The sequence below is a fragment of the Equus quagga genome, chromosome 10 (genome assembly GCF_021613505.1).
Source record: "Equus quagga isolate Etosha38 chromosome 10, UCLA_HA_Equagga_1.0, whole genome shotgun sequence".
Taxonomy (NCBI): Eukaryota; Metazoa; Chordata; class Mammalia; order Perissodactyla; family Equidae; genus Equus; species Equus quagga.
In genome coordinates this window covers 93,145,117-93,210,793 of record NC_060276.1, presented here as the reverse complement: position 1 = coordinate 93,210,793, position 65,677 = coordinate 93,145,117, and the positions used below count along the sequence as shown (strand labels likewise).

General features: G+C 41.0%; 1 pseudogene; it reads right to left on the bottom strand.

Annotated features, from left to right (window-relative positions):
- Positions 1-24,088: 24,088 nt before the first annotated feature.
- On the bottom strand, positions 24,089-25,126 carry LOC124245506 (melanoma-associated antigen B16-like; annotated as a pseudogene).
- Between the last annotated feature and the right edge of the window lie 40,551 nt (positions 25,127-65,677).

The window sequence follows — 65,677 nt, the reverse complement described above, 5'->3', positions numbered from 1 at the left end:
GTTGTAGGTGCACCACTTCACCCTTTGTGCCCAACCCCCACCCCACCTTTCCCCTGGTATCCACTAAACTGTTCTTAGTCCACATTTTTAAATTCCTCATATGAGTGGAGTCATACACAGATTATCCTTCTCTAGCTGGCTTATTTCACTTAACACAATTCCCTCAAGGTCCATCCATGTTATTGCAAATGGAATGATTTTGTTCTGTTTTGCAGCTGAGTAGTATTCCATTGTATATATGTACCACATCTTCTTTATCCATTCGTCTGTTGATGGGCACTTAGGTTGCTTCCATGTCTTGGCTATTGTAAATAATGCTGCAATGAACATTGGGGTACATAGGACTTTTGGGATTCCTGACATCAAGCTCTTTGGATAAATACCCAGTAGTGGGATGGCTGGATCGTATGGTAGTTCTATTTTTAATTTTTTGAGGAATCTCCATACTGTTTTCCATAGTGGCTGCACCAGTTTGCGTTCCCACCAGCAGTGTATGAGGGTTCCTTTTTCTCCACAACCTCTCCAACATTTGTTACTATTAGTTTTAGATATTTTTGTCATTCTAATGGGTGTAAGGTGATATCTTAGTGTAGTTTTGATTTGCATTTCCCTGATGATCAGCAATGATGAGCATCTTTTCATGTGCCTATTGGCCATCCGTATATCTTCTTTGGAGAAATGTCTGTTCATGTCTCCAGCCCATTTTTTGATTGGGTTGTTTGATTTTTTGTTGTTGAGTTGTGAGAGTTCTTTATAAATTATGGATATTAAGCCTTTGTCAGATATATGACTTGCAAATATTTTTTCCCAGTTAGTGGGTTGATTTTTTGTTTCAATCCTGTTTTCATTTGCCTTGAAGAAGCTCTTTAGTCTGATGAAGTCCCATTTGTTTATTCTTTCTATTGTTTCCCTTCTCTGAGAAGGCATGGTGTCCAAAAAGATCCTTTTAATACTGATGTCAAAGAGTATACTGCCTACGTTTTCTTCTAGAAGCCTTATGGTTTCAGGTCTCACCTTTAGGTCTTTGATCCATTTTGAGTTTATTTTGGTGAATGGTGAAAAAGAATGGTCAATTTTCATTCTTTTACATGTGGCTTCCCAGTTTTCCCAGCACCATTTGTTGAAAAGACTTTCTTTTCTCCAATGTATGCCCTCAGCTCCTTTGTTGAAGATAAGCTGTCCATAGATGTGTGGTTTTATTTCTGGGCTTTCAATTCTGTTCCATTGATCTGTGCACCTGTTTTTGTACCAGTACCATGCTGTTTTTTTTTTTTTTTTAAAGATTTTATTTCTTTTCCTTTTTCTCCCCAAAGCCCCCTGGTGCATAGTTGTATATTCTTCGTTGTGGGTCCTTCTAGTTGTGGCATCTGGGATGCTGCCTCAGCGTGGTCTGATGAGCAGTGCCATGTCCGCGCCCAGGATTCGAACCAACGAAACACTGGGCCGCCTGCAGCGGAGCGCACGAACTTAACCACTCGGCCACGGGGCAAGCCCCAGTACCATGCTGTTTTGATTACTGTAGCTTTGTAGTATGTTTTGAAGTCAGGGATTGTGATGCCTCCTGTTTTGTTCTTTTTTCTCAGGATTGCTTTAGAAATTCGGGGTCTTTTGTTGCCCCACATGAATTTTAGGATTTTTTGTTCTAATTCTGTAAAGAATGTCATTGGGATTCTGACTGGGATGGCGTTGAATCTGTAGATTGCTTTAGGTAGAACGGACATTTTAACTATGTTTATTCTTCCAATCCATGTACATGGAATGTTTTTCCATCTCCTTATGTCGTCATCCAATTCTCTCAGAAAGGCCTTCTAATTTTCATTACATAGGTCCTTCACTTCCTTAGTTAAATTTGCACCAAGGCATTTTATTCTTTTTGTTGCGATTGTGAATGGTATTGTGTTCTTCAGTTCTTTTTCTGTTAGTTTGTTATTGGAGTATAGAAATGCTACTGATTTATGCAGATTGATTTTGTACCCTGAAATTTTGCTGTAGTTCTTGATTACTTCTAACAGTTTTCCGATGGATTCTTTCGGGTTTTGTATATATAAGATCATGTCGTCTGCAAACAGCGAGAGTTTCACTTCTTCCCTCCCTATTTGGATTCCTTTTATTCCTATTTCTTGCCTGATTGCTCTGGCCAGGACCTCCAGTACTATGTTGAATAAGAGTGATGATAGAGGGCATCCCTGTCTCATTCCTGTTTTCAGGGGGATGGGGTTCAGTTTTTGCCCATTGAGTATGATGTTGGCTATGGGTTTGTCATATACAGCCTTTACTATGTTGAGGTAGTTTCCTTCTATGCCCATTTTGTTCAGAGTTTTTATCATAAATGGCTGTTGGATCTTGTCAAATGCCTTCTCTGCATCTATTGAGATGATCATGTGGTTTTTATTCCTCAGTTTGTTGATGTGGTGTATCACGTTGATTGATTTGCGGATGTTGAACCATCCCTGTGTCCCTGGTATGAATCCCACCTGATCCTGATGTATGATCCTTTTGATGAATTGCTGAATTCTGGTTGCCAAAATTTTGTTTAGAATTTTTGCATCTATGTTCATCAGTGATATTGGCCTGTACTTCTCTTTTTTCGTGGTGTCCTTGTCAGGTTTTGGTATCAGCATGATGTTGGCCTCATAGAATGTGTTAGGAAGTGTTCCATCTTCCCTAACTTTTTGGAATAGCTTGAAAAGGATAGGTATTAAATCCTCTCTGAAAGTTTGGTAGAATTCCCCAGGAAAGCCATCTGGTCATGGGGTTTTATTCTTTGGGATGTTTTTGATTGCTGTTTCAATCTCTTTCCTTGTGATTGGTCTGTTCAAATTGTCTGCCTCTTCTTGAGTGAGCTTTGGGAGATTGTAGGAGTCCAAGAATTTATCCATTTCCTCTAGGTTATCCATTCTGTTGGCATATAGTTTTTTGTAGTATTCTCTTATAATCTGTTGTATTTCTGCAGAGACTGTTGTTATTTCTCCTCTTTCATTTCTGATTTTGTTTATTTGAGCTTTCTCCATTTTTTTCTTTGTAAGTCTGGCTAGTGGTTTGTCAATTTTATTTATCTTCTCAAAAAACCAGCTCTTTGTTTCATTGATCCTTTCTACTGCCTTTTTCATTTCAATAGTATTTATTTCTGCTCTCAGTTTTATTATTTCTCTCGTTCTGCTGACTTTGGGCTTTATTTGTTCTTTTTTCTCTAGTTCAGTTAGCTGTAGTTTAAGATTGCTTATTTGGGATTTTTCTTGTTTGTTAAGATGTGCCTGTATTGTGATGAATTTTCCTCTTAATACAGCTTTTGCTGTATCCCATATGAGTTGGTATGGCATGCTATCATTTTCATTTGTTTCCAGGTATTTTTTGATTTCTTCTTTATTTTCTTCAATGATCCATTGCTTGTTCAGTAGTGTGTTGTTTAGTCTCCACATCTTTGTGCCTTTCTCAGCTTTTTTCTTGAAATTAATTTCTAGCCTTATAGCATTATGATCGGAGAAGATGCTTGTTATTATTTCAATTTTTTTAAATTTGTAGAGGCTTGCCTTGATTCCAAACATATGGTCTATCCTTGATAATGTTCCATGTGCACTTGAGAAGAATGTGTATTCAGGTCTTTTAGGGTGAAGTGATCTATATATGTCTATTAAGTCCAATTGTTCTAGTTTTTCATTTAGCTCCACTATTTCCTTGTTGATTTTCTGTCTGGATGATCTGTCCATTGATGTGAGTGGGGTGTTGAGGTCCCCTACTATTATTGAGTTGTTTTTAACATCTTCCTTTAGGTCTGTTAATAGTTGCTTTATGAATCTTGGTGCTCCTGTGTTGGGTGCATAGAGATTTATAAGCGTTATTTCTTCTTGATGAAGTGTCCCTTTGATCATTATATATTGTCCCTCTGTATCTCTCTTTACCTGTCTTATTTTGAAATCCACTTTGTCTGATATAAGAATTGCAACACCTGCCTTTTTTTCCTTGCTATTTGCTTGAAGTATTGTCCTCCACCCCTTCACCCTGAGTCTGTGTTTGTCCTTGGGGCTGAGGTGTGTTTCCTGGAGGCAACAAATTGCTGGATCTTGTTCTTTAATCCATTTTGCCACTCTGTGTCTTTTTATTGGAGAGTTCAATCCGTTTACATTGAGAGTGATTATTGATGCATGTGGACTTAATGCTGTCAATCTGTCGCTCATTATCTTGTTTTCCTGTGTTTCTTTTCCTGTGTGCTTTAGCCTACCCATTTAATACTGCAATTTCTTATGCTGGGTTTCTTAGATTTTTCCTTATTTATGATTTGTGACTCTGTTCTGTATTTTATTTTAGTGTCGACCCTGAAGTTTGTATTTAGAATCTCGTGTATAATATAGTCTATTCTCTGGTGGTCTCTTACTTACTTGGCCAATACTGATTTAGACCCTTTGTTCTTCCCCTCCTAAATAATTATTTTCATTGCTTATTCCAACTCGTGCTATGAATTGGTAGTTAGAGTGCTAAGATCGTCCTTGCTTTGGTAGTTTCCTTACCTTTACCCTAATGCTATAGTTGAATATTTGCTATCCTGTTCTGGTTCTATCCATCAGTCTCCCTAGTCTGTGGATTGAGACCCCTTTCTCCCTTTTTTCTTTTTTCAGGTATGAGAGCCTTCTTGAGGATTTCTTGTAGTGGAGGGCTTTTAGTTACAAATTCCCTTAACTTTTGTTTGTCTGGAAAAGATTTAATTTCTCCCTCATATCTGAAGGAAATTCTTGCTGGATAGAGTATTCTTGGCTAAGATTTTTATCTTTTAAAGCTTTGACTATGTCACTCCATTCTCTCCTAGCTTGTAAGGTTTCTGTAGAGAAATCTGCTGAAAGTCTGATAGGGGCTCCTTTATAGGTTATTCTCTTCTTTTTTCTTACTTCCCTGAGTATTCTTTCTTTATCTTTCCTTCTTGCCAATTGTACTACTATGTGCCTTGCAGTAGGTCTTTTTACATTGACAAATCTAGGAGATCTGAAAGCTTCCTCTACACACATTTCTCCGTCAAACCCTAGATTTGGGAAGTTCTCTTCAATAATTTCGTTAAGCACACTTTCTGCTCCATTTTCCTTTTCCACGTTCTCGGGAATTCCTATGATCCTTAAGTTCTTACTCCTCATTGAATCCACGATCTCTCAGAGATTTTCCTCGTTCTTTTTAATTCTTAGTTCTCTTTCTTCCTCTGTCTGGAGCCATTCAGCCTGTCTATCTTCAATTATGTTAATTTGCTCTTCTATGGTGTCTACACGGGTATTCAGGGAATCCATATTCTGTTTTATCTGGTCCATTGTGTTTTTCATCTCTAGTAATTCTGTTTGATTCTTCTTTATGATTTCAATCTCTTTTGTGAAGTAACTCCAGAACTCGGCTTGTTTCTCTATCTTTCTCTCTACCTCATTGAGTTTTTAGATTATAGCTGCTCTGAACTCATTATCACTTAGTTTACCTAATTCCAAGGCCTCAGGACTTAATTCTATGTTTTTATTGTTTTCCTTCTGGTCTGGGGCTTTTATAAATTGCTGGATGGTAGAGGAGCGTCTTTTTCGCATGGTGGTAGAATTCGTTTGCAGTTACAGCCTGTCGCCACTAGATGGGGGTCGAGAGCCACGTGTTCTGAGCTCTCTGCCTTCGGGCAAGATGGCAGCGCCCAGTGGCTTTGCCAGGAGGGAGGGGCTGCTATTCTCGTGTGCCGATCTGGATTCAGATCAGTTCTTTTCTCTGGTCTCCCAAGGTCCTGGGTTTATGGGGTCCCCACGCACGGAAGCTTACCCCCATCAGCAGGTTTCCACTGAACCAGCGGCAGGAGTCCTGGATGATCCCCCGGTAGCACGGCCCCTCCCCAGCTCCTTCCAGGACCTGCACAGCAGCGATCGCAGACTCTAGGGGAGGGATGAGGCCTTCAGCAGTGTTTATGATCTCTGCCTTCTTGGTATTGTAGGTCTCTAAGGTGTTGGCATTAGATTTATTCTCTGAAATTCAGTTTTTCCAATCCTTTGTTGTATTTTGGAGGGGAGAGAATCCCGGGTCAGCTCACCCCGCCATTTTGCTCCTGTTCTGCTCTTAGCCTTGTTACCTAATCATTCAAGGCCTCCATTTCCCCTCTTATAAAATGTAGACAATGATACATGTACACATGGGGTTTGGTGAAGGGTAAATTAGTTAATACATTTAATACATAAAACTGTTCTGGCACAAAGAAATCACTTAGCCATTATTATTATTATTATCATCATCAGTAGTAGTATAATTAAAAGATTAAAATACATAAAATATTAATATTGATTAACTCTGAGTAATGAAGTGATTAGGTTATAGGTACCTCTTTTTCTTTTTCTTTCTTTTTTTTTTTGCTGAGGAAGATTTGCCATGAGCTAACATCTGTTGCCAATCCTCCTCTTTTTGCCTGAGGAAGATTCACCCTTAGCTAACATCTGTGCCAATCTTCCTCTATTTTGTATGTGGGTCACCGCCACAGCATGGCCACTGATGAGTGGTGTAGGTCCGCACCCAGGAACCAAACCCAGAAGGCTGAATTGGATCACGCCAAACCTGACCACTAGGCCACAGAGCCAGCCCCTTTTAATTCTGTTTTTATGCTTGTAGCTTATCTAAATTCTCTAAAAATATTGTTTATCTAATCATAAAAAAATCAATGGGTTTTTTTAAGGTACTAACAATTTTGAAGAGTAACTCATTAAATGGTGAGCCCCTCATGGACCCAAACAGAGTTGGATCTATGATAACATCTGAAAGTCTCTGAATGATCATTTTTAAAGTACTTAATATTTGAATAATTTCCTTATTGTGGAATGTGTGGAACTGCACAAAGAAAATGGTAAAAATCACAAAATCCAAAGACAGACATCATCACATTTTTGTTGTAATATAATTCTAGGAGGTTTTGTGCACCATATGCACCTAGGTTAAGTGTGGGGCTGACTAGATGGAGGCAGTGCTGCCACCTCAGGAATTTTCCAGCCCCATCTCCCCAGAAATCTCCCATGTAAGACTTTACTAGCAACACTGTTGATAGATATTTCAGGCCAAAGAGGGAAATTCTTTCATGCTGCCCCTTTCTCAGACTTCTTTTTTTCCAATCAACTTTTCCCGATTCCACTTTCTCTCCCACCCCCACCCTGACATTTAGCAGGCCCCGATGGAGAGCAGATCTCTCCATGTCTTGAGCTCTCTCTCTTTCCTGATTTCTTGCCTTTTTCTCCTTTCAAGGTAAAGGAATAAGAATCTATTATTAAGTAACTGAATATTCTCTTCCAGGCATTACTTAAATTAAATTTGAATAGTGTTAATACAACACAGTATCTACAAATGTGTGTGTGTGTTTGAATTCACTGCAGAGCATTTTAGGAAAACTACTGTTTATTGGTTGGAAAAATTGTGGAAAGAATTGAGGAGACTGCTGTTGCTCAAGTACAGATTCCACAGTTCAGATCCTTTGAAAAATCTAATCTCTATTACAGTGAAATAAAATCCTACCCTAGAAGTGTTGGACTATAAACCTCAAAATATTGGAAGACAAGACTAAATTGCTGCCGATCAGGTCAGAGAATGGGCAGAACGCTGCTACCCTTCAATTGAACCTCTGAAGAGTGTCCTGCTCACTCTGAAGCCAGAGTCATAGTTTCTATCAACAATAAAAAGTGTGCGATAAGAATTCATATTTATAAAGAAGAAGAAGGGAAAATGCATTAGTGTTGTGCTGTTTCAAAAGGCAGAAAAGGCATTTGATCAGATGATTGATTCTCATCTGTCATGAAAAGCTTTCTTATAAAGAAAAAAAGAATCTCACTATGTCTCTAACAGTAAAATGGCTGATTCTCATTTCCTGCCTAATGAATTATTTACATACTCCCCCAAAGGCCATTTATACTCCATCTATACTTAGGCAATGTTCCAGAAGATGGCACACTCATTTATAAGAGAATCTCTTTTGAATTCAATATATGCTGTTCATTTATTCTACGAAAATGTTGGTGTGCTCCACCTCAGAGAGGAATGAAGATCCACATTATGATACATCTGCTCTTCTATGATCACAGAGCAATGAGTGAAGTGAATTTTTGCAAGGATGCCATTATTTGATCAACGAAAATAGACAAAATAGATAATTTAGGGCCAAGCAAGAAAGAGTTTTTGTAACCCTAAGGCATGCCCCAGCCCCTTATCCAGTATATCTTCCAGTCCCATTGCCATTTCTTGACCCTTCCCCCACATTCCTCCTTCCTGATCATCTCCTCCAGGCACTAGCACTCCCTGACTTAGTGGATGTTCAGGGGAATTTAGAAGAGATGGTAGCCTTTAAACTGAGGATGGTGCTTTTAATATCTTAGGAAACTTTCTAAGTGACAAATTGGTTATTATTTTTGGGCTTCCTTCTTTCCAAAGGCATATATTGACAATACCTAGCCCATTCAAATATAGAGTAGCAGGTTTTCCTCTCACAGAGAAGCCCTGTTCTTGCTTTACATGATATGTGGGAAGAAAGATGTATCTTGAAAGCCCTGCAGGCTCCTCCAGTCCTTGGCCCTTCATTACAGAGACAGCCTGGGAGCCTTACAATAGCAGTAGTAGTGGCAGGCTGGTCCCCAGCCGGAGGTCCCAGTGCAGCAAGGGGAAATACAAGGGAAATGGAGATCAGCTGCCTCCCAAAATGCTCAGAATGCCTTGTGTTTCTTTCCTTCTCCTTCCCCTCCTCTTCCCCCTCCCCTCCCCTCCTCCTCTTCCTCCTCCTTCTTCTTCTTCTCCCCAAAGACCCCCAGTACATAGTTGTATGTTGTAGTTGTAGGTCCTTCTAGTTGAGCTATGTGGGACAGCACCTCAGCATGGCTTGGTGAGCAGTGCTAAGTCCGTGCCCAGAATCTCAACTGGCAAAACCCTGGGCTGCCAAAGCAAAGTGTGCAAACTTAATCACTTGGCTAAGGGGCCAGCCCCTGCATTGTGTTTCTTATTTCACATTGCTAGCAGTGTTAATTTACCCATTAACACATCAGCTGAAAAATGTATTTTTAGCTCCTTAAGCAACTTCTTGTGGACAACTTTCCCAATTTTATTTTTATTTAATTATTTTATTGAGGTCATATTGGCTTATAACATTGTGTAAGTTCAGGTGTACATTATTATATATCAGTTTCTGTACAGACTGCACTGTGTTCACCACTAATAGTCTAGCTTTTATCTGTCACCATACATACGTGCCCCTTTACCCTTTCGCCCTCCCAGCCACGCCCTTGCCCTCTGATAACCACTAATCTGTTCTCTTTATCCACGTGTTTATCTTCCACATTTTACAGTTACAGTCTACCTACGTTATGGCACAGCTTCTACAGTGGTCACTGCCGACTCATTTCATACTTCTGTCCATTAAAGAATCATTAATGAGAAGATACATTCAGTGTTAGTATTACCAGCCAGTATACAAAACATGTACTGGCATAAAGTAAACAAAACAACTCTGAGAATTTTTCTTCAATTTGAGTTTAGCATGACGTGATTTGCTTTTCCATTCTTCAAGACTGTATTGTGTTGATCAACAATTTTTTTCATCATTGTCCTCTGACAGAACAGAACAGAACAGAACATTGTGATCATTTTTTTATCCCCTTCTTCCTTAACACTACACAACATGATTTCACTTGTTCCCCTGCTAGAAGAGTATATAGTAATAACCACATGAAAGAATCAAATTCAAGCAATGAAATCCATTTCAAAAGGTAGTCATAACAAGTGCCATAATAAGCCACTTCAAGTTAGAATTTCTTTTCCATTCATAAGAAATGTTGTCCCTTTTAACGAAAGCCTTGCCAGTTAAAGGGATGAATATTTTTGTCAATTATTTCTTTAACATGTTCAGCAAGTTCCTTCAAGCAATGGAGTACTTCAATAACCCTGTTCTTCTTTCACTTTGCAAAATCCTATCGCAAAAGAGATGCTGAAAATTGTGAACAAGAAATAAGAAGGCTTCACTCAATGAATAATTTTAAAAGGAATTTTGGGAGTCGTTTCTTCATAAAGTATGAATTCACTGTTTCAAAAAAAAAAACAAAACTAAAGAGTTGTTCAACTGTATTTGTTAAAGAGAGCCAATGGGTTTTTGAGTGGGAGAGAACTGAAGAACATTAGATGCTAATAAAATCACAAAAATCATTTGTTAAGTTCAAACCATATAAATGCAGAAGTAAGAGAACAATTTTATGACAATGATTCAATGTCAACAGGAAGGACATCAGATACTATTTGAGTAGAATTCTGCAGAATATGAGAAGTACAGCCAATTTTTTCCATAGGATTATTCATGTTCTGCTTCAACGTTGAATAAACTTTGTTTGTACTTATATACAAATATCCACCAACATTTGTACTTGTATTACCTCTACAAAAAACAGTACATCTTTTTCATTCTCTCCTAACTCAAAAAGAGTCTCTTCGAAAATCTTCCATTTCTGAACTTTCATCTGGAAGGGATTTTATTCACAATAGCAAATCTTTTTCATAAGAAAATTATTGTACAAGCAAAGGAAAAATGTTTCCTGCATTGTCATCTCTTGCCTCTGTGGCCAGGTTTAGATATTTTAGCAAGGGTGATTTAGATTTATCACTTTGATCTTTGATAATCTCTGTAATAGTAAATGGAGTTATTACATTTTTTATGATTTTACCCTGGCACTTCAAAATTTACTTGCAATTTTGGAATCAGAAAGTACTTCTGTTAGTAGTACATTCAGTCATTCAAGCCAAAAGACTGATGGCTTTTATATATAGTGTAGAAGGACATTACAACTTCCACTGTGACTATTTTATCTTCTTTGTGAGAATTTCTCAGTCAAAACAACTGTCATTTTTTTTTACTGTCTTTTGTGCTAGTTGAGGAAATCATACATCTCTCATGCTCAGCTGTTAGTACATGCTGGTTTATATCTGACTTTCCACCATTTTCTGTATTTAATGAACAATTACATACTTCACAAAAAGCTTTGAAGGGAATTGTTCCTCATTTAATGAATGTCTACTGTTCACAAAATTCATTACAACATTTACACTTGTGGTTGGGCATTTTGAGGTTCAAATATACACAAATAAAATAGATGAAAGCAGTCATTGCAAGAATTGAAAAGAAGGAATTTTAAAATCTCACAGCCACATCAGTCAGTATGTCTGTCACTCACAAGTCTGCACAGGTCCGTAAATGGGTTGAATAGTTAAAAGGATTGTGATTTGCGAACTAAGAATAAATTGAACTCGATATTTGATGCAAAAAGGTGAACTTCCTGTTTGCCTGAAGGGAGAATTGTACTTATAAGGTCCAATCTTCCAGAACAAAGCCAGAGTTGATCCTATATTTGGTTTTGGTTAGCTTGGTGATTCAAGAGTTGGCAGACATTCAGAAGCAGGAGTGTTTAGGGACTGACAGATTTTCAGTTATGTTCCTGTGGTCATTATAGTAAGGCTGCTATGGACCCAATGACTTTCAGCAGCATGGCCCCTGGATAGAAGAACTTGCTGACTGGATGCTATCTAGAAGTGGGAAGCTGTCGCTGACTGGCTAACTTTCAGGGTAAGGGTGGAAGGGTCGGGGTATCACTGATTGACTGTTTTTCAGAAGCCTGGAGCTATCACTAACTTGCTACCTTTCAGAAGCTTAGTTACTGGAGGGAGGCAGTCATTGACAGTCTCATTATAGGTATGCCTCAGAGATATTGCAGGTTCAGTTCCTGACCAGTGCAATAAAATGAACATTGCAAATAAGGAGAATCACATAAATTTTTTTGTTTTCCCAGTGCATATAAAAGTGCAGTATGTTTACACTATACTGTAGTCTATTAAGTGTGCAATAGCATTATGTCTAAAGAAACAATGTACATACCTTAATTAAAAAAATACTTTATTGATAAAAAACGCTAACCGTCGTCTGAGCCTTCAGTGAGTCGTAACCTTTTTGCTGGTGGAGGGTCTTGCCTTGATGTTGATGGCTGCTGACTGATCAGGGTGGTGGTTGCTGAAGGTTGGAGTGGCTGTGGCAATTTCTTAAGATAAGGCAATAACGTAGTTTGTCACATCAATTGTCTCTTCCTTTCACGAATGATTTCTCGGTAGCATGCAATGCTGTTTGATAGCATTTTACCCACCATAGAACTTTCAAAATTGGAATCAATCCTCTCAAACCCTGCTGCTGCTTTATCAACTAAGTTTATGTCATATTCTAAATCTTTTGTTGTCATTTCAACAATGTTCACAGCATCTTCACCAGGAGTAGTTTTCATCTCAAAAAACCACTTTCTTTGCTCATCCATAAAAAGCAACAGATAATGTTAAAGTTTTTGTGTGTGTGTGTGTGTGATTGGCACCTGAGCTGAAACGTGTTGCCAATCTTCTTTTTTTTTCCTGCTTTTTCTCCCCAAATCCCCCCAGTACATAGTTGTATATTTTAGTTATGGGTCCTTCTAGTTGTGGCATGTGGGACGCTGCCTCAGTGTGGCCTAATGAGCAGTGCCATGTCTGCGCCCAGGCTCCGAACCAGCGAAACTCTGGGCTGCTGAAGCAGAGTGTGCAAACTTAACCACTCAACCACAGGGCCAGCCCTTGTTAAAGTTTTTTCATGAGATTGCAGCAATTTGGTCACATCTTCAGCCTTCACTTCTAATTCTAGTTCTCTTGCTATTTCCATCACATCTGCAGTTAATTCCTCCACCAAAGTCTTGAACCCCTCAGTCATCCACGAATGTTGGAATCAACTTCTTCCAAACTCTGTTTATGTTGATATTTTGACTTCTTCCTGTGAATCACGAATGTTCTTAATAGCATTTAGAAGGGTGAATCCTTTCCAGAAGGTTTTCAATTTACTTTGCCCAGATCCATCAGAGGAATCACTACCTATGGCTGCGATAGTCTGACGAAATGTATTTCTTAAATAATAAGACTTGAAAAGTTGAAATTACTCCTTGATCCATAGGCTGCAGAACGGACATTGTGTTAGCAGGCATGAAAACAGCATTAATCTCATTGTACATCTCCATCAGAGCTCTTGGGTGACCAGGTGCACTGCCAATGAGCAGTAATATTTTGAAAGGAATTTTTTTTCTGAGCAGTAGGTCTCAACCGTGGGCTTAAAATACTCAGTAAACCATGTTGTAAACTGATGTGCTGTCATTCAGACTTTGTTGTTGCATTTACAGAGCACAGGCAGAGCGGATTCAGCATAATTCTTAAGGGCCCTAGGATTTTCAAAATGGTAAATGAACTTCAACTTAAAGTCACGAGCTGCATTAGCCCCTAACAAGAGAGTCAGCCTGTCCTTTGAAGCTTTGAAGCCAGGCATTGACTTCTTGCTAACTATGAAAGTCCTAGATGGTATCTTCTTCCAATAGAAGGCTGTTTTGGCTACACTGAAAATTTGTTGTTTATTGTAGCCACCTTCATTAATTATCTTAGCTAGATCTCCTGGATAACTTGCTGCTTCACCTTGTATTTTATGTTATGGAGACGGCTTCTTTCCTTCAACTTCATGAACCAAGCTCTGCTAGCTTCAGACTTTTCCTCTGCAGCTTCCTCACCTCTCTCAGCCTTCACAGAAGTGAAGAGAGTTAGGGCTTTGCTGTGGATTAGGCTTTGGCTTAAGGGAATGTTGTGGCTGGTTTGATCTCCTATCCAGACCACTAAAACTTTCTCCATATCAGTAATAATGCTGTTTCGCTTTCTTATCATTCATGTATTCACTGGAATAGCACTTGCAATTTCCTTCAAGAACTTTTTCTTTGCATTCACAGCTTGGCTAATTGTTTGGTGCAAGAGGCCTAGCTTTCAGCCTATCTTGGCTTTTGACATGCCTTCTGCACTGAGCTTAATCATTTCTAGCTTTCAATTTAAAATGAGAGACGTGCGACTCTTCCTTTCACTTTAACACTTAGAGGCCACTGTAGGGTTATTAAGTAGCCTAATTTCAATATTGCCGTGTTTCAGGGAATAGGAAGGCTGGAGGAGAGGGAGAGAGACAGGGAAATGGCTGGTCGGTGGAGGAGTCAGAACACAACATTTATCAATTAAGTTCGCTGTCTTATATGGAAACAGTTCATGGTGCCCAAAAACCATTACAATAGTAACATCAAAGATCACTGATCACAGATCATAATAACAAATATAATAATAATGAAAATAGTTGAAATATTGTGAGAATTACCAAAATGTGACACAGAGACCCAAAGTGAGCAAATGCTGTTGGAAAATGGTGCCTATAGACTTCCTCGACACAGGGTTGCCACAAACCTTCAATTTGCAAAAAACACAGTATCTGTGATGTGCAATAAAGTGAAGCGCAATAAAATGAGGTATGATATGATCCAGCTATCCCACTGCTGGGTATTAATCCAAAGAACTTGAAAACGCAAAGGCATAAAGATACCTGCACCCCTATGTTCATTGCAGCATCATACACAATAGCCAAGACTTGGAAGCAACCTAGGTGCCCATCAAGGGATGAATGGATAAAGAAGATGTGGTATTTATACACGATGAAATACTACTCAGCCATAAGAAATGATGAAATCTGGCCATTTGTGACAACATGGATGATCTTGAGGGTATTATGCTGAGTGAAATAAGTCAGAGGGAGAAAGTCAAATACTGTAAGATCTCACTCATAAGTAGAAGATAAAAACGACAAACAAACACATAGCAACAGAGATTGGATTGGTGGTTACCACAGGGGAAGGGAGGAGGGCAAAAGGGGTGATTAGACTCACATGTGAGGATATGGAGTATAATTAGTTTTTGGGTGGTGAACATAATGTAATTTACACAGAATTTGAAATATATTATGATGTACATCTGAAAGCTAAAAAAAAAATAAATCTGTTTAATTCTCACACACACACAAAAAAACGAGGTATGTGTGTGTACTGATTAGCAGTTACATGTAATTAATGGTGGTTACTTGTTCAAGACTTGGGACTATGGCCCCAAATATTCTTTCTTGAATATTTTCTTTCTTTAATTCTAAATCCCCTCTTTTGATCTTTCCTCAGCCAAACCTGCAGGAGAGACCAGGTCTTTATTTGTGGAGGTATGATTTTCAACGAATGTTGCCTTAAGTGATTTAATTGCCAATTACTGTGATTGAAAAATAGCTCTAACTGCTGAATTTTTATAACTTATTGAAAAACGCTGAATACAGGATATTTAGGGTGTCCTGACAAAGTGAATATAGAATGCGGGACAAAATCACACAGAATACATATTCTGTATGTTCATGATGGCTGGCAACCCTAGATGGAGTTCATGTCTGAGGCCGGGTCTTCTAGCACAGAGTGTTGGAGGAGGTCATCAAGAAGATGTCACCACTGGTTGACCAGCTCGAGCTGGACTCGAGCAGTCAGAGGCTCCTTACCCTCTCCCCTGTCCTTGTAATGTACGTTCTGCTCACTGTTCCCATAGCTGGAGCAATTTCAAGGATGTTGCTTTGAGAAACTAAGGTATTGTTGAGAACATCTGGACTGAATATGCGACTGAACCCAGTTAAGGCCTTTTATACAAACTTTTAAGATTCTGGTGGGCAGGTGCACAAATCTACTTCTCTTGCAGCCCCCAAGACAAGCTTTGCATGTTAAGTTCCCTTGCTTATTAAACCTGCCACCTACCAATCTGGAATGGCCTGCCGCTTTCTTCACCCTCCGTGTACAAGGGCCAATTTATGAACCAACACCAAGATTTCCCAGCAGTGCTCAGGCGGCACCCTAGAGTTCTGTGAGTGTTAGGGCCCAATGCCTCAAGGGGGAAGAAGGGGCTGAGTGAACAGCACTCTGGATTTGCAGTCCCCACTTTTCCCAGACTGTTCGGCATTCCTCATGTTCATGGATTGGATTTCTGGGGAAGGTTTCAACTGGAATAAGAGGTCTCACCTCTAAAATTTTCACAGCCACTGTCTGGCAGTTAGATACAGGACACATGATGGAGTTCTGGCCTCCAGAGACCTGTGCTCAAGATTACTTTCAGTCCCTTGCTCTGTATGTCATGAGAAACTTGAGATACTGGAGAGCTACCAGCTGCTTAAAACAAACAGTAATTACAGCAGGTAAATGTCTGGGTATTGGTGGCTGGTGGTATCTCAGCCTTGGAGAAAGGCTATCAAGAGTAGAGTCCTAAAAAGGAGCCAAGATAGAAGATGTGACATTGAAAAATCAGGATATTTAACTTTATATATAAGCCCCAAATACACAGGCAAATACAAAGGCACAGATATATGCTTAGACAAGAGAGGTTAAGGAAACATAGAAAAACTTCCTCTAATTGGTGGTTTTCTGGGTGAGTGCTTTCCCCTTTAAGCTCTTCCCCGGATTTATTAAGCTTTGTGTAATTTTGCTTTCCAGCTGTGTTTTCAGGAGAGAGGATGACATTCTATACCATTTAGACCACTATATACACAACACTTGATTTTATGTAAACTTATAGCCTTAAGTGACCTCCATTAATGCAGCCAAACCTAACCTGCAGCCCAGGCCCATCTCCTGCTAGCCGGACCCATGTTTTCTCTTGCCCTTTGGACATCTCCACCTGGTCAGCTGGCAGAATCTTAACATCTACATGGCCCACACTGGCCTCATCCCCACACCCTTCCTCATCTCTACCTCTAAGTCAAATCACCACAAACTCTCCCTCCTTCTCCATTCTCAATCTCAGCTAAGGAGCGATAGCTTCACCCTAGTCAGCCAACATTCTCCTTATAGACTTCCCATCCACACACACTATTTCAACAGTCACTGACTAAAACTCTCAAATCTGTCTCCTCCTCACCATCCTCACACATACAGCTTGAATTAAGTGCCTTGTTACTTCCTTTTATTTTGTTTATTCAGTGTTTTTCCTTAGTCTATCAGTCAGAGCTTAACCATAGAAGCAGAAATAATACAAAGAGAGGCTATGTACCTTTACCCTGTTCCCCTGAATAGCAACACCTTGTAAACCCATAATACAGTAACACAACCATGATATTGACACTGATGCAGTCAAGGTACAGAACATTTTCATCACCACAAAAATCCCTCCTGTTGTCCTTTTATAACCACAAACACCCCCATCTCACCTAACCCCTCCCCCATAATGCCTGACCACCACTAGTCTGTTTTTCATCTCTGTAACTTTATGACTTTAAAAATTTATATAGATAGAATCACTCAGCATAATTCTCTGGATATTCATTTGGGTTGTTGCATGTATCAATAGTTAATTCAAATTTATTGCTTAGTAGTGGTCTACAGTATGGACATACCATAGTTGGTTTAACCTTTCGTCCAAGGAAGAACATCTGAGTTTTTTCCAGTTTTTGGTTATTACTAATAAAGCTCCTATTAATAATCATGCAGAGGTTTTTGTGTGAACATACATTTCCATTTCTTGGGAACAAATGCTCAAGAGCGTAATTGCTAGGTTGTATGGTAGTTATATATTTAGATTTATAACAAACTGCCAAAGTGTTTCCAAGAGCAGCTGTACCATTTACACCCTCACTAACAAAATCTAAATGATTGGTTTCTCTGCATCCTCACCATTTGGTCACTATTTTTCATTTTAGTTATTCTAATAGGTGTGTAGTGATATCTCATTGTGGTTTTAATTTGCATTTCTCTGGTGGCTAATGATTTTGAACAGCTTTTCATGTGCTTATTTGATGTCTGCATATTCTCTTCAGTGAAATGTCTCGTCATGTCTTTGGACTATTTTCTAATTGGATTGTTTTTCTATTGTTGAGTTTTGAGCATTCTTTATACCTTCTAGATATTAGTTCTTTTTCACATACATGGCTACAAATATTTTCTTATAGTATGTAGATTGTTTCTTCATCTTCTTAACAGGGCTTTTAAAACCGAACAAAAATTTAAATTTTGGTGTGATCCAATTTACAAATTTTTCCTTTTATGGACCATGCTTTATGAGTCAATTCTAACATCTCTTGACCTAACCCTAAATCCTGAGAGTTTTCTTCTTTTTTTCTAAATGTTTTGTAGTCTTATGTTTCACATTTAAGTCTGTGATCTATTTTGAGTTAATTTTTGTATATGATGTTAGGCTTAAGTCAAAGTTAATTTTTTTGCTTATGAACGTTCAAATGCTCCAGCACCATTTACTGAAAAGGCTGTATTTCCTACATTGAATTGCTTTTGCAATTGAGAACAATAAGTTTGGCACACTTAATGTGGGTCTATTTCTTGGTTCTCTATTCTCTTCCCTTGATCTATTTGTCTATCCCTCCACCAATACCACATAACCTTGATTACCGTGGCTATGTAATGCCTTAAAATCTGATAAACTGATTCCTTCCTGTTATTCTTCTTTTTCAAAATTGTTTTAGCTATCCTAGTTCCTTTACCCTTCCATATAACTTTTAGAATATGCATGGTTGGATTTTTATAGAAATTACAGTAAATCTATATATCAACTGGGGGAGAATTGACATCTTTACTATGGTGGGTCTTCCAATTCATGAACACTGTATGTCTCTCCATTTATTTTGATCTCCCTTGATTTATTTCATAATTTCAGCATCAGTACTGTTAAGCATTGAAGTCCTGAACACGTTTTGTTAAAGTTACATCTAAATATCTAATTATGTAAGTGATTGTAAATGACATTATATGTTTAACATTGGAGTCCATTTGTTCACTGCGGGTGTATAGAAATGCACTTGCTTCATGTATGTTTACGTTGTGTCCTATGACCTTGCTGAACTCACTTCTTAGCTCAAGGAGGTATTTTACTTTTCTTGTAAATTCCCAGAGGTTTTATATGTAGGCAATCATGTCATCTGCAAACAGATGATTTTATTTCTCTTTTCTGATCTGTATGCCTATTATTGCCTTTTCTTTCCTTATTTCACTGGCTAGGACTTTCAGCACTATGCTGAACAAAAGTGTTGAGAGCAGACATCCCTGCCTTGTTCTCAATGTTGAGGGGAAAGCAGTCATTCACCATTAAGTATAACATTAGCTGTAGATTTTTTTTGTAGATGCTCTCTATCAACTTGAAGAACTTATGCTCGTTCCTATTTTCCTGACAGTTTTTATCATGATGGGTGTTGAATTTTGTCAAATCCTTTTCCAGCATCAATTGATATGATCACGTGATTTTTCTTCTTTAGCCTGTTAATATGGTGCATTACACTGACTGATTTCAAATGTATAATCAGCCATGTATCCCTGCAACTCTGCCTTTATGGTCTTTCAACTGACTCAACCTGGCCCATTCAGATTATCCAGGATAATTTCTCTTACTTAAAGCCAAATGATTAGGGGTTTAATTACATCTATAAAGTTCGATATTAGTAAGAGTTCTCCAAAGAAGAAGAACAACTAGGATATGGAATGAGAGAGAGAGAAAGGAAGAGGAAGTCAAAATCTTCAGGGTGGGCCAGCAGGCTGGAAGAGGTGATGTTTCAGTTGCAGTCCAAAGGTTGTCTCCTGGCAGAATTCCTTCTTGCTCAGAGGAGGTCAGTTTTTTGTTCTATTCAGGCCTTCAACTGATTGGATGAGGCCCACACTCATTATGGAGGGCTCAAAGTTCATCTACTTAAATGTTAATCTCATCCAAACACACTCTCACAGAAACATCCAGAATAATGTCTGACCACATATCTGAGCACCATGGCCCAGCCAAGTTGACATATAAAATTAAAACCACAAAATTAACCATCATAAATACCTTCACAGCAACACCTACATTAGTGTTGGATTGAATAAAACAGGGACTGTAGCCTAGCCAAGTTAATTTTCTGTTCAATCTATTTAGGAAACAGGGATATATAAATTAAAATAACTCTGTAACAATATTTTCATCCTTAAACTTATCCAAAATTTTTTAAAATGACAAAATAAAATGTCTACGAGAATGTAGAGTATCAACATATAATAATTGGTGAGAATATGAATCGGTATGGCATTTTTGGAATGAAATTTTAGCAGTATTTATAAAAGTTTAAAATAATTACAACATTTTCTATTTTAATACAATTTCTACTCAGCTATGTCTTTAAGAAAACATGCATATTTTCCAAAGAATTCATGCTCAAGGATGCTTATTTCTATTGATCATAGCATAAAGTGGGAAACAACTATGTGTCTTTCAGTAGAAAAATAATTAAATTATGGCACACACACACTGAAATTCTAGGTAGTAGTTACAGAAGGAAGTAGATCTACATGTCCTGTTATAGAAAGATCCTTCATTCATTTTGTTAGTTGACCATTTAATTTATTAATTGACAAAAGCAAGTAGAAGACTATGTACATCACTACTCATGTATGTTAAAAAAATCACAATATGTGTTTATTAAACACATTTACATATGAAAAAGCCTAGAATCAGCTTTAACACACCAGATTGTTAATTGTGGTTAACTCTGAAAAAAGGCTGAATTTTGGAGGAGCATTGTAAAGGGTGGCATTGTGGTTTGTCTGTATTGTTAGAATTTTTTTGGCAACAAAACTCTTTGTATTATTACTTTGTAATTAAAATATTTAAATAAGTCTAACAACAGAAATAGTAGCTGTATATAAGTAAAATAAAGTTTCTCCTACCTGATGGGAAGACAAAATCTGAACAGCTTAATACAACAAATAGCTATTCATTCTGCATATAAAAGTAGACGGGGGTTGGGTTCTCTGCTATCCGCTGAACTAGAGATCCAGGCTGCTTCCACCTTGTAGTTCCACCATCTCGACAATGGGCTCTCCAGATTTGCTGTTGAATAGAAGAAAAAAGTACAGAAGTAGAAAAATGATTCTCAGATGTCTTAGCCTGGAACTGGAAAATATTACTTCATTTATATTTTAACTGCAAGGGCTAGTCACATCACCCTTTCTTGCTATGAGTGTACTTAGTAATGTAGTATTTCCATGAACCTAGGAAGTAGAGGAAGGCAAGATGTGGATGAGCATTTGCAATCTCTCTCACAAACTCTCAAATAGTATGTGTTCAGTAAAGCGCAATTGTTATATAATTTGTTATGACAACAACTCTCTTTATTTCTTGGAGAAGTTTCTGAGAAGTGCAAATTCATCTTGCCATTCACCAACTTTTTCCAGAGCCTAAGACATGATAAGTACTTTCAAATACAGGATTACACCTAATTTTCAAAAGGACCCTGAAAATATCTATAGGAAAGGTTCACCCTTCTTCACCCAATAGCACCTTTCTGCACTGCCTTTTGCAAAAACCTCTATAATCTCAGTAGGCCGAGAATTTTCTCTTTCTTTCTGGTGTATGGTCAACATCTTAACTTGGGAGTCCCTGCCACACACCACCTGACTGAACATGCCTGAACACCTGTACAGGTACCATTAGGCACGCTGAAAACCAGCATGTTCTACTGGGAAAAGTACACAGATGAGAGGCAACAGAAAGATGGTAAATCTTTTCTTTCCTTTTTGAATGAAAGCTAGCATATCTGCCAAGGAACCATTTTCTACCTTCTCGAAGGACTCCAGGGCTTTTAGGAATTCAGCTTCTAAAACGTTTGCTCATACAGTGATTCCCATGGTCTTTCCTTATCTACTATTTATGGAAGAGGCTTTGATTTTGACCACTTAGGTATTCTCACTTAATAGGTATGTATGTTCAATTTCAAATAAGACAATCTATTACAATCCTAATGCAAATATTAGGGTGGTTTCTGAAAACCCTTTTCTAACTTCAGAGTTATATACCAAAAACCAGTAGGTTCTGTGCCAAATCATATTCCACACCTTGAGTGTGGTGAAGATGCTAATGGAGGATGGCCATATGTCTAAAATTCACTGTCCAGAGTGAACTTTACATAGCAGGGGCTATTGCTATCAGAGAGATCCCATGGCGAGGATCAGCCAGGATATGACTGCAGGGAGCTGGAATATTCTGTCAGGGGGAGAGCAGGTGATTCTGGACTGTCTGTTCCACTGAAAGTAGGGCTCAGCCTCCAGAGGAGGACACAGAAGTGCTGGCCATTAGGCCAGATTGCAAAATTGGATGAGAGAGCACAGTGGGGAAGAGCCAGGGAAATGGCGCTATAATGTGGGGAAAAGCTGGAGCTGGACAAAGACGCTGGCCCCTGGGTGGAGGTAGCTCTCAAGGAACCCTGGCACTAAGGGCAGCAAAACCCTAGGTAAAGAAAGCCCATAGACAATCCCTAAATTGTGTTTTTCATTTCTATCTCACTTCTTTAGGCCTGCTTTTAGTTCTTTGGCCACAGAGTCATTCTTTTTATCACCTGAGAGACATTTTGGAGTAGTGAGAAGAGAAATGAATTAAGAGACCAATGGTCTGCCTCAGACTGGGAGGAGTGGGAACAATGTGGGCTCCAGACAATTTCTGATCCGGGGTCTAGCCCCAACTCTGCCACATACTAGCCATGTGAACTTGGGCATATTACCAAGCTCTCTGAGCCTTAGTTTCTTCATCTGTGAAGTGGGATTGATAAACCCTGTCTTATAGGATTGTTGGAATGTATGTGCTGAATGTAAAGTAACTAACACAATGCCTGGAATTCACTGGGCCTTTAATGGTTGGCAGTTACTACTATTATTATTTTGGCCCCCAGACCCTACCACCCTCTTTCCTGGGATTTATTTATCCAGGAGATGTCAGAGACTACGAAGTGCTCTAGGACACGATACACCAAATCAGTTAAAGATGCTGATTAGCAAGAAACCTAAGTAAATCTTCCCCTTTAGAGACTACAGTATTTAATTTGAGTTTGGGGGAGTTTTCTTCAGCTGGATGCAACTAAAAGCTTCTAGAATTTGTATAAAGGCCAACTCCTTCCATCCTTTCCAGCTGCCCTTCTACCCAAACTACTCCTATTTTCACTCATTTCATCCCCAGCAAAAGTCTAAATCTCCCATAGAATTTGACAAATTACACTCAAGATAACCTCATAAAAATGTCGTTTGAGTGGAGCGGGTTCTGGCTCTCTAAGAGCAAGGCAAATAGTGCCAGACCAGTAGCTGCTGGTACCTTAAAGGACTATTACCCTTATTTCTCAGAAACCCCTTGGAGACAACGTGCATAAAACAACTAGTTTGTGCACTATGTCCAATTGCACTGTGACAAGAGCACAGGACAACTTGCATTCCTGCCCCAGGTGCAGATTTCTCTGGTTTACCCATGATCTCAAAGTAATGCTAAGTGCAGATTTGCATTCCAGGTCACTGACTTTCAACTCTGAGATACACTGGAGGGTCTGGCCCCTGCCTACCACTCCCACAGCCTCATCTCCCCCACCACAAAGCTTAATTTAAAATGACCTCCCACTGAAGGACTTGTAGTTTCCCAAGACCCCAGTATGCCCTGTCTCAGGGCATTTACACTTGACTGCTGACATATGGATCGTCCATCTTCACTCACTCATTTTTACTTCTCCTTTAGGTCTTAGAGGACCCCTAACGACAACACCATCATCATTATATAATTGTTGCCCCTAGATGCTAAAATGCTGTGGACAGATGCTGGATCTTCTTTATCCTAACATCCCCAGTACTAGTGTGGGGCCTTCCAAAGAGCAGCTGCCAAATTAATGTTTGGAGAATGTTTGTCCAATTAATGTTCCTTCTACATTCTTGAATAAGCTAAGCAAATACAGATGTATATCTTTTAAATTTTATAGAACAGATTAACAGGGTCAAGAGAAGCCAAGAATTGACCATCTTTTACTTTTTTGTCTCTATTTAATGACCCCAACTATTTTACTGCTGAGTTCATATAAATTTCCAAGGAAATCCCTCTTCCAATTCCATGTTATCTTGTTCTGGATCACTAAAAACGATGCATGGTTTCCAATTTGTATTACAAAATAACAAAACTCTTACTCTTACAAACAGTAATAAATGTGCGAACAATGTCATTCATAAATTATATTCTTAAGCTAATTAAACCTCCTATTGAAAGAAATATTTGAAAAACACACACACAAAAAGATAAATCTCCAAGTTACCCATATAGAATAGGAATACACAGACATCATATACTGTTTTCCCCCCAATCTCACTCCGGCCTGCCACTATTTCAAATGTTGACTTTCCTCTTCAAACACAAAGTGAAGAATCTGCCTCAGTCTTCACTAAGGGTAGGAGAAGCTGGAACTTGCACTGGTCGTGGCAGTAGTGCCAGCCCTGACTACAACTCTGGCTTTGGCTCTCTCCCTCATCTCTCAAAGCCTCCTCATAATGGGATAGGAAGCACCTGGGGTTGGTCCCATGGTTCTTGGCCAAAAACTCCAGCAATTTCATCTTGCTGGTTTCAGCATGGGCTCTTGGACCCCATAGGAATTCACAGCATGGAGGATCACTGTTGGCCACCTGCCTGTACTCCAGGTACTTCTCCTGCACCAAATCTTTGGTAATGAACTCCCTGGGTTCCCCAAAGATGAAATGCTTCATCCCAGAATATATATCCATCATATTCAGCAATTCCCAGACTTCCTCCTCAATGGTGCAGTTGTCCTTCGTGAAGATCACTGCCAGGATAATTATCAGGAGGCCAGTCTTGGGCATGCCCCCTTCCCCACTCAGCCTTCCATCATAGGTGGGGTCTAGTTTGTTAATAAAGGCATAGCAGTCACTGGTGGGGTTCACGTCCTTCACATCAATGCCAAAGACCAGTTCTGGGCACTCAGAGGCTCTCCTGAGGACCTCAGGGAAGTGGTCTTTGTACTTTCTGATGACGTTGTTCAGCATGTCTGCCTTTCTGATGGGCTCATTCATTTGATACTTCAGCAGCAGGAAACTGATTAATAATTCAACTTTTTCATCTAGAGAGTCTATGGGCAAATTCTCAGTGTCTTGCAGAGATTGTGAAGTGCTTGAATTTTCCACCTTTCCATCTCTTCTTGGATGCTTCAGACCTCATTTTATTTGCTTGACAAGGTGGCTGTGATGATAGCGGAAGAGGAATAGGCACTCTGAGAACCCTGGGGAATACTTGGTGTCCCAGGAGTAGAACCCTCCTCCATGGTGCAGGGGATGAGAGAAGAGGAGGAGGAAGAGGGAGCCTCATTCTCAGCCTCCGGAACCTGTGTACCCTCCAGTCCCTGTGTCTCACTGTGGGCCTGAAAGCGTTGTTCATGTGGGAAGTATGAACTTTCCTTATCACCAGGCATGATGGCTCGTGTGGGTGGCAGCAGATAGGAGTGTCAGCAGGAGGGTGGTCAAAGAGAGCTCACAGCCTATTGGAGAGAGGGGAGATATGACTGGTCTCAGCCAATAAACTTAACCATAACAGCTCTGATGCAGGCTGCCTCTACAGGTCTTCTCCTGGGAGCAGTGCTCTAGGCCTTCATAGGTCTTCTGTCCTATACCGCCTGTTCCATAATAACCTGAATGAGGAAGTGAAAAGACTCCTCAGGGTGCAGCCAGCCATCTCAGACTGAAAATTCTCAGGGCTGATGGTAGGACAGGCGAGGGTGAAGTCTGTGGGGTCCCTTCTGTTGTAAGGTGTGTCATCCCCTCAGCCCTCACTAAGGGTCTTCACCTTGACTCCTGACATTGATTGGAACATTTCTTTCTCCTGAACTAGGGCTGTGCCCCCTCAGACTAAGGCAATCACTTCTCTTAGATCCCTGAATAGGAAGTCAGCGGGTGCCTGAGTCTAACAGATTTACCCAGAGCTGCCTGGGTCTAACAGCAGGAGTGGGACTTCCTCTGTTCTGGGGTACGTAGTCCCCTCAGCCTTCACTCAGGGCCTTCACTTTGATCCCTGGAAGGCCCTAGGTCACTTCTCCTCTGTTAACCTGAGGCCAGGCCCCCTCAGGCCAGGCCTCACCTCCTTGTATCACCCAAAGTGAAAGCCAGGTGGCATCTTAGTCTGAAAGCTATTTTGGGGCTTCCTAGGGATGAGAGCAAGGATGAGGGTCTGTGGAGCCCCTCCATTCTTGGATAAGTGGTCCCATAATTCCTTAGTTAAGATCCTTACCTGGACACCTACAGAGCTCGGGAATCTTTCTTCTGCAGATCTGAGGCCACTCCCTCAGACCAGGCCTCCACAAGCCCGAGGCCCGAGACTCCAGAAGAGGAACTCATGGACAACACCTCTGTCCACCTCTGCAAGGCCTTCCAAGGCTGACAGTAGGGATATGGCTCTTTCTCTTTTCTGGGGTGAGTGATCCCCTCAATCCTTACTCAGAGTCCTCACCTGGACCCCTTATAGGCCTAGGACTCCTCCCTCTGCTTAACTGGGACTCCTCCCTAGTGCAAGGTCCTCATTTCCTTGAGACTCGCACCCCCTAGAAGAAAATGAGGGGGCGCCTCAGTCTGACAGTGATTCTAGACCTCCCAGGGCTGACAGCAGGGCAAGGCTTTGTGGGAGTCCCTCCTTTCTGTGGTGGGCAGTCCCCTTAGTACTCATTCAGAATCCTTACCTGGACTCCTGGCAGGGCCAGAGACTCCTCCCTCTCCTGACTTATGACTGCAACCCTCAGACCAAAGCTCTCATCACTCTCACTTTCCTGAGGAGGAAGTTAGGAGCATCACTTCCTGCCACTCCTACCTGGGGCCTCCCAGAGTGGACAGAAGGAGTGGGGCTCTGTGTGAGACCCCACCCCCACCTGTCTGTTCTCACTCAAGATCCTCACCTGGACACCTACAGGGACTGGGAATCTTCTCTCTGCTTACCTGAGGCCACACCCTTCAGACCAGGCTCTGACCTGGATGAAACCCCCTAGGAGCAAGTCAGAGGCTGCTACATCTGGCCACCCCTGCCTGGAGCTTCCAAGGGCTGACAGCTGGGGCATGGCTCCTTCTTTTCTGGGGTGAGTGGCCCACCTTCAGCTCTCATTCAGGGTCCTCCTCTTGGCTACAGTCTTTTTGATTAGTTGCTTCCTTGATTAAGGTTCCTTGGCTGATTAAGGAAGTAATCAATCTGTGTGCATTTATCAAACTGAAACTCTCATAGTGATTGAGTCTGAGTCCCAGGCTAGATTTTAGTTAAGGAAGCTGCAACACAATGCATGTGTCCAGAACAACTGCTGGACTGCCAGAGAAAACACACACACACACACAAACACACACACACACCCCTTCCCATTGGAGGTCTCTTCTTCAGCCAGACTTAAACTCTTGGGAATCTTCTGTTCCAAAAGATTTACTTTCTACAGGGTAGAGATTCATGTAGACACATTTTTTTAGGCAGTTTAGTCGATACCCCTTGGAAATCTTGTATCACTTCCTATAATCATGAAGTGAAGATTTGTAAGAGTCAGCATAGGCCCACTGGGTGGATAAATGTTTTTACCTGACTTTTGACTTCTAATCATTTGACAAAGAATTGAAATAGTAAAGTACGACAGCACCTTAGAAAATGTCATTTTATGGATGGGGAGCCTGGAGCACAGGGAGGTGGTGATTTGTCCAAAATCACAGTTTGTGCCAGAAGGAGGATTCACATTGACACCAGATGTTTCCATCTTTGTACTCACAAGGACTGGGCCATCAGAGTGAGGGGTGGAGTGTTTTGCAAGTGATTTGTTATTCATCAGTTAAAATACTGAAGTGGTGCTCCATGACTATTTTCTCACTGTAAGAATTCCAAACATACAGACATAACAAAATTGTCTCTTGGCTTATTTTTAATCCCCTCCCTCATCCCCACCACCATAAAACCATATTATGAGTTTATTCTGAATGGATATAAATGTGCTTATTACTGTTACATAAATGTAATAATAAAGTACATATTTTTTTTTCAATTCCCTCCCCTCCAATTAGTAATACATCTTGAAGCATGTACTGTATCAATCTTCAGAGTGGCCCTAAAGTCTGTAAACTGAGATAACATTATTTTATTAATATTTTACATATTGAACATGTCCTCACTGACATTTTATATATTTGTTTATATGTCTAGACTTTGCAGTCAGTCTATATAGATTTAGCATTTTTCCTTATTTAAAAAATAAAATAAATGACTAAGCCTGTAGTTAAAACTCTAATGCATATTTGTCTGAAAATATTTTCTTGAGGTCACATGAATGTTGGGATATATAACTTGTGTTCCAAGTACTGCTCATAAGAATTAGTAGGCCATTCTTTCCCTGGGTCATGAGAAATATGAGAAGCAATTGAAAAGATTGAATATTTCTATACTATACCTCTCTGCCTTTTATAGACTTACTTCTGCATTTCCAGTTCTTGATCCATAAGGTCAGCCCACAAAGCCCTGTTGATCACAGTGATTAAACGTCAAGTAGCATATTGTGAAGCACAGGCAAAAGCTTAAAGTCCTAAGCACGAAATCCAGTGAGAAATTTTCCATTTGAGAGATCGCTGAGAGATTATGCTGTGAAGCAGTTTCATCACCTAGTCCATTTTGCATTGGAATCATTTTATAGCTCTTTAGATTTATTTTGTTTACTTGCATTCCTTTTTTGAGAATGAGGTATGAGAATAAGGCAGAATCAAGTTTTATGTCTTCATTTGATTCTTTTTGCAACTCTCATGTACTATATTGTTAACATAAAATGTTTTTTGTTCTTCTGTTTCCTACATCTTTGGGGGTTTCTAGAGAGAGATTATTTGTTGAGTATGTAAAATTAATGTCATCTAGAATTTTAAAGCTTCCTTCTTCATTTCATTCAGTATTTGCGCCTACACCATGCCTCATTTTAGAGCAAAAGTTCTTTAAACTGAGTACAATTCTGAATTACACTAACGTATGGTATTTTAATACCATAGTAAGCACAATTGTCAATGGCCATAATATACGTTAAGTCAAAAAGTTGAAATAGAAACATTTTTCTGTAAATGTAACAAATGGACTTCTAATAATAGCTACATTTTTAGTCTTTTATTTCTTTAATAAGTTTTTACTTTATAAAAGTCTTAGGTCTACAGAAAAGTTGTGATGATAGTACTATAGACATATACTACACCCAGTTTCCTCTAACATTAATATCTTCCATTAGAATGGTACATTTGTCACAATTAATGAACCAATATTGATCCATTATTATCTGAAGTCCATACTTTTTGCAGATTCCCTTAGTTTTTACCTAATGATCTTTCTAGATTCCAGGATCTCATCCAGGATATCATGATAGATGTGGTCACCATGTCTCCTTAAGTTCTTCAGTGGCTGTGATAGTTTCTCACACTTTCCTTGTTTTTGACAATCCTGACAGTTTTCAAGAGTATATGTCAATTATTTTCTGTAATGTCCCTCAATTGAGATTTTTCTGATGTTTTGTTATCAATTTTATTGACCTTTCTAAAGAATCAGCTTTTGGTTTCATTGATTTTCTCTACTGTTTTCCTATTTCAATTTTGTTGATTTCTGTTCTCATTTTTACTACTTCAGTTCCTCTCCTTGCTTTAACTTTAATTTGCTCTTCTTTCTCTTGTTTCCTAAGGTGGAAGCTCAGGTTATTGATTTTAGATCTTTCTTCTTTTCTTATACATGCATTTTATGTTATAAATTTCCCTATGCATCGCTTTAGCTGCAGCCAACAAATTTTGATAAATTGTATTTTCAGTTTTATTTATTCATTATACTTAAAATTTCTCTTGAGATTTCTTCATTTATTTATGGTTTATTTTGAAGTGTATTATTTAATTTCCAAATATTATGAGATTTTCCAGCTATCTTTCTGTTGTTTCTATCATAAGTTTATTGTGATCTGAAAACAGATTTTGTATGACTTCTATTATTTTAAATTTAAGGTATGTTTTATGACCCAGAATATGTGACTATCCCGTGTGAACTTGAGAAGAATGTATATTCTGCTGTTGTTGGGTGGAGTGTTTCCTAACTGACAATTAGGTCAAATTGATTAATAGTGTTGTTCAGGTTATCTATATCCTTAATGATATTCTGCCTGAATGATCTGTAAATTACTGACAGAGGCATGTTGAAGTCTCCAACTATAATGCTGGATTTGTCTATTTCTCCTTTCATTTCTATCAGTTTTTGTCTCATGAATTTTGATGCTCTGTTGTTAGGTGCATACACAGTAAGGATTGCTACGTTGTCTTCTTCTTCTTTTTTTCTTTTGAGGAAGACTGGCCCTGAGCTAACATCTGCTGCCAATCCTCCTCTTTTTGCTGAGGAATACTGGCCCTGAGCTAACATCTGTGCCCATCCTCCTCTACTTTATATGTGGGATGCCTACCACAGCATGGCATGCCAAGTGGTGCCACGTCCACACCTGGGATCCGAATGGGCAAACCACGGGCCACCGAAGCAGAATGTGCAAATTTAACTGCTGCACCACTGGGCCAGCCCCATGCTATGTCTTCCTGATGAATTGACTCTTTTTTCCCCCACTTTATCCCTGATAATTTTTCTTGTTCTGAAGTTTGCTTTATCTGACATTCATATACTACTCCAGCTTTAAGTAATGTTAGCATATCTTTCTCTATCTCTTTATATTTAACCTCCTTGAGTCTTTGTATTTACATTGAATTTCTTGTAAGCAACATATAGTTGGTCTAATTTTTCTATTCACTCTGACAATCTCTTTTAGTTGGCATGTATAGACCATTCACATGTAAAGTGATTATTTATATAGTTGGATTAATATGTACCACCTATGTAACTGATTTCTATTTGTTAAATCTCCTCTTTGTTTCTTTTTTCCTCTTCATTTTCTACCTTCTCTGACTTTATTTATTTTTTTTGTGAGGAAGATTGTCCCTGAGCTAACATCTGTGGCAATCTTCCTTTACTTTGCATGTGGGACACCACCACAGCATGGCTTGATGAGCAGTGTGTAGGTCCGTACCTGGGATCCAAACCTGGACTTTCTTCTTGCTCACATGTTTTCTGACAAGAAGTCCACTGTAATTCTTATCCTTATTCCTCTATAAATAACTTTCTTTTCCTGACTTCCTTCAAGATTTTTTCATTGTCTTTGTTTATGTGCAGATTGAATATGATCTGAGTAGGTATAGCTTTTTTTTTTGGATTTATCTTGCTCAGTGTTCTGAGATTCCTGGATCTGTAACTTGCTATCTGTCACTAATTTTGGAAAGTTCTTAGAAATTATTACTTCAAATATTTCTTCTGCTTCATTCTCTTTCTTCTCCTTCCTGTATTCTAATTACATGTATGTTACACCTTTTGATATTGTCCCACAGTTCTTGGATATTCTGTTCTGCTTTGTTTTCCTTTGTTTTCTTTGCATTTCACTTTGGGAAGTTTCTATGGACATATCTTCAGCTGATACCCATTGTTACTATATTGGGGCCTTGTTGGTTTGGTGGTAAGGTATGGGGGACAGGAAGCATTACATAACCTTCTGATAAGTTTCAATCTTTTAGAGGGCCTGTGTCTCAGTGCTGTGGCCTTCACAATTGTTTCTGTCTCTCCTCCCGTGACATATCATTTTTGCCCCTTTCCTAGACCACAACATTCTCAGTCTTTTTCCTTAAAGCCTTGTTCCCTGTTGACTATTAACTCCCCTCTCTTTAGGTGAGACCAGGAAGGCTGTCTTGGATGGACTGGAAGGCCAGGATGGATTGGGGAGGAATTCCCTTTCCCAGCCAGGATGAGATTTCAGAATTATGCTCTGGCAAAGTATTTTACGCTAGAGAGTAGACCTTTTTTATGGAGAAGGTTATGGGAGTGTTTAGTAATGGTTACTTTCCCCTCCCTCTGCCAGAGCCAAGAGGGATCTTTCTCGGCTCTTTACCCTGAGAACTTAGTAGCGTTCCTGGAGAGAAAGTCCATGATTGTGTAAGCATATCTTCGCAGCTGTATCTCTCTGTATGTGCCTGTCTTACCAGAATCCAGGGTGGCATTTTTAAAAGGTAAAACTAGGACTCACATAAGGCAACCTGAAGTCAGTGACTCTACTTCGCCAGCCAAAAGGAAAAAAAGAAGAGAGAAAAAAGACTTGAAATTCTACATCAGAGCTTGAGGTTGTGTTTGTGGAGCCCAATCTACTTTAAAGACAGGAAAGATGAAATACAGAGAGAAAGCCCTGTTTCCCAAATTAATACCAGCGGTATCCTTCAGGCAAGTCAAATACTTTATTCTCTCTAATTTTCTCAAGATTCCCTACTGACCTATTCTTTACTTCTAACCACTGCAGATCCAACTGTTGACAGGAGAAATACTATGTGGTGAAAACACAGGTATGCCTTACTCGGACTCCTTAGGCATAAAAGAAGAGTTAATCTGAATGAATTGTTGGGTGATCGAGGTTCTTATAGTAAAGAAAAAGGTTTTAATAAAAGCATTTATTTACTTTCAAAAAGACACAGGGGTTACCAGATATAGGCAATTTGTAGAGCTGTGCCTAGGTATTCTCGTTGCGTTTACTTTTCCCACCTTTAATGTTTTATACAATCAGTCCCAGGTCTGCTAATGAATTTTAACAAGAGAAAATTCCCAACTTGTTCCAGTGTGCTTTAAACACTTTCCAATACAAGTTATATGTGGCGTTTTCCCCCTAATGGGAAAAATGAAGTTTTGAGATCCCAGACTTCACTTCTTCCTGGTCCAACTTTGATGTTTGACTGTGAATAGCCTCAAGGGATTTCACAAAAGCCCTGTACACCCAAACTTCTGTTTAATATTGCTCTTGCTCTCTAGCAGAGTTTACTTTTCATGTATGTTTGATTTCATTTGTGTAGAGTTCTGCTTTAACAATGGCTGTTTGACTAACCTGTAGTTAAAAGTGAATTGAGACCCACTACACACCTATTAGCATGATGAAGATCCAAAACAGCGAAACCACCAAATCCTGGAGAGGATGTGGAGCAAGAGGAACTCTTATTCATTGCTGGTGGGAAAGCATAATGGTACAGCCACTTTGGAAGACAGTTTGGTAGTTCCTTACAAAACTAAACATACTCTTACCATATGATCTAGCAATCACATTCCTTGCTATGTACCCAAGTGAGCTGAAAACTTACGTCCACGCTAAAACTTGCGCTGAGGTTTTTATAGCAGGTTTATATATAATTGCTAAAACTTGGAAGCAACCAAGATGTCCTTCAGTGGTGAATGGATAAATAACCTGTGGTACATCCAGACACTGGAATATTATTCAGTGCTAAAAAGAAAGGAAGTATTGGGGCCAGCCCTGGTGGCCTAGTGCTTAAGTTTGGTGTGCTCCACTTCAGTGGTCTGAGTTTTGTTCCTGGGTGCGGACCTACATTGCTCCGTCAGCAGCCATGCTGTGCTGACAGCCCACATACTACAAAAAAAATTAGAAGAAGACTGGCATGGATGTTAGCTCAGGGCAAATCTTCTTCAGCAAAAAAAACCACAAAAACTATCAAGGCATGGAAAGACATGGAGGAAACTTAAATGCATATTATTAACTGAAAGAAGTCAATCTGAAAAGGTTATATACTATATGATCCCAACTATACAAAATTGTGAAAAAGGTGAAACTATGGAGGCAGTAAAAAGGTCAGTGGTTGCCAGGGGTTAGTAGGAAAGAAAGATGAATAGGTGGTGCACAGAGGATTTTTAGGGCAGTGAAACTATTCCGTATAGTACTATAGTGGTAGATTCATGTCATACTGTCCAAACCCATAGAATGTACACCACCAAGAGGGAACCCTAATGTAAACTATGGCCTTCGAGTGATAATGATGTGTCCACGTAGGTTTATTCACTGTAACAAATGTACCACTCTGATGGGGGATGTTGATAGTGGGGGAAGCTGCGTAAGTGAGGGCAGGGGGTATATGAGAAATCTCTACTTTACCCTCAATTTTTCTGTGAGCCTTAAACTGCTCTAAAAAATAAAGTCTATTATTTTTAAAAAAGTGAATTAAGACTTCCAATCTGGACCAGAATGTATAGACCTGTTTCTCCTTGCTAAAACCATCTATAAATCCGGGAAATGGTACAAGAGACCACCAAAGGAGAATTCTGAAAGGGAGTGGGAAGAAGACAAACTGGTTTGGGACCCTAGGACCAGAGGAACAACACAGCAGCAGAGTGTCTTATGTATCCCCACCCAAAAGAGGAATGCCTCCATACTCTATGTTTTCCAACCCCTGACCTAGCAACACAAGATCAGGTAGGTTCGGTCCTTCCCAGATCAAATGGGAGTTCCTCAGACAACGTCAAGTGAGCCTGACAGCATTTGGCAAGGGGGACCAACTGGGAGCCTCACCAGAAATAAGCAGCCAGGAGAAGCACTCTCTCTTCCCTCTGGGACTGGGACTCCTCTTTTCCAAGGAGAAAACTGAAGTGGGCAGGCAGAACCCAGTTGCAACAGGGGGCCTGGACCTGGAAGCTTCTTTGTCCTAGAGGGTCTGAGACTCTCTTCCCCACTTAGAAACACCAAGATTGGCTGATTGATTGAAGAGGAAAAAGGGACCTTCTCACAGCAAGCAGCAGCATGTGGGAAGCCTCTTTGTCCCTGGGTACCTGAAATTCTCTTCCTCACCCAGAAATGCTGGGGCAGTTGGGCAGAACCAGGGAAAGGGACCAAGTCACAAATGCAGGCTGAGCCAGAAAGTCTTTGTTCTTGTTGGTCAGACTCACCTCCCTGCCCAGAGACACAGGGGTCTGTGGGGGTGGGAGGATGGCAAGAGGGAACAGGATAAAGGGGACCCAGTCATAGCAAGCAACTTGGTCCCGGAAACCTCTTTATCTGCATGAGACTCTTCTTACACAGAGACACCAGGGTGGCAGGCATATCAGTAAAACAGACCTAGTCACAACAAGCAGCCCAATCTGGGAAGTCTCAGTCTCCTTGGGAGTGAGACTCTCCTACATCACGGATGGGCAAGGGACCTATCTACAGCATGCTGTATGCCCCTTCCACCATCTCTTGCCTCAGGTGCTTGTGGGTAGTATTTGCCTTTAAATGTTTTCAACAAATGCTACCCGGGAGGTTGTTCCAGCCCACAGAGTTCTGAGGTGGGTGAAGGAAAGGCAAGCCTCTGAACTAATCCCTCAGGGAACCACAAAATAGGTCAAAATGCACAACCAGAATTCTTTGAGAACAAGATCCATATTTCTCCCTCTGGCACCAGCAAGTTGAACCAGCAATACAGGCTGCCATCCCCACAGCCACTGCCTAGCTGAGGAATGGGAGCTGGTAGGCAGGTAAGCAAAAACACCATTGAAATCTCTTGCCAAAATTATAAGTCTCTGGTTGCTGTAAGTTTTTTAGTTAAATTTCAGAGTTCAAGAAAAGTTGATTCTGATAGTTTTGGCCAGCTTAATCATTACATGTGGAGGGATGGATTTTTGGAGTTCTACTCTGCCATCTTCTGTGACTTCACTCTGATGACATAGCAAATGTTTAACAATAGTTATCAATACTGGCAGGAGTGCTTGTGATTTAAATTTTGTTATAAACTTTTCTGAATTGTCTAAATTCTCTACAGCAGGGTTTGTCAACCTTGACACTACTGACATTATGGATAAGACAGATAATTCCATGTTGTAGGATGTTGTTCTGTGCATTCAGGGGGTTTGGCAGCATCTCTGGCCTCTACACACTAGATGCCAGTAGCACCTCCACCTTACTAATTGGGACAACCAAAAATATCTTCAGGCATTGCCAAATATCCCCTCTGGGGCAAGATGCTTGCGATTGAGAACCACTGCTCCTTAGTGAATGAGAGCATAATATATGTAGAAAGCTAGATAGGTATAAAGAGAGATAGGTAGATAGATTGATAGTGTGGTTAGTTGAATAACGGTCCACCAAAAGATATTCAAATCCTAATCAATGGAACCTATTAATGTTATCTGATATGTCGGAAAAAAAAAAAGACTTTGCAGATGTGATTAAGTTACAGATCTTGAGGTGGGAAGATTATCCTATATTATACAGGTGAGCCCTAAATGCAGTCACATGTGTTCTTATAAAAGAGAAGCAGAGGCAGATCGGATACAAATACAAAGAGGAGAAGGCTATGTGAAGATGGAGGTAGAGATTGGGGTGATAGTGGCAATGAGCTAAGGTAGGCCAGCGGCCAATAGCAGTTGGAAGAGGTAAGGAACAGATTCTCCCCTAGAGCCTTCAGAGGGATTACAGGCCTGTCCATACCTTGATTTTGTACTGAATTTATTTTTGTACTGAATTTGTACTGGCCTCCACCGTGGTGAGAGAATAAATTCCTGTTATTTTAAGGCACCAAATTTGTGGTAATTTTTTACAGCAGCCAAAGGAAATTAAGATAGCTAGATAGGTAGGTAGGCAGGTAGATAGACACATAGATAAAGAGATGTAAATACTGATCAGTATATACAGTAATCACTTTCTTTACTTGTATCATATCATAGCTATTTTCCCACGGCATTAAAATTTCTTCAGAAACATCATGTGAAAGCTGTATAAGTTTATTCTATGGACATCCAGTGTGTCCTCTTGAAAAATGAGGTTGTTTCAGACTTTTACAATAATTGACACTATAATAGTCACCTTTGAACATACAACTTTGTGGGTATATATGAGTATTCCTTTAGAATTAATGCCTAGAAGAGGTTGATTTCACGTTTATGACTTTAACTATATATTGTCAAATCTCCATCTGGCAATATGTTATGAATTTAAAACTCCATCTAGTAGTATATGAGAGATCTTGGTTTCTTACAACAACTTAAAACCTAATTAAAAATTTAAAAGTTATATTTTTTTCAAAATGCAAATAGCTGTATTTTTTATGAATACAAAGGTAGTGTATATTCATTGAAAACATTTGGAAAATACAAAGAGAAAAAATCATCCTTCCAGAATTTTCTTTTTTTTGAGCATATACATACATATATACTGCCTAAACAAGAGCAGTGGGAAAGAGAAAGAAGAGAGCATTGAAGACACACCAATGGAGTTAAAGACCGAGTTTTCCTTAGAAGAAAGTTTGAGATCTTACAGGTTAGCCAAATCAATAAGTGAAAGAAAAAAAATAGATATGTATTTTTCTTTCACTTGCCCTCATTTAAAGAAAAAAAATACATATAATATAGACACATGGAGAAATTATATTTATATATGTAATATATATAAACATTATATATAATATATATTTAAAGAAATTATATATTTATAAAGAAGAAGTACATATATAATTTTTATATTTATATATAGATAAACATATAAAATACATTTTTTTAATTTCAAAAATACACAAAAATAGAGTAATGTCAGCATCATGGCAGAATGAGTTGCTCCTTTTGTCTCTCCCCTCTAAGTTACAACTAAACAGAGATTCATTAAGCAAGAGAGGGTTCTCTACACAGCACAACAGGACACCTGAGAGATCCACGCAGCTATACATCTGAAGGTGGGTGGACTGGATGCCCGGGAAGCAGCCTTCTCCACCTCCCTCTCTCCGGTGGTAGCAATGCAGATCCTGTATCCTCAAACAGTGGATGGTATGACTGAGTGGAGGCAGAGGCAGCCTGGCCCACATGTGAACGCTCTTGGAGTGGTAGCCTGGGCCGTGGGAGTGCCCAACGTGCTGCAGCAGCCCTGCTTGTGTGAATGCTTCCGACTGAGCGGCAGGGTCTCAGGCCCCTGAAAGATGCCCTGCTCACTAAGCGCAGCATCAGCCCATGCGAAGGTGCCCCGACCGATGAGCATAGCAGCCCTCTGGACCCACCCACTGAGCCCAAAAACCCACAGGACCCACCTGCGAGCAAGGCACCAGCCCCACATGAAAGCACTCCTCCCGCCTAGTGCAGCAGCTCACCTGGACTGCCTGCTTAGCACAGTGGCCCCACCCACACAAGTGAGACCTGCTGAGCAGCTGTGGCCAACCTGTGCGAACACAGAGCAGCTCAACCCACACAACTATCAGCAGATGGGGTGGGATCACAAAACACAGCTCCTGCCACCCAACAGTGGCAGGTGGAATCTGAGACCTGATACTACCACAAATGCACCAGCAGAGGATCAATTCATCAAACACCAAGAAGAACTACAGTAACACTTCAGAACAGAAGGAAAATGACAAGTCTCCAAAAATAATAGCTGAGAACTTCCCAAAACTGGGGAAGGAACAGGACTTACAAGTACCTGAAGCCAATAGAACTCCTAATTGCATCAATGCAAAAAGACCTTCTCCAAGGCATGTAATATTAAAACTGTCAAAAGTGAATGACAAAAAAAATCTTAAGGGCAGCAAGATGGAAGAAAATAACCTATAAAAGACCCCTATCAGGCTTTCAGCAGATTTCTCAGCGGAAACCTTACAGGCTAAGAGAGAATGGAATGATATACTCAAAATACTGAAAGACAAAAACTTTCAGCCAAGAATACACTATCCTGTAAAATTATCCTACAGATTTGATGAAGAAATAAGGCTTTCCCAGATAAACAAAAGCTGAGGGAGTTCATCGCCACCAGACTGCCTTACAAGAAATAATGAAAGGAGCTCTCCTACCAGAAACAAAAAGGCAAAGGTTTACAAAGCTTTGAGCAAGGAGATAAATAGACAGAAAAAATCAGAAAATTGCAGCTCTCTATCAGAATAGGTTAGCAAACAATTATAACATAAAAGAGACACGGAAGGAAAGCATAAAAATAACTATAAAGACTTCAATTAAGTCACAAACTCACAACACAAAAAAGAATAATTTGTGACAACAATAACTCAGAAGGGGAAGAGGTAAGGGATGGAACTTGCTTAATCTAATGGAAATAAGAGGCTATCAGAAAATGGACTATCTCATCTATGAGATCTTTTATACAAACCTCATGGTAAACACTAAACAAAAGGTCAGAGCAGAGCCACAAATCATAAATAAAGAGAAAATTGAGAACACCATCACAGAAAACCACCAAACTGAAATGGCAGATAAAAATACATGGGAAAAGAAACAATGGAAATATAGAACAACTAGAAAATAAGAGATAAAATGGCATTATTAGGCCCTCATATATCAATAATCACTCTAAATGTAAATAGATTGAATTCTCCAATCAAAAGACACAGAGTGGCGGGATGGATTAAAAAACAAGATCAAACAATATGCTGCCTCCAGGAAACACATCCCAGCTCTAAAAACAAACATAGGCTCAGAGTGAAGAGATGGAAGATGATACTCCAAGCAAACGGCAAGCAAAAGAAAGCGGGTGTTGCCATACTTATATCAGACAAAGCAGACTTCAAGATAAAAAAGACAATGAGAGACAAAGAGGGGCAATAGGTAATGATAAAAGGGACATTCCAACAAGAGGACATAATACTTATGAACATATATGCACCTAACACAGGAGCATGAAAGTACATAAAGAACTGTTAACAGACCTAAAGGAAGAAATTGACAGCAACACAATAATAGTAGCGGACCTTGACAGCCCACTTACATCAATGGATAGATCACCCAGACAGAAAGTCAACAAGGAAACAGTGGCCTTAAATGAAACACTAGCCCAGATGGACTTAACAGACATATATAGAACATTCTATCCAAAAACAGCAGAATACACATTCTTCTCAAGTGCACATGGAACATTCTCAAAGTTAGACTATATGTTGGGAAACAAGGCAAGCATCAATAAACTTAGGATTGAAATCACATCAAGCATCTTTTCCAACCAAAATGCTATGAAATTAGAAATCAATTCCAAGAAAAAGGCTGGGAAAATCACAAATATGTGGAGACTAAACAACATCCTACCGAACCACCAATGGATGAATGAAGAAATCAAAGGAGAAATAAAAAAAAAATACCCTGAGACAAATGAAAATGAAAACACAACATACCAACTCTTATGGGATGCAGCAAAAGTGGTACTAAGAGGGAAATTTATAGCAATACAGGCTCACCTTAACAAACAAGAAAAATCTCAAATAAGTAATCTTAAGCTACACCTAACAGAACTAGAAAGAGAAGGACAAACAAGACCTAAAGTCTGCAGAAGGAGAGAAATAATAAAAATAAGAGCAGAAATAAATGACATAGAGACTAAAAAAAAAAAAAAACAGTACAAAGGATCAATGAAACTAAGAGCTGGGTCTTTGAGAAGATAAACAAAACTGACAAACCCTTAGCCAGATTCATTAAGGAAAAAAAAAGAGAAGGCTCAAATAAATAAAAATTAAAGAGGAGTAATTACAATGGACACCACAGAAATAGAAAGAATTATAAGAGAATACTCTGAAAAACTACATGCCAACAAAATGGATAACCTAGAAGAAATGGATAAATTCTTAGAATCATATAACCTCCCAAAACTGAATCAAGAAGAAATAGAGAATCTGAATAGACCAATCACAAGTAAAGAGATTGACACAGTAATCAAAAACCTCCCAGAAAACAAAAGTCCAGGACCAGATGGCTTCTCTGGAGAATTCTACCAAACATTCAAAGAAGATTTAATACCTATCCTTTCCAACTATGCCAAAAAATTGAAGATGGGATGCTTCTTAACTCGTTCTGTGAGTCCAAAATTGTCCTAATACCAAAACCAGAGAAGGACACCACAGAAAAGGAATGACTGTAATTACCAAGACAAAAAATAACAAATGTTGGAGAGGACGTGGAGGAAAGGGAACCCTCTTACGCTACTGGTGAGAATGAAAAGTAGCCACTAGGGAAAACAGTATGGAGATTTCTCAAATAATTAAAAATAGAAATACCATATGAGGGGCCAGCCCAGTGGCACAGCAGTTAAGTGCGCACATTCTGCTTCGGCAGCCCAGGGTTTGCCGGTTTGGATTCTGCGTGCGGACATGGCACCGCTTGGCATGCCATGCTGTGGTAGGCGTCCCACATATAACGTAGAGGAAGATGGGCATGGATGTTAGCACAGGGCCAGTCTTCCTCAGCGAAAAGACGAGGATTGGTAGCAGTTAGCTTAGGGCTGATCTTCCTCAAAAAAAAAAAAAAAGAAATACCATATGATCCAGCTATCCCACTCCTGAGTATTTATCCAAAGAACATGAAATCAACAATACAAAGAGATTTATGCACCCCTATGTTCATTGCAGCATTATTCACAATAGCCAAGATGTGGAAACAATCCAAGTGCTCATCAACTGATGAATGGATAAAGAAGATGTCATATATGTATTCAAAGGACTACTACTCAGCCATAAAACAAAGATAAAACTGTCCCGTTTGCAACAACATGGATGGACCTTGAGGGTATGATGTTAAGTGAAATAAGCCAGACAGAGAAAGACAACACCGTATGATTTCACTCATATGCGCAAAACAAACACACACATGGATAAGGAGAGCAGATTAGTGGTTACCAGAGGGGAAGGGATTGGGGGGAGGGTGAAAGAGGTAAAGGCGCACATATGTATGGTGACAGACAAAAATTAGACTATTGGGGGTGATCACGATGCAGTCTATACAGAAACTGATATATAATAATGTACACCTGAAATTACACAATGTTATATATAAACCAATATGACCTCAATAAAATAATTTTAAAATTTAAAAAAATACAAAAATATCTATTTATTTTATTTTAAAATTTAATAATTTTATATAAATATATATTTATATAGATATATATAAATAAAATTTATATAAATAAAAATACATATGGATAAATATATATAAGGAGAAGTATATATATGATATATACAGAAATATATATATATTTCTTTAAATGAGGGAAAGGATAAATGGAGGCATTTTAGTTATTAGTACATCAAGGATCAGAACTAAGGCCCAGAAAGCTTCCAGAAAGAAGGAAAGGATAGATATCAGAGAGTAAACTGAAATGATACCCCAGAGGAATACTGGATCCACGAAACTGGTGAAAGTTGCCCGCTAGAGTTAATGGAACATTTGTGAGATAAGTTGGGGTTTATTCCCCTAAATGACTAACATAATCACACAGGTTCTAGTGGTCAACATGGTCAGAATGGAATCACCAGTTTCCACTGTCTCCCCAACCTGCTCCTCTACTAAGCAAGTCTTCCCTATTTCAGTTAAGTAGCACCACCATCCATCCAGATTCTCTGGCCAAATTCTAGGAGTCATCACTGATAGCTGTTCCCTCATGACCTCACATCAACTCACATTGCACCAGCTGAGGGCACAGATCCGATGGAAAAGAGACAAGCCCTGTCTGAATTCCAGGCAAACAAATCTCTGAGTAGAGTAACGTAGTTGTTGTTTCACAACACCAAGTTATGGAGCAGTAACTGACTGAAACACATTCTATAAATTTATCCTTCATTTTACTCTGTCCTCTGATTCACCAGTATTTTGTTTTCCATATTCCATTTCATTTTTATTCAATTTCTATTCCATCCTTCAAAACCTTATATTCTATATTTCATTCCAAATTCCATTCCATTTTTTTTCTATTCCATCCACTGTTTTTAAATCTATACTGCATATTTAATAGTCTATTTATTTCATGCTATTGCATTTTCAGTTCCATTCTATATTCCTTTCTATTTAATTTCAATTTCCTCCTTTTTTTCTTAAAATTTTATTTCACTTTATATTCCATTCCTTTTCTCACATGACATTATATCTTTTATGCCATTAGGTATTTATTTCCATTCTCCTTTCCATTCCATTTTCCCATTATATTCCATTCTATTTCCATCGTATCCAATTTTCCATTATATCCTATTCAGGTCCACATTCTATTCCTCATTTCATTCCAGTTTCCTCTGCAACCAGTCTCCATTTCATCCCATTCTGCATTACATTTCAAATCCATTTTCCACTCCATATTAACACTCCAAATACCATTCCATTCAATTTTGTGTTGTGTTTCCAGTTGCTCATCCATTCCACTAAACATCTCATTCCATTTTGCCAAAATTCTTGTACCAATGACTTTCAGATCAGCCTGCCAATATTTTTATCAAAGAACTATAAATGTGCCTAGCCTTATACCAAGAATTTCCACTTCTGGGAATTTATCCATAACAAGGACAAACTTAGGATATGAACAAATCTTAGCGAGAAGGATGTGTCTCACAGTGATGTGTTAGAGAGTGAACAGTTAGAAACAATATAAATCTTGGCGATGCAAGAATGTTTGAAAAGGTAGGCTTCCTCTGTAAATGGAATATTTTCTAGTTACAAAATGGTCTGTGTAAATTTATTTATTGATATGGAAAGTGTGTTTTCTGGATCCAAAACACAGGTTACAAAACAATATGTATGGATAAATAATTCCATTTTTATAAAACAAAACAAAAAAACTATGAAACGTGTATGAATGGCCTTTCTGCCAACATATAATTAAACATTTCCAGTAGTTATCTATGGCTGTATGGAAATTTAGGTGCAAGTTTTCTTAAATTTGCTTTTCTGTTTTGAGTATTGAACATGCAACCCTTTTGTAACAATGACTAAAAATAAATGTCCAAATATTAAACTTCAAGTCTGTGTATCAAAACTATTTATATTAACAGAAACTAGACATCTGTGGCCAAAAATGAATACTAGGTCAAATAAATTAGCATACATTCATCACTAGATTACTATGTAGCCTATTTAAATGGTGATGTATATTTAAGGGCAGTACCACTTTTAATCCCAAGCATTCCTTGCCTGCGCCTCAGGGGGCCAGGCACGCAAAAGCAGTCATCCTGGAAAATGTCTTACAGCCCCTTCTGGTGCCTGGGAACTACTGGAGGCAGCAGTGCTCAACATTTTGAGGACAGTGGGCCCCATCCTGTTTCTCCCCTTTCAGCAGCCCTCCAACCCTTAAGCCCACCCAAGTCAGGCATAGGGGGATCCAGATGTCAGGAGGAGTCCCAGGACTGTCTCCTCTGGTCATCCATGAACCCAGTGTCCTGACTAGATTACATGAGGGCGACGTAGCTAGGGTATTATCTCTTTTTGGCCAGCGTGGTATTGTGATTTGGGTATGAGCCACCAGAATGGTGATGACACGCTGATTTTGCTTCATTCAAATTGTTCATACAGAGAGCCCTACCCTCCTACACACACTCACACACTTTTAGTGGCTATGTTTAAAGATGAGGAAATTCACATTATCGCACAGGCCAGAGCAGATCCCAAAGGGGTGGCCGCACACCCTCCTGTTTGCTGCCAAAAGGATCTGGGTTGGACCGCTCTGGGAAGACGAGAAGTCATGTGATATCCAGCTCACCAATCAGAAGCGAAGATTCCACCAGGGTCCGTGCACCTTCTTTGATTCTCTAGCCCTGGCTCTATTCGAGGCAGCGTTTACAGCGGTTTTCCTGTTTCTGAGAACCTGACGTTATGGCCGCGCAGTCATATTGGGGAGAAGGGCAGAAGCAGCCGCAGTTTGAATCCGTGCAGAGTGAGGTGGCCCCTGCCACTGTCCATCCCGGCAGGACTGGCACCCCAGGTCTTCTCGCCCAGATTACCCCAGTCTCAAGCGACAGGGCACCACTGAGCTCCTCAGCGGCATGATAGCTTCCACCACCGCAGCCTCCATTGCCATGATGGTTGAGGGCCCTGCATACACTGCAGGCAAAGAGGCGGGCTAACCTCCGTGCCAGTCAGAGCGCCCATTCAGCCCTTAGATGTACGGTAGCCGAAAAGGGCCAAAATACTGCCACGCACCCGGGCCGCAAAGCTGCCACAGGACAACCCACAGGGGGCATTGGCTTAGTTAGGCGATGAGCTCAGACCATGGCTCAAGGAAAAAACGTGGCAAATAGCAGCCCCACTAGGAAGAGCCAGCTCAGACACACAATCTTCTAAGGCGCCATCTGTTTCCTGGAGCTTCCGGGACCCAGAGCTCTGAGCTTTAGCTGCCATCTTCTGCAAAGCCTCAACCCAGCTGCAGACGCCATCTCAGGCTTCTGTCTGGCGTCCAGCATCCCGGCCAGGCGTTACTCTCCGAAGCCATGGCAAACAACCAGGCCCTGCTCTCCACAGCCATGCCACCAGGCCAGGCTCTGCTAGCCACAGCCATGGATTGCAGCCAGCCCCGCCCGCGGAAGCTGCAGCACCCAGCCAGGCCCTGCTTGTAGAAGCCGCTCGTGCCCGCCAGGCCCTGCTCTTCACAGCCACGACCCCACGCCAGGCCTGATCCTTGGAGGTAAGAACAGCGCTCCGCAGCCGCCCTTTTCCGCACGGGCCGGCTGGCCTGAGTCCTGCTTTTGCCCCTCGGTTCCCCTTAGGAAGGTTTGTCTTCCGGAGTCCCTTAAACTCTCCTGATCTGAGATCCCATGCCTTGCCTCCCAGCCTGGTGGTAACGCCGTCTGCATTAGTGTCTCCTCATGCTGGTCTCCTGGCGCATCTCCTTTCACTCTGCTGGGCAGTGTAGTGAGAGCTTCTCCTCCTCCTTCCGTAGCTCTCTTGGCCCGAGCACCTTTCCTCCCTGATTGGGTTTTCTGTCCTCAGCTTCTCTTCCTCTTATCATGATTATTATTATTATTATTATTTTTTGAGCCCCAACTCCAAGCCTACCCTTGCTAAAGTTAGACCAGCCCTGCTCCTGAGCTTGATTCTCCGAGCCCTGCCTCTCCAGGAGTGCAGGCCAAGAGACAAAGCACATCCCCACCCCATACCTCCTGTGTTGTGACCCTCTAAGCAACCTCAAGACGCAAAGTTGGAACGAACATCAGTGATCGGCGATAAATGGGCTGCTTGCTCTGTGGTTACCTGTGGTTTCCGAGAGTTCTGTTAGCTACTAACCAATATTATGAGCGCTTTTAAAGCCTCTCCTCCCCCTGACTCCACCGCTCAGCACGTAATCTGCTATTGACTCTTGACTCCAGGCCCCCTGCTTCCTCAAAAGGACCTGCTTTTGCTCCTGAGCTGGAATTTCCCTTTTCCAAGTTGCCTTTTATAGAATGAATTTATTTTTAAATGGTATGTCATTCTGGCTTTTCTATGATTACACGTAAGAGTAAGCCCTTTTTTTTGTTGTTGTTTTGGGCATTTATGTTTCTGTAAAATGCTTGTTTATACCTTTTGTCCATTTTTCTCATTGCCTTAAAAATATTCATTGTGAATAATAACCCTTTTTCTGGTTAATGTGGGGCAAATAATTCTCCCTGTTTTTTGTATTGTTCTTGAACCTTTTCAATACTTTCTTTTAATAACTGAAAGTTTTGAAATTATTATGGAGCTGAATTTGACTATCCTTTAGAATGTGTGCTTTTTATATTTTGACTAGGAAATCCTTTACTAACCCCAATTTATATAAGATAGTCTTATATTTTTTCTATAAGCTTTAAGTCCTGCTTTTCACAGTGTGTAATCCACCTGAAATTTGTTTCCATGTACAATTTAGTGCAGAGCTTCCCATTTTATTCCCTTTTTCCATATGGGTAATCTATTGCCCAGAAGCACTTAAAAATTTCCTCCTTTTCCCGTGATCTACCATGATAACACTGAAATGGAATAAGTTTTCATTTATGCGTGGATCTAACTTTAGACTCTTCTACACAGTTGAGTCATTTATATCTGTGCTCATACCATACTGTGTTATAAAAAGTCTCAGTCTGTTGCAGGGCAAGTATCTCACTTCATTCTTTTTTAGGAATGTTTTCATATTTCCTAACGCTATACTCTTTCATATACATCTTAGAAATAGCTTGTCAAATTATGTGAAATATCCTGTTGAGGTTTTGTTTGAAATTGCTTTGAATTTATAGGTTATTTTGCGAAGTCTGTATTATTATAATAGTGAATCTTTTTGTCTGTGAAAATAGTGTGTCTTATCATTTGTCTAGGGATTTTTTGTGTGTGTTTCATTGATATTTTTATAATTTTCTCAGTAGTTTTACTCTGATATTCTTGGTGTGATTTTCTTTGTATTTTTCTTGCTTGATGTCTGTAGGGGTTCCTTAATCCTATGGCTTGATATCTTAAGTCAGTTTTGAAAAATTCTAGGTAATTATCTCTTCATAGAATGAATTTTTTAAATAAAATATAAAATTTTGGTTTCATTTTTTAAAATGTAAAACTTTTTTTATTGTGGTCTCCAAAATTGTTAATTTTATGTCATATTTGGAGGGTTAAAAGAAAGTAGCATGCTAGTTGACTCTTTAGAAGGGACAGAGAGTAATCACTTACTGCCTTTATTTGAAATGGACTTGTGACCGTAAAATTCCCATTTAGACACTTCATACCCTCTTAGCAGGGGTCATTTACAACTTGGACCAGAGGAGTAGAATTTAACCCATGGTGCCTGGAGAAAGGGAGGGGTGATGGAGGCATCCAGGGTCAGGAAGAGGCATTGCATGATCGAGCGTGTCGTGGAGAAGGATAACTCATGGAAATACGGAGGGCTGGGAGGAAGGCTCAGAATCAAGGAAGAGGAAACAGCAGAGGTCAGAAACCTGATGGTGGAAGGTCTTGGTTTTTAGAGGAGGAAAATGTTTACGTGTTAGGAACAGGGCTTCTGAAGTCTGCAAGAAAGGGAGGCATGGGGCTGGGGAACTATTCAAGGTTCATAATGACTGATTTAGGAAAATGGTCAAATATTAAGTGAAAAAATATGTTAATGGATAATCCCATTTTAAAAAATAGTTGTGACTGAGTCTGTGAGCAGATATGTGAGGGTGAGTGTGTATGTGTGTGTAGACATATTTGTATAGAATTGAATGGGCATATTGCCATGCTGTGAACAGGGATATATATCCAGTTGTTTTTCCACCTTGACCATATCATCACTTCTGTGATGAGACTCAGCTGTTTTTCAAAAATTTAGGTTGTGGAAACATGGGAAGAAACCACATTAAAATGAAGGGAGTTAAAAGAAATAAACAAAACCACTAAAATGGTTTTGTTTCCTATATTTCCCTTCTCCTTCCTTTCCCATGCTTTTCCTCTCTTCTCTTTTGCTTTTCTGTATGTGGCTGGTACTGGCATTAGACGTGGTCAAGAAGGGCCCTAGTGCTGAGCCTCATATTTTAGAGGGCCCTGCCTAGGCCCTCCTCATTTACATTTCATGCCAGAGCTAAGAGTCCACAGGGGCAAGGGCATGAGGCCCCCACATCCAGACACCCTACTGCTTTTGTAGAAAATGTGTCAGGTACCCTAACTCCCTGAGGATACTTCTAGGGCCAGCAAGGCCCTATTCTCAAAGTTCTTCCTAAGGAAGGAAGAACTGGGCCTATGGTGGTTTGTCCTCATCCACTTGAATTTTGGGGTTTTAGGGGAATGTTAGTACATTCACAATGTTGTGAAATCATCAGCTCTATCTAATTTCAGACCATTTTCATCACTGCAAAATGAAACCCATACCCATTAAAGCGGTCACTCCTTCTCCCTCCTCCAGGTCCTGACAATCACTAATCTGCTTTATGTCTCTATGGATTTGCTTGTTCTGGATATTTCATATAAAGGAATAGTACAGTATGTGGCCTTTTGTGTTTAGCTCCTTTCACTTAGTATGGTGTTTTCAGGTTCATCCAAGTTGTTGCTTGAATCAGTACTTCGTTCCCTTTTTATGGCTGAATAATATTCCATCGAGTGTCTTCACTGCATTTTGTTTATCCATTTATCCGTGCACAGATATTTGGGTTGTTTGGACGTTTGGACCTTTTAGACATTTGGACTTTTTAGCTATTGTGAATAGTGGGGCTATGAACGGACATGTACAAGTGTTTGTTTAAACACCTGTTTCCAGTTCTTTTGGGTATATTTCCAGGAGTAGAAATGCTGGGTCATATGGTAATTTTATGTTCAGCTACTTGAGAGACCACCAAACTGTTTATACAGTGGCTGCACCATTTTACAGTCCCCTAAGAAATGTTACTAGATTTCTTTATTCCTGACATCCACACCAAACTTAATTATTTTTCTTTTTTTATTTTATAGTCCTCCCAGTGGGTGTGAAGTGGTATGTTATTTGGTTTTGATTTGCACTTCCCTAATGACTACGAACTTGGAGTATTTTTTGTGTGCTCATTGGCCATTTATATATCTTGTTTGGAGAAATGCCTATTCAAGTCCTTTGCCAATTTCTTGATTGAGTTTCTGTCATTTTGTCGTTGAGTTATAAGCATTCGTTAGATAGTCTGGATACAAGAAACTTGTTAGATATATGATTTGCAAATAATTTCTCCCATTCTGCAGGATGTCTTTTCAATCTGTTAATAGTGCCCTTGATGTACAACCGTTCTTAGTTTTGTTGAAGTCTAATTTAATTACTTTTTCTTTTGTTGCTTGATCCAAAGACACAAAAAAACCGTTAACCAAGAACACTATATCTTGCAAAACTATCCTTCAAAACTGAAGGGGATTGGGGGCCGGCCTGGTGTTATAGTGCTTAAGTTCACATGCCCCGCTTTGGTGGCCTGGGGTTCACGGGTTTGGATCCCAGGCATGGACCTACGCACCGCTCATCAAGCCATGCTGTAGTGGTGTCCCACATACAAAATAGAGGAAGATTGCCAACAGATGTTAGCTCAGGGCCAATCTTCCTCACCAAAAATGATAGAGGGAGATTGACATAACTAGAAAGAGAAATAGACAACAACAAAAGAACTTATTTTCTGTTTGTGTGATGGTGGCCACCTAATGGCTGTGAGGTGGATATCTTATTATGGTTTGGATTTGCATTTCCCTAGTGATTAGTGATGTTGAGCATCTTTTCATATGCTTTTTGGCCATTTGTATATCTTGTTTGGAGAATCGTCTGTTCAAGTCATTTGCCAATATGTTCTATATGCTTTCTTATACACAGCATATAATTTGATCATGCTTTTTTATTATACATTTTACCAATATCTGCCTTTTAATTGGAAAGTTTTGAATATTATAATGTAGTAACTACAGAAATCAGATTCTTCACCCCTCCCTAGGCTTTTTGTTGTTGCTTTCTGTAGGTTATAGTTGTTTCTTTGTTTAGTGGCTAACTATTTTTTTTAGGGCCTGTACTCTTTTTTTATGTAGTCTTTGGAGTCCCTGTTAGGTTGTGGCCACTTAGTGTTTTGACAGAGATTTGCTTAGACACCTGGAGAAAAAAAATACAAAGAAACAAACAAAGGGAGGAAAGAGAAAAGAGAAGACAAAAAATACTCTCCCACTCTTTGCAAATTGGCTTTTTGATGGGGCGCCCCCCCAGGGCTTAGTCAGGCCATTTAGAACTTGGCTTTAGCCTTGGCTGTCTGCTTGCTCTGAGCCTAAAGGTCAGCCAGAGGTAAAAGCCAAGTGTCTTCTCAGATGTTTTCTGAGTATGCCTCCTTCCCTGGCCATGGCATGACTTTCTAGATTTTCCCTTGTATGTTGGAGTCTTTCAAAGATTTTGTTTCCCACAGTAACTCTCTCCCCAGGTTTTCCTCCCAGGCTTTCGGCGTATCTGTTTTCCCCCAATCTGTTATGTTTTGCCATAGACTGTTTTTACGCCTTAATTTATCTTTCAGTGTGTTCACAGAATGCTCTCCATTTAGCTGCTTTTCCACCCTGGGAGAGTTCTGAGTTAGGTGAAACAAAGGTTAGCCCCTTCTGTCATTCCCTTGGGGAACTCCCAGTCAGGTCAAAACAAGCAACTCCTTGTGAACAAGGTCGCTCTGTTCCCTCTGTAACCAGATACTCATACCTGGAACACGGGCTCCTGTCTTTGAGACTGCTGCTGTGCTGCGGGGGCATCAAGGCTGAGTTGCAATGCCACAAAACTCCCACTAAATTTCTGTCATCCTTTTCTTGATTCAGTGTTTGCTCAGTTGCTGTAAACCTCTGACTATTTTCTAGAGTTATGACAAAGTTGATTTTTATAATTTTTGCTCAGTTTCTTTGGAGGGGATGTGTTTCTGTGGAGGGATGGGCCCTTGAAATTTCCTCTTCCGCCATGTTCACTGACATCACCCCTGCATATATCTTTGAGGGTGGAGATCAAAATTCTGCCCACTACAGGGGCTATTCATGGAAATACTGCCTACCTCAGAGAAAGAAGCAAAAACCAAAAACAATAAGACAGAAAACCAAACTAAAAAAATTCCCTCGGACTGGCCCAGTGGCATAGCAGTTAAGTTTGTGGGCTCCGCTTGGTGGCCTGGGGTTGCTGGTTCAGATCCTGGGCATGGACCTACCCACCACTTCGTAAAGCCATGCTATGGTGGCATCCCACATATAAAGTAGGGGAAGATGGGCACGGATGTTAGCTCAGGGCCAACCTTCCTCAAAAAAAAAAAAAAAATTTCCCACTCAAAAATTCAGTTACATGATAAAATTCTTGCTAAGTATGGACTAGAAAATCAGAAAATGATGTAACTTTCAATAACAATCATAATGGAAGAGTCTTGCAAGGAATTTGAGATACATAAGTTTGGGATGATCAAAGGGAAAGATAAAGGAATAATTGTCATAAGTAAGCACAAAAAAATTCATCAGAAATGAAACAAATATAGTAAAATAGGAGCATAATTAAATACTGTGAAAATGAAAATTATTTTCATTTAAATTAACCTGTGATCTATATCAAGAAGGATAAATGTGTCCTGCTGCCCTGATATGAGATTCTATAGCATTTCTACCCTTCCATTGAGAAACACTCCTGGACAAATGATGGACTGTATCACTAATTTGTGTTTATACCAGGGAAGAAGTATTTGATATTTCTTTCTCTTTATATTATAATTACATAAATACTATAGTGTGTCTGTGACTGTGTGTGTGAGAGAGAGATTGAGATTGAGAGAGTGAAGATATAAAATTATAATGAGTTATATATTGCATGTATTATGACAATAGCAATAGAACAGGGCAAGGAAGAAGAGCCGCACCCCAAAAGGTGCAGTGACATAACTTGACAGGGGATGTGAATAGGGAAAAGGGGAGGAGTCCTGCCTGACCCGTGCAGTGGTATAACTGGCCAGGGCATGTGACTGGGGAAAAGAAATACCCCACATGTTCATGTAGTGATGTAACTGGCCAGAGGATGTGATCATGGATTATAGAATGAATCATACTCCATCAGTGAAGAGATTAGGGGACAGGAAACATGAACAGAACAAAGTAGAGGAGCACAGAAATGCCTGTGCAGTGGAGTGACTAGACAGAAGAGAACAAAACGGCAGCCCTACAGCATCAGTGCAGTGAGGTATCTGGGTGTGGAATGTAAGTAAGGCTAAGACAGGAGCCCCAGGCCACAGTGCAGTTATGTAACTGGGCAGAGAAAGTGAACAGTGTAAAGAGGAGGAACTCTACGATATCAGTGAACCAGTGTTACTGAGCTAGGTGTGTGATCAGGGAAAGAGGAGGACCCCACACCATAAGTCCAGTTGTGAAAATGGACAGGGTGTGTGATGGGACAAAGAGAAGGAACACAGCATCATCAGGGCAGTGAATGACAGGGCAGATGAAGTGAAACATGGGAAAAAGGAGCATCTCCCAAACAAAAGTGTGCTGGTGTGTCTGGGCAAGGGATGCGAGCAGGGCACCATCTGGACAGCGGTGTAAGTGGACAGGGCATGTGAACAGGGTGCAGAAGAAGAGCCCCACCTCCTCAGTGCACAGATGGAACATCAGTGTGGCTGTGACTGGACAGAGGAAGTCTAAGTGTCACCACGGTGCAACCCTCCACCATCAGTGCAGTGAGTGCTCTGGGCTGGTTTTGAGAATGGAGCAAAGAGTAGGATGCTTGAGCAATCAGTCCAGGGGGATAACCAGTCAAGGAATGCTAACGTGGCCACAAGGAGGTGACCTGCCCCATCAATGTGGTAGAGTCACTGGACAGAGGAAGGAAAAGTGGTCAGGAGGCCCAACCCTGCATCCTCAGTGCACCGAGTGTCCTGGATTGGTTTGTGGATGGCACGAAGACGAGGGGTCCTGAATAGTGAGTCTCGGGGGGAAATAGGGAGTGGATATGAAATATAGCAAAGAGAGGGAGCTCCCCACCATCAGTGCAGTGGTATAACTGGACAGGAGTTGGGAACAGGGCAAAGAGGAAGAGCCCCACTGCGTCATAGCAGTAGAGTAAGTGGACAGAGAAAACTAGATGGGCAAAGAGTAGGATACTAGGACCGTCAGTAAAGTGATATAACTAGGTTGGGTATGTGTGTGGAGTAATGAAGTGATACTCCACAGTATTCACACAGTGATGGACCTAGACAGGACATGTCATTATGGATTATAGGAGGAGCACTGCACCATCACATCAGTGGTGTGAGTGGGCATAGAAGGTGAACAGGAACAAAAGGAGACCAGCTATATCAGTGAGATGGAATAATAGGGCAGGGGATGTGAATATTGCAGACAGGAGCAAGCTGGCACCATATGTGCAGTGGTATAAATAGGCAGATGGTGTGAATGAGACATAGAAGACGACCTTCACCATCAGTGAGATAGTGTAACTGGTCAGGGCATGGTAATGGAGCAAAGAGGAGAAGATTCATATTATCACTGCTGGGAGTAAATGAGCAAGGAAAGTTAAAAAGGGAAAGATGAAGAGCCCTCCTCCATAAGTGCAGAGGAGTTACAGGGGAGGGAAGACAAACAAGAAGGGCTCTGTATCCTCAGTGATCTTGTGTAACTTGATTTGGAGTAGAAACAGGGCGAAGAGAGGTAGCTCTTCCCCATCAGTTTAGTAATTTAACAGGGCAGGGGATGTGACCAGGGCAAAGAGGGGGAGCCTTGCCCCATCAGTACATTGAAGTAACTGAGTACACAAATGAATGAAAGAAATAGGAGGAACCATGTACCATTAATGAGGTGATATACCAGGTCAGGGAAGGTGAATAATGGAAGGAGGAAAATCACAGCAGGATCAGTACAGTGGTGTAAATTAACAAGGGATGTGCACAGGGCAAATAGGAGGTGATCTGCATCATCAGTGCAGGAGTGTAAGTTGGCAGGGATCAGAATGAGGCAAAGAGGGCAAACCCCACATCATTGGTGCTGGGTGTAATTGGACAGAGTGTGTGCAAGGCTTACGTGCTGGAGCCACACTCTTTTAGCGCTGTTGAATAACTGGACAGTGAATGCCAACTGGATAAAGAGAGTGAGCTCTGCACCATCAGGGTAGTGGTGTAACTAGAGAGGTGACGTGACAGGACAAAAAGGAGGAACCCTGCACCATCAATTCTGTGGGATTACTGTGTGTGTGTTACTGGTACACAGAGAAAGAGCTCACACCATCAGGAAAGGGTCATTTGAAAGGAGCATAGAGGTGAAATTGGCACGTTATGTTCAGTGGAATTGTGTAACATACAGGCAGGTGATAGCTGTGCAGTGAGGCAGATTGGAGGAACACAGTACCATCAACAAAGTGGTGTTACTTTAGAGTTTAACATAAGAAAGAAAAAGAAAAACTCCATACCATTGTCCAGTGGTGTAACTGGGCAGGTAATGTGCATAAGTAAAAGCAGGGTAGCCATGCACCATGAGTGCGATGGGTGAAGTGCTCAGGGCATGTGAATGGAGCAAAGTCCAGGACTTGGCTTCATCACTGCAGTGGTATATTTGGGCACTGGATAAGAAAATGACAAGGACAATGAGATCTGCTTCATTAGTACCATGGGCTAACTGGACAGAGAATGTGAACGAAGTAAATAGGAGTCCTACCTCATCAGTGCAGTGATGTAACTAAGCATTGGATATGAATGAGGCAAAAAGGTGAATCCCTAATTGTCAGCACAGTTGTGTACGTGGACAGAGGATTTGATCACATCAAAGAACAGTATCACTACACTCTCAGGAGAAGGATCCCTGTATCATCATAGCAGTGGTTAACTGGATAGGAAATGTGAAAAGGGTCAAGAGGGGTGACCTATCCATTGTGCAATGGTGTAAAAAGACAGGAGATGTGAACTGGACAAAGAAAGAAATTATCCACACAGGGATGTAAGTTACCAGGGATGTGAATGAGGCCAAGAGGAGGAACCCAGCATCATCAGAGCACCTACTTCTGAGTACTCCCCTGGGTGTAATTAGGCAGAGAATGTGAGCCCAAAAAAGAGAAGGAACATCACACTCTCATTGTGGGTCATAACCGTGCAGGGCATATGAATGTGGTAAAAAAAAAAGAACTCAGCACTATCCAGGTAGGTGTTTTTAGGCAAGGGATGTGAATATAGCAAATAGGAGGAGCCTTGCATGATCAAGGCTTTGGGGTGTAACTGGGCAGAAGATGTGAAATGGGAAAAGAAGAGCCTCAAAAAAGCAATCTAGGTAGCATGGATATGAATGGAAGTTGAAGCCAGGCAAGGAGGTGACTTGGCAGGAAATGCATGGGTGAGCCAGCCTACTGGAGGACTCAACAGGGGAAGCATGAGTGGATGGAGAGTCCAGGTTAGAGAGGATCTACATGAGGTGCATGGGTGGAAGGTGAAGCAAGCCGAGAGGTGCTACTGGCTGGCGGTGCATGAGCGGAGGTGGTACATCCATACTAGGGGAGGACTAGTCAGGATGTGGATGGAGGGAGAATCAAATCTAGGGGCAGATGTTACAGGAAGTATATGGGTGGAAGTAGCACCCAGTCTAAGGGAGGATTGACATGAGGTGCATGGGTGGAGAGAGAATCTGCCTGTCTTAGTCAGTTCAGGCTGCTATAACAAGTTGCCACAGACTGGGTAGCTTAAACAGTAAACATTTATTTCTCTCAGTTCTGGAGGCTACAAGTCCTAGGTCAGGATGCCAGCATGGTCGGGTTCTTGGTGAGTGCCTTCGGCCTGGTTTACAGAGGGTCATCTCCCTCTGTGTGTCCTTACATGGTAGAGAGAGAGCAAGTTAGCTTTCTGGTCTCTTCTTATAAGGGCACTAATCCCATTCATGACGTTTCCACTCTCCTGACCTAATTACCTCCCAAAGGCCCTACCTCCAATACCATCCCAGTGGGGATTGGAGTTTAATATATGTATTTGGGGGAAGATACAAACATTCAGTCCATAATACCAGCCTAGGAGTGGATCCAACAGGAAGTGGATGGGTGGGCATACAGCCAGCCAAGGAGAAGAATTGCAGGAGTTGCACCCAGGAGGAGTTTCATGGGAGCATCCAGCCTAGGAGAGGACATCGCAAGAAGTTCATGGGTGGAGGTTCCAGCCTAAAGGAGTACCTGACAAAAGGGGAATAGTTGGATTGCAGCCAGCCTAGAATAGGCTGCAGCTAGAATAGGAAATGGATAGATGGGGTGTGAAACACACATAGGGAAAGATCAGACAGGAAGTGCAGAAGTGGAGGTTGCAGTCAGACTAGGGGATAACTAAATGTGTGGTACATGGGTGGATGAAGCACCAAGACTAGGGGAGACTTGGCAGGAGGTTCATGAGTAGATGATGCAGCCAGCCTAGGGGAGGAACTGGTAGAATATGCATGGAGGTAGGGAGCATTCAGCCTAGAAAATATGTGGCTAGAGGTGCATGGGTAGAGGGAGCTGCCAGAGTACGGAGGCGGGGGTACTTGGCAGGTGGTGAATAAGTGGAGGTGGTAGTCATATTAGGGGAGAACTCAATAGGAAGCTCATGATTGGAGAGTGCAGACAGCTTAGGGAAGAATCTGGAAGGAAGTGCATGGGTGGAGAGTCCAGCCAGCCAAGGGGAGGATGTGACAGGAAGTGCACGGGTGCAGTGTAGAGCCAGCCTTGATGAAGGCCCAGAGGGAATCATGAGTGGAATGTGTTAGCAGCTTAAGGGAGGACTTGGCAGGAGGTTCATTGGAGGAGGGAGCAACCAGGCTATGGAAGGAGCCAGGAAGGGGATGCATGGGTTTAGGTTGCGTTTAGCATAGAGGAAGAGAAGACATGAAATGGAAGGAGTATCCAGACTAGTGGAGGATCCAGCAGTATGCGTATGGGAGGAGGTAGCATGCAGCAGAGGAGAGCACCTGGCTTGAGGTACGTGGGTATTGGTTGCAGTCAGCCTTAGGGGAGGAGATGCATTGGTGAAGGATGCAGCAAGCCATGGGGAGGATATAGCTGGAGGTGCATGGATGGAGTGAGCACCCAGCCAGAGGAGGACTCAACAGAAGGTCTATGTTTGGAGGGTGCAGCTAGTCTAGTGGAGGTCCTGGTGGGAGGTGCATGGGTAGAGAGAGTATCCAGCCTAGGAGAAGAGTTGGCAGGTGGTGAAGGGATGGAGGAAGCATCCAGTCTAGGTGAGGGACTAGCAAGAGTTTCGTAGGTGGAGAGGGGAGATAGACTAAAGAGGGCTTGGTAAGAGATGAATGGATGGAAGGAACATCAAGACTTGTGGAGCACATAGAAGGAAGTGCATTGGAAGAGGGAGCATCCAGTCTAGGGGAAGATCTAGAAAGAGATGCATTGGTACAGAGTGCAGCTAGTCTGAAGGAAGATATGGCAGCAGGTGAATGTGTGAAACGTGCAGCCAGCCCAGGTGAGATACATGTAGGAGGGTGCAGCCACCCTCAGTAGGACTCAGCAGGAAGTGCATGGGTGGAGGGAGCATTCAGCTAATGGGTGGTTCTGGAAAGAGATGCATGGGTGAATCGTACAGTCAGCTTAGGAGAGGATCTGGCAGAAAGTGTACGGATGAAGGTGGCAGACAGTCTAGGGTTCTCTGCAGGAAGTGCATGAGTAGAAGGTGCAGCCAGACTAGGGAAATACTGACCAGAGGTGCATGGTTGGGGTGATTATCCTGCCAAGGGAAAGACATTGCAAGAGGTGCATGCTGGAGGGAGCATACTCCCTAGGGGGAAACTTGGCAGGAGATGATGGGTGGAGGGAGAATATAGGCTAGGGAAGTACATTGCATGAAGTCCACATGGGTGGAGGGAGCATCCAGCCTAGGGGAAGATACAGCAGGTGGTGCATGGATGGATGGTCCAGTGAGTGTATAGGAGTATCCAGCAGGTGGTGCATTGGTAGAGGGAGCATCCAGCCTAGAGAAGACTCAGCAGGAGCTTTATATGTGGAGGGTTCAGCCAGCATAGAGGAGGATATAGCAGGGTGTGTAGAGGTGCAGCGTGCAACTAGCATACTGGTAGCTAGGGATGACCTGGTAGAAGGTTCATGAGTGGAGGATGCAGCCAGCATAATGGCAGATGTAGTAGAAGATACATTGGTATAGCGTGCAGCCAGCCTGGGGTAGAACCCTGAAGGATGTACTTGGTTAGAGGAAAAAACCAGCTTAGGAGAAGATTTGTCAGGATGTGCATGTGTGGAGGAAGCAGCCAACATAGTGTAGGATATGGCAGGAGGTGAATGGGACCCAGGAGGGAGTTTATGGGTGAAGGAATCAACAGGTTAGGGGAGTTCATGGTAGGAGGCGCATGGGTGGAGGATGCAGCCTGCCTAGTGGAAGACTAGCTAGGTAATGTGTGAGGGGAGAGAGCGTCCAGTTTTGGAGAGGACGTGGCAGGAGAAGACCTGGTACGAGTTGCATGGGTGCAGAGTGTAGCCATTGTTTGGGAGGACTTGTCAGAAACTGCATGGATAGAGATTGCGACCAGCTTTGGTGTACATGGCAGGAAGAACATGGGTAGAAAGTGTAGCCAGCCCAGGGAAGAACATGACACAAGGTGCAGAGGCAGATAGAGTATCCAGCCTAGGTGAAAACCCTACAGGAGGTGTATGCTGTGGAAGATGCAGCCAACCTGGGGGTCAGGCCTAATCATGTGGTGCATGAATGTAGGGTGAAGCCATCCTAAGTTAGCACTCCAGAGGAAGAAATAGTTATCCTGTGGAAAATCATGGTATGATGTCCATTAGCGGTAGGGATATCCACTATAGGGAAGGACATGGCTAAAGATGCATGGGTGCATATTGCAGCCTGCTCACATAAGTAAATGGCAGGGAGTGCATAAATGCATATCGCAACCAGTCTAGACAAGGATCCTGCAGGATGTTCATTAGTGGATGGTGCAGCCTGCCTAGAGGAGGATTCAGCAAGAGGTATGTGGGTGGAAGGAGCATTCCTCCAAAGGAAGATGTGGCAGGCTGTGCATGTGTTAGGGGAGCATCCAGCCTACGATGGTCTTGGCAAGAGGTGAATGGGTAGATGGTTCAGCCAGCCTAGTGGACAGCCCAGCAGGAAGTACACAGGTGGAGGCTACAGACAGGTTAGAGGAAGACCTGACAAGAAGTGCATGAGTAGAGGGAGTATCCAGACTAAGGGAGGTGGTGAATGGATGGAGTGTGCAGTGATCATACAGTAGGACATAGTTGATGTCCATGGGTGCAGGGTGCAGCCCTCCATAGGGGAAGACTCAGCATGAGGCACATGAGGTTAGGGCCTTCCAGCCTAGGTGAAGACTAAGAGGACATGCAGGAATGAGGAAGCAGTCATCCTAGGGAAGGATCAGGTAGGAAGCAGATGGGTAGAAGGAGCATCCAGCCTATGGAAGGACTCGGTCGGTGGTGCATGGGTGGAGTGTGCAACCATCAAAGGAGGATATAGAGGTAGTTTCATGTGTTCAGGTTGCAATCAGCCTAAGGGAAGACCTCGTAGGGGGTGCCTGGTGGATGGTACCCTCAGCTTATTAGAAGACATGGACAGAGATGCATGGATGCATGGTGCAGCCGTTCCAATTTATGACCCGGAAGGAAGTACATAGGTAGAGAGAACATTCAGCCTGAGGAGCTTGGCAGCAGATGAATGGGTAGAAGAAGCATAGAGCCAAAAGGAGGACTCTGAAAGAGATACTTCTGTGGAGGATCCAGCCAGCCTTGTGCAGGTTCTGACTGGAAGTCTTTGAGTGGAAGGAGCTCCCAGCTTCACGAGTGCTCTGTAGTAAGTGCATGTGTGGAGGGAGCATCAGGTCTAGGGGAGGACTTAGCAGGAGATGCATGGTTGGGGGTGCAGGCAAGTCCTGTGAATGTCAAGAATAAAAATAAGTGCAAGTCAAGACATCATTAATGAAAGACTTAAGAGAGACCATTGTAATAGGGGGACCCTCAAAGCCTAAGTCAGAAATATCTCATGGAAGGGGTGGACTTATATATGCAGAGATAATGGGTGTGGAAAGAGGAAGCAGGGTGATAAACACTGCTGAGAAAGTTCCAGAAACCCAGTGAACTGCATCAAATATTGCAATAATAGGAAAATAGAGGCAGAGAATGTTGTTGAGGCTGAAGTCTGGGTCTGAGATGGAGAAAAAAAAAGTTACAGTTCAGGAAGTTCACATAAAGAGTTTAGAGTCAAGGTGTCTTATTCAAACCAGCCTAACTTATGTCAGGTACAACATTTGATTAGAGAGACTGTCCTCGGACAACTCAAGGGTAAGGAAAATCTGAAGTAGGGGACGGCTGAGTGAAATAGTCCTTAGGTCCAGAGTGCACGCAAGGGAGATGGAGTTGTTCCTGGAGGACCAGTTGTACCCTCTGTTGGGCATGCTGCTTGACTCATAGTCCCTGGATGGTTCTATTGTTGAGGCATTTGATCAAGGGAATGCATATAAGAATAAACAGAAGGAGAAAGTGGATAGCTAAGAGATTAAAGCTAGGACTTTACATTAGGAGGCAGTCTTTCAAATGGATGCCAGGACATGGGTACAAAAGCATCTCGGCTTGGTGGTATGAGGGCCGTTGTGATGATGGGATGAATTTCCCAGTTTATAATCTGAATATTCTTAGTGATGGCACAGATGTCAGAGAGGTTCCGGGGAACATAAGCGCAGCAGTTACTTCTGACCACTGTGTACATGCTCCCTGGGGAAGCCAGATTATTTACAATGCCAGGTGATTGTGAAGGACTGTTTGTTGGAGTTCTCATAATCCTCTGGTGATGATGCTGGTGGTTTTGGTGAGATTGTCCATAGTTGTGGTTACTTTCTGGAACAAAGCATGGAAAATATGAAAGTTTTGGTAAACTTCCCACATGGCCCACACAGTGGTAGTCCCTGGGATAAGGGTGGTCCATACATGATCAAAGCTCTAGTTAGGCTTTCCAAGTTTAGTCCCATATTTTTGCTTCATTTTGGGGGGCTTCCTCAAACCTAATAAAAAGGGAGGTCACATTTGGGGGCTGGAACCTTTCACCTGAGCTTAAGACTATAACACATTTTGTCCCTTGTTGATCTCTTAGATCATCTTGAGTCTGAAAAACTCAAGTCAGAGGTAACATAAAAGTTAGTATGAGAGAAGAGGCAGTCTCATTAAAGATTTAGGTAAAGGCAAAGATCAGGTAAGGACCAAAATGATTAGCTAGGTAGCAAGATCAAATTCAGTTAGCAGGAAGATCCAGTAAGTGCAAGAATTATCTCACTGGGAGCTACCCAGGAATTATGGAAATAACTGCCCCATAGATTTACATTTTTATTTTTAATTTTATTAGAGCTCTTCAGATAGAGAATTGGACTACCCAATGGGGAAGAGGGAAGTCCTGAATTTGATGTTCACAGGAAGGACATTGCCAAACATGCACAGTGCAAATGCTTTCAGTTGGACCGGAGTCAATTAGAGACAGAGCAAGGCCGGAAGTATGTACTGTGTGTGCCCACAATGATAGTAAAAATATTGCAATTTGTGGTTAAGTAGGTGTCATTGTAGATATGCAGGCCCATGAAAGGAACCTTGCTTATGTTGTGGTGAAAATGTAGCTTGTCTTTTCTTAAAACTACCGGAAATAAAGGTGGTTCATTTTGGAGTCTGGAGACAAAATTTAGAGGGAATTTAAGGAGAATTCCCACTATGAGTACCAATTAGAAGGATATTTTTAAACCTGAAACAGACACAGGAACCTGTGGGAAGCTGGAAGCTTCCAAGGGAAAGGGAGAGTACCACCAGCAGACAGAAATGAGATGGTAAGATTTCATCATAAGATTGGTGAAAATGTGCCAGAGATTTTGAGATTCTTGGAGAGCTGGAGGAACCATCAAAAGGGGAACAGCTTGGGTGGGAGGGAGGATGAGAAGACAACACAAAGAGGGAATCATTGTGGAAGCTGTAGGTGTAGTGGGGAGAATCAGGTGGATAGAAAGAATGATGTTGGAGGGGCTAGAGGACGAGGAAGATGCAGTAAAGAAGGGCAACAAAAATGGTGAGGACATGAAATAGACAATGGAATTCTGGGGGTCTTGTTCCAGCATCTTGGATAGAAGCTGACTACTTCATAGCACATTCTGCTTTTTCAGCATTCTTGAGAAGGTTGCCTAAGTCATGATATCGTCTGTCTCTGGAGATTCCCAGAAGAGTCTTTTTAAGGTTGCCAGTTATAGTGGATTTCCGTTCATAATACGCATTATGTTTTTAAGTTGAGACTTATAAATCCAGGGTTTGATTCCTTGAAGTTTGGCTGTGGTCTTAGTTGTGAGAAGAGTGGTATGAGATTCTTTCCATCTAGGTTCAAGATTAATCTTTTGATGATGTATTTCTGAAGGACTTTATCCTCTAATTGACGACTATGAAGAGGGTGAGAAGACACATCAGGAGGGAACGCAAACTTAACCCATTGGTGATGAGTATACTTAATAGGTCCTTTACAGTACTTGAGGATGTCTGACTATCTTAGGTTTGAATTATCGAGTGTCCAGGTAGAATAAGAAATTCCCATGGACCTTCCTGTTATTATTTCATAAGGGGCTGTATTAATTTCCTGTGGCTACTGTAACAAATTACCACAATCTTAGTGTTTTAAAATACCAGAGATTTGTTCTGTTACAGCTCTGAAGGTCAGAAGTCTGAATCAAAGTGTCAGCAGGGCTGTGCTCTCTCCAGAGGCTGTAGGAAGTATCTGTACCTTGCCATCTCTAGGTGCTGGTGGATGCCTGGTGTTTCTAGGCTCGTGGCTACTACGTCAGTCCAGTCTTTCCCTGTGTCTTCGCATCGCCTTGTCCTGTGTGTGTGTGTGTGTGTGTGTGTGTCTTCTCCCCTTCTGTCTGTGTGAAATCTTCCTCTGCCTCTATCTTATAAGGACACGTATGATGGCATTTAGGGCCCACTTGGATAACGTAGGATAATCTCCTTATCTCAAAACTCACATCTGCAATGACTCTTTTTCGAAATAAAGAAACATTGCAAGGTACATAAAACATTCAGCTTGTTTCCAATTAGCTTTCTCTTTATCTGGTGCTAACATTTGTTTTAACTTGAGTTCCTTAAATAAGGATTCTGGTGGGAATTTAGCTACCATAAGACCTGGTGAGATTTTATTAGTGGGGGTGGGTGTACCTTGTTGTGCAGCTAGCTTTGTATGTTTGTCAATCAGTGTATTATCCTAAGATTCAGGTGTCTGATTTGAGGTATAAGCCTCAATCATAAGAATTTCTGACGCTTAGGGTAAAAGTAAGGCTACCAGTGGGCTATTTTTTATGGGAGTATCTACAGTTGTTTCAAATTCCCTGTTTCCATCACATTGTAATGTCGTGGATAACACCAAAGGCATGCCTGCTGTCAGTGTAAATATTAACCTTTTTATCCTACTTGGAATAAGTACCAGGCTTGTGTAAGAACAATGAATTTGGCTGCCTGAACTGCTTTGGCTCCTGTAAAGGATCAGCTTTCAATGGTCAAGCAAAGTTTGTGATAACATAGGCAACCAGAAATGTACCTCATTTCCTCAGAGATAGGATCTATTGACAAATAGTGAAAGCCAGGGGACAAGTAGGAGTGATTTAGAGAGATCTGGATGAGGAAGAGATAGAGACTGAGTAGCAGTTATGTAGTTGTTAGGTTGTCCATTAACAGGAAGAGATGAGAAAGTGGCAAGGTTGGAGGTTTGGCCCCTATGAATAGTAATGTGAGAAGGATATAGTGGCAAGATTTTGTAGGAAGTAAGTCTGGAAGTGGAGAAATGTTGAGTGTTCTCAGTGAGGAACAGATTTTGGATATTACGAGATACGTAAAGGTCCCGAGGGTATCCTAAGTTATGTCAGCAGCAGCTTGAATGAATTTGTAGCTGTGGTGACTTCTCATAGACAAAGAGCCACTGAGTCTAAAGTCAGACTAAAGTAACTGATGGGGCAATGGATTTTGTTGTATTTTGAGGCAAGCTCACCAAGGATGTGTCCTTCCTCTTCATGTATGACTATAGAGACAGGTAGGAAGTAGTTAGGTAGCCCTAAGTTGCAGGTAGGGACAACAGAAGTTTGAGCATCTGGATATCCATGCGAAGATAGGAGATTCCCATTGAAAGGGCTCTGGAGTGTTTTTCCTTGTCAGGCCATGTATTAGAGAGGCAATAGAAAAGAAATTTGGAACCCATACCCAACAGTATCCAGTTAATGCCCCAAACCATAAGTTGTCTTTTTGTTCCATGTAGGGGATACTCAAGGATAGTGGAGATGTGCTATGAAGATAATGTTTTGCCTTTAGGGGAAATGTCATGCCTAAGTTACGTACCTGAGGATTGCAGAGTTCGATCTTATCCCTGGATAACTTATGACGTTTTTTGAGTAAGGAAGGCCTGGAGTAAGTATTTAGTGTCCATGATGGAATTATCAAAGTTAGAAGAGTACAACAGAAGATCATTGACATAGTAGATCATAGTAGATTTTCTAGGAAACATGAGACTCTTAAGATTTGCACTGAGAGTACAAGATACATAGATAGGGGCTTCAGTGACACCTTGAAGCATAATTGTCCAAGTGTACTGTTGATTTCGCCAAGTAAAAGAAAACAGATGTTGAGAGTTGGAGTGGAGGGGCATACTGAAAAATGCAGAGCATAGGTCTAAAATAAGTGGTGTCCAGGGGCTCATTTGCTAAGATGATGTTAGGATTGGAGACCAAAGGAAATTAGTTTAATAATCCTGTTGATGTCCTATAAATCTTGGATTAGCCTGTATCCTTTTCTATTTTTTTTATAGGGAGCATGGGAATATTCTAGGGTCTAGAGGTTGGTAGGAACAGTCCACTAACTAAGAGTCCCTGGTTGATGGGCTCTGGATTTAATGGGTATTATATCACTCTTGGGAGTGGTATGGAAGGATCAGATTCAACCTTTAAGGGTTCTCCATGCAAGATTTGGCCAGGGTAAGTGGGTCCAGAGCTCCAAAGGGCTTCAGAAATATGAGAAACCATTTTAGTTATTTTGAGTTTTAGAAGAGTCTTAGGAGGTTTAAGGAGTGCAAAGACAACAGGATGAACTGTGAGGAGGTAAAAGTGTATTAGGAAAGAATAGGGGATTTCTAAACCTAAAATCTTCTGTACAGCAAAGAAAACCATCAACAAAATGAATAGACAACCTACTGAATAGGAGAAAATATTTGCAAATCATATATCTGATAAGGGGTTAATATTCAAAATATATAAAGAACTCATACGACTCAATAGCAAAAAAACAAACAATTCACGTTATAAAATGGGCTGATGATCTAAATAGACATTTTTCCAAAGAAGACATACAGATGACCAACAGGTACATGAAAAGATGCTCCCTGTCACTAATCATCAGGGAAATGCAAATGAAACCACAATAAGATGTCACGTCATGCCTATTAGAATGGCTATTGTCAAAGAGACAAGAAATAACAAGTGTTGGTGAAGACCTGGAGAAAAGGGAACACCTTGTACACTGTTGGTGGGAATGTAAGTTGGTGCAACCACTATGGAAAACAGTATGGAGGTTCCTCAAAAAATTAAAAATAGAATACGATATGATCCAGCAATTCCACTTTTGTGTATTTATCTGAAGAAAATAAAAGTACTAATTTGAAAAGGTATGTGCACCCCCATGTTCATTGCAGCATTGTTGATAATAGCCAAGACATGAAACCAACCTAAATGTCCATAGATGGATGAATAGATAAAGAAAATGTGATATTTATATATATATATATATGGATATTATTCAACCATAGCAAAGAATGAAATCTTGCCATTTGTGACAACATAGGTGAACCTCGAGGGCATTATGCTAGGTGCAATAAGTCAGATAGGAAAAGGTAAATACCATTATGATCTCACTTAAATGTGCAATCTTAAAAAAAAACCAAAAGAATGAAAACAAGAAAACCAAAGCTCATGGATATAGAGAACAGGTTTGTAGTTGTATGAAACGGGGGGGGGGGGGGGGGGG